The sequence below is a fragment of the Spermophilus citellus genome (assembly GCF_964194105.1).
Source record: "Spermophilus citellus genome assembly, chromosome: 4".
Taxonomy (NCBI): Eukaryota; Metazoa; Chordata; class Mammalia; order Rodentia; family Sciuridae; genus Spermophilus; species Spermophilus citellus.
The window spans coordinates 23137413-23205686 of record NC_138185.1 but is presented as its reverse complement, the minus strand read 5'-3'; the positions used below and the strand labels follow the sequence as shown (position 1 = coordinate 23205686).

General features: G+C 40.0%; 2 protein-coding genes across 2 annotated transcripts; both read right to left on the bottom strand.

The window, feature by feature from the left end:
• Nucleotides 1-24461: 24461 nt before the first annotated feature.
• EDEM2 (ER degradation enhancing alpha-mannosidase like protein 2) lies at nucleotides 24462-51389 on the bottom strand. Its single transcript, XM_081290470.1, has 11 exons — nucleotides 51196-51389; nucleotides 50857-50967; nucleotides 48830-48869; nucleotides 44808-44913; nucleotides 39943-40068; nucleotides 37491-37702; nucleotides 34883-35024; nucleotides 33271-33395; nucleotides 30170-30314; nucleotides 27547-27668; nucleotides 24462-25027 (listed from the first exon to the last, which is right to left on the bottom strand). The coding sequence occupies exons 1-11, from the start codon at nucleotides 51300-51302 to the stop codon at nucleotides 24527-24529; spliced, it is 1737 nt and encodes a 578-aa protein (XP_081146596.1). The 5' UTR covers nucleotides 51303-51389; the 3' UTR covers nucleotides 24462-24526.
• A 6618-nt stretch (nucleotides 51390-58007) lies between these two features.
• On the bottom strand, nucleotides 58008-58942 carry LOC308647444 (akirin-1-like). Its single transcript, XM_081291474.1, has one exon. It carries the CDS (start codon nucleotides 58859-58861, stop codon nucleotides 58223-58225), a length of 639 nt encoding a protein of 212 aa, XP_081147600.1. The 5' UTR covers nucleotides 58862-58942; the 3' UTR covers nucleotides 58008-58222.
• Between the last annotated feature and the right edge of the window lie 9332 nt (nucleotides 58943-68274).

Genomic DNA, 68274 nt, shown 5'->3' with positions numbered 1-68274 from the left:
ACAACAAAAAATCATTATAGCTTTTCTATCCTCCTGAAATGTCCATCCGTCCTTTCTCCCTATCTGTTCCTCAGACGCAAATAATTTTTCCTCAGATGTGAACGGTTTTTCTTCCGTCTCACTCATCTCCAGGGACAGGCAACTTAAAACAAAAGTGAAGCAAAACAAAAGAAGAATCTTAAAATGGCTACTCATCCTCTCGCCCTGCCCTCAGGGGCGAGCAGTTTACCTTATTACTTACCCTCAGTTGTTCCCTGTGCTGCCCACCAAATGCCGCAGTCTGGCTGGGCACAATTCAGGAGCCACTTGTCAAAAGAAACGAACTTTATTTTTAGAACCACACACCACACCACACAGCTCCTCAGGAAAAACCCTCAGAGCCCAACTGCCACCACCAGCTTCTCCCAAGCCTCTCAACCTCCCCCACTCCTCCTGCTCTTGAGGCCAATTGGCTGGGTCGCGTGGGTGGAGCCAAAAAAGTCCCCCAATGAGCAGCTCCGTAGTCTGAAAGGGTGGGGAAACAGCCCAATGAGCATCACCGCAGAGGAGCCAATCAGCTAGAAGTTGCTGGGGCCGCAGTGAGCCAATCATCAGCTGGCAGCTGGAAGTTTGCTGGCAGCTAGAATTTTGCTGGGGCCCCTTTGGATGTGGCTCTCAACACTTCTCCTTGCTGATCTTCTTTTCCCTGACCTTCTCTCCTTCCTGATCTCTCCTCCCTAATCTCATTTTCTCTAAATCACCTCTATAAAAGCCCCCTGTTCCTGCTGATGGGTAGAATCACAGCCTTTGGGAAAGCAGTCCTCTATGTTTCTCTTTTGCTGGCAAAGCAATAAACCTTCTTTTTTCCTTTTTCTCAAACCCATGTCCTTGTTATTGGATTGGTATCAGAGACAAGGACCAAGTTTTGGCAACAAATTTGGCACCCTAGAAGGGACCCCAGAGAAGCCCCCTCTCCAGCTTTCTTGGGAAGGCCTGGCTCTCCAAGGAACCACACTTCCATGCTGAGGATTCCTGGTGCTGGTGAACTTGTTGAAAGCCAACTGCAGGAGAGATAGGAGATGAGTGAATTTGCCTCTGATCGAACCAGAGGAACTGTTCCTATAAGCAAAGGAGGGACTGAAGGACCATCCCAGCAGCTACTGGAGAGTTCTTTTTGCTTTGGAGAAACTCCCACTTTCTCTGCCTGAACAGTACAGGTTGCCGCATCATGGTACACTTTGAGAAAAAGGAAACTGAACTCAGGAAATTACTACAACTTTGGCCATTTGCATGATTCCTGCCATATGTATGCCTTGTCCAGTCACCTGTCAACTGCCACCATGGACCTCTGGACTGCTTTGATGCTGAATGTCCTTAACTATCCATGCCCCACCTGATAGAGAACAAGAACTTTGGGTTACTTCCCCCAATTTCGCCCCCTTTCAGCAGGAAACAGTTTGGAGATGTCTTTGCCCATTTTTCCCACAGAAATGGAATGTAGAAACTGACAGTGAGGAAATGTAACAGTGGTGCACTTTATGCTTTGACTATAGCTCTTGCTGCTATGCCAATGCAACTTATTTTAATAATAATAATTATTATTATTATTATTTGGTTCCAGGGATGGAACTTAGGGGCACTCGAACACTGAGCCATATCCCCAGCCCTGCTTTGTATTTTATTTAGAGACAAGGTCTCACTGAGTTGCTTAGGGCTTCATTGCCATCCTCCTGCCTCAGCCTCCCAAACTGCAGGGATTTCAGGCATGTACCACTGCACCCTGCCAATGCAATTTATTTTTCAAATGGATGTTTCTTTCTCTTCCTCTCCCTGCTCCTCCCTAATCTCTCTCCCTCCCTAATCTCAGTGGAAACAGGATTACTTTTCTTCTCTATCCCAGGCAGTGTTATCTGTCCCTGAGTACATACCCACCAGAGGAATGAAGTAATTCAGACTTTGAGGATGGTACCAGAAGATCTCAGAAATGACTGTCTCCCAAATTAACAAGTGAATTACAACTCCAGATGAAGAATATGTGGAATGCAGACTTAGAGTCATCTCTTTAAAAAGCACCCTGTTACTGCTCATGGGCAGAATCACAGCCTTTGGGACAGGAGTCCCTTGTATTTCTCCTTTGCTAACAAAGCAATAAATCTTCTTTTTCTAAAAAAAAAAAAAAAAAAAAAAAAAGGGCAAGGACTTAAATAGATATTTTTCCAAAAAAGGTACATAATAACCAACAAGCATATGCAAAGGTGCTCAATTTCACTAATCATTAGAGAAATGGAAATCAAAACTATAATGAGTTGGTACAAAAACAATAAAAACAATATGGTGTTTTCTCAAAAAATTAAAATTGTTATTACCATATGATCCTGCAAACCTATATCTGGGCACATGTATTACCTGCAAACCTATATCTGGGCACATGTATTAGTCAGTTTTTCACTGCTATAATTGAAAATTGAGGCAAGCTAACTTTATTAATAAAAGAGGTTATTTACCCTACATTTTTGAAGGTTCACAGACATGGTATTTACATTGACTCAGTTCTGGTGAGGACTCTCTTGACTGTGTTACATCGTGGCAGTATAGCAAGATGGCTTGAGAGGGAGAGATCACATCTCAAAACAGGATGCCAGAGAGCTGGATGGGGCAAGGCTCAGGTTTTCATACATCTTCTCTTTAGAACTCCCAAAGGGTCACATGATGTACCTTAGAGATCTACCTAACTCCCTTTTGAGGGCAGCACCCTCAGTTGACCTAAGGACTTCTGAATAGACCCCATTTCTTAAAAGTGTCATGCTACCTCCCAATACTGCCACCTGAGGACTAAGCTTCCAATACATAAAACCTTAGGGGACACACCAAATCCATATCCAACCATAATAGTATATATCCAGAAGAATTTAAAACATGATCTTTTAAAAATTTTTTTTTAGTTGTAGATGGGCACAATATCTTTATTTTTATTTATTTATTTTTATGTGGTGCTGAGGATCAAACCCAGGGCCTCACGCATACAAGGCAAGTGCTCTAGCACTGAGCTACAACCCCAGCCCCTTAAAACATGATCTTAAAGATACATGAAAACATGTTTGTGGCAGGATCATTCACAATAGTTAACAGGTAGAAGTAACCCAAGTGTCCTTTGGCAGATGAATAGACAAGGAAAATGTGAATAGACATACAATGGAATAATATTTAGTCTTAAAAAAGAAGGAAAACCTGACATGCTGGGCATGGTGGCGCACACCTATAATCCCAGCAGCTCAGGAGGCTGAGGCAGGAGGATTGTGAGTTCAAAACCAGCCTTGGCAAAAGTGAGGTGCTAAGCAACCCAGTGAGACCCTGTCTCTAAATAAAATGCAAAATAGGGCTGGGGATGAGGCTCAGTGTTCCAGTGACCCTGGGTTCAATTCCCAATAATGCCCCCCCCCAAAAAAAGAAAACCTGATATATGCTACAACATGATAATCTTTGGGGACATTATGCTAAGGGAAATAAGCCAATCACACACACACACAAAGACAAATATTATATGATTCTACTTATATAAGGTCCCAAGATAGTCAAATTCACAGAAACCTGGTTACCAGGTTCTGAGGGGTAGAGGGGAAAATGATGGGGAAATTGTTCAAAAGCGATAATATTTCAATTTTGCAAGAGAAAAAAGTTCTAGAGATTTGTTACACAAAATAAAGCAAATTGCAAAGGAATAGGTTTAATTATGATCCCTTTGATGTACAATTAAACATTCCTACTCTATTTGCTAATACACATATAATTACCTGAAAGAAATGTCACCAGAAATGTCAGCTGTGGTTATCACCAATGTAGACAGATATCAGGTGGTTTTTATTTTATTAATATTTTTCATAATTTTTTTGCACAAGCCATGTATCATTTTTACATTCAAGACAAAAATGTCTTTCAATGTTTGAAATTAATTTTAAAAAGAAAGACGTTTCTAGGGATGCAAAGCCAGCATTGGAGAGTGGTCTGGACAGCAGCCAACAATCTACCACCTTTGGGTTCTGCCCAGAGCTCTTCCTGAAGCATATGGCAGTGTTATACTCTCATCCTTGTCACAGTGAGAAGACAGGATCTTGACAAATTTCACAGTTCAAACAGCCTTCCAGGTTTGCCTTGGCATTCATCATGTTAGGAACAAGTCTTCCAACCTCAGCTTTTACCCAACTGCAAATGTCACTTTGCATTTCTATTGGTAGCTTTCTTAGTCCAACAGAGCCCAGGTAGTCCCCAAAGCTGGATATTCGTGAGTCAAAAATAATCACCTCAAACTGATTCCTTAAGGACACTATGTGACTAGGAAATGAGGAGACAGGTTTGCAGAAACCTCTGTGTAAAATCTGTCTACTTTCTCTCCCTCCTGTTGGCCTTTTCCCTGGAAACCAGCTGAGGGCCTCTCACCACCAGAGGGCATACTATTCCTCCCACAAGAGGGCCATTGATGGTGGATTGGGGTCAGCGCTAGAAAAAACAAGCTACCAAAATGGCTAGTTTTTTTTTTTTTTTTAATGGTAATTAATTCCAAATGGCATGATCAAATATGATGATATTATTCATAGACTATTACTACCTCTTGTAAATGACTTGCCAAACTCAGTTAGGCAGACAGACTTTCTTGGGCAATTTTTTGATTCATGTTTTTTTAATCATGAAGTCATTTTAATCAAGCAACTTGCACAATTACCTTTAGGTCATAGGAAGTTGTCCCATGTAACTATGCATCATCCTGTGGTGTCATTTTGGACACTATTTTTTCACATTACATTTCTAATGTACAACTTCTTAATTATTTGATTTTTTTAAAGTTGTAGATGGACACAATACTTTTATTTTTTTAGTTGTTGATGGAACTTTATTTTATTTATTTATTTTTATGTGATGCTGACGATCAAACCTTGTGCCTCATATATGCTAGGTAAGCTCTCTACCACCGAGGTATAGTCCCAGCCCAATGATTTGAGTTTTAATATTTGTTGAGTATTACCATAGTGCCAGGCACTATTATAGGTAGAAGAAAACCAATACTAAATAAGGAAAGCAAAGTCCCCGCTCCCCATGAGGCATATACTCTTGGGTACCACCCACACTTTACTAAGCACTATACCATGCACCTCGTAGTTCATTTACACTGTCTTATTCTTAGTTTTTTGGGGAAATTTTTTCAAATCTGCAGAAATGTTGAAAAAAAATGTAAACACATATATTCTTTGCTGAGACTCACCAATTGTGTTTTATCCTTCTCTCGCTAATATATATATTCTCATATAGAGAAATACATTACATATGTCTTCATATAATCTCACGTATAGATATAGAGATACATTTTAATATAGAGAGGGTTTTTTCCTTGCTAAGTCACTTTTTGCTAAACCATTTGAAAGCAAATTATAGCTACTATGACAATTCACCTCAATATTTCAGTGTGTGTCTCCTAAGAACAAGGACATTCTCCTAATAACCATGATATCATCACACCCAAGAAATTTTAATGTTGATATATTATCTTGGGATGCACATTAAAATATCTACAGTTGTCCCTCAAATGTCCCTAGAATCACTTTTTCCCAATCCAGGATTCAATCAAGGATCATACATCACATTTGAATGCTGTCTCTTTAATCTAGAAGAGTCCCTCATCTTTGCTGCCTTTTGTGATATTGACAATTAAGAGGCCCATCTGGGCACAGTATTAAATGCCTATAGTCCCAGTGGCTCAGGAGGCTGAGACAGGAGTATTTCGGGTTCAAAGCCAGCCTCAGCAACAGCGAGGTGGTAAGCAACTCAGTGAGACTCTATCTCTAAATAAAATACAAAATAGGGCTGGGAATGTGACTCAGTGACTGAGTGCCCCTGAGTTCAATCCCTGGTACCCCTCTCTCCCCCGCCAAAAAAACAAAAAAATGAGTTGAGGCCACGTGTATTGCATGCCCTAACATCTGGATCTGCTTGTTTTTTCAAGATATGATTAGGATTAATTTCTGTGTGCAGGGGGTGGGGGGGTGTGCCAGGGATTAAACTCGGGAAAAGTCAACCACTGAGCCACATCCCCAGCCCTATTTTGCATTTTATTTAGAGACAGGGTCTCATTGAGTTGCTTAGCACCTCGCTTTCGCTGAGGCTGGCTTTGAATTTCTCCTGTCTCAGCCTCCCAAACTGCTGGGATTATAGGCATACATTATAGGCAAATTAAAAGTTTTTTGACAAGAATGCTACATAGGTGATGATGTGTCTTTCCCAATGCTTCACATCAGGAAAAAATATAAATTTATTCCATTATTGATGATCTCTTGGCTAATATGGCGCCTTTATTCAAAAGGTACACTTTCCCCTTTGTAATTAATAATCTGTGGCCTTCAAGGCTATGAGAATATATTGTTCCCTAATCCCCTTTCTATTTTTTTTTTTAGTTTTTTTAAACCAATGAGTCTTTTTTGTTGTTGTTGTTGACAGACCTTTATGTTATTCATATGTGGCGCTGAGAATCGAACCCAGTGCCTCACACATGTGAGGGAAGTGCTCTACCCCTGAGCCACAACTCCTCTCTACATAGTTTTTAGCATGCCTTCATGATTCCTTCCTTATTATGTTGGTTGCTATAATTTTCTAATTCTATCATCTCTGCCTCTTTATTAGATAGTGCTCTTCCCTCACCTTTTTGGGGGTGGGGTACCATTGATTGAACTCAGGGGCACTTGGTCACTGAGCCACATCCCCAGCCCTATTCTGTATTTTATTTAGACACAGGGTCTCACTGAGTTGCTTACCACCTCGCTGTTGCTGAACCCACAATCCTCCTGTCTCAGCCTCCCAAAAAGCTGGGATTATAGGTGAGCACCACCAAGCCCGGCCTCCCACCTTTTATCTGGGATATTACCATGGACTCATGGATTCTTTTCTGTGCACTGTGCTATGATCCGTTTGAAAGGACACTCATAGAGGCCACGCCAAATCCAAGGACCACGCCACACACCAGAATGTCACACAAGAGATTTATTGTCAGTACAGGAGGCATACCAACAAGGCTGTGAAGCTTTATAGCCCGAAAGAGGAATCTCATAAGGAATCTCATTAGCAGTTTAGGAGTTCAAGCTGGGGTGGGGTTGATAGCAGGTATATGTTCTTACGAGGAAGTTAAACAGCTTTGCCTCAGAATCAGAACTCTGGAAACTCTAGACTCCTGGCCTAAAATGGTGAATCTGATGCCAATACCGTTACTGTCATTATTCTATTTTTCTTTAATTTTATTAGGGTAAATTTATATACTGTGAAATGCATATATCTTCAGTGTATGTAATTTGATAAATTTTGACATATGTGTATATCTGTGTAGTCAATACCCAATTAACCAATACCTCGATGATTATAGAACATTTTCACCCCTCCAGAGGTTCCTCATGCCTCTCCCCAGTCAATTCCTGCCTCCTCCAAGCCAACCCTGTTTTAGTTTTTGTTTGTTTTTTAAATATTTTTTCAGTTGTTGATGGACCTTTATTTTTATTTATTTATATGCAGTGCTGAGAATTGAACCCAGTGCCTCACATGTGCCAGGCAGGCGCTCTGCTGCTGAGTTACAACCCCAGACCCCCGTTTTAGTTTTATCATCACAGATCAGATTTGTTTGTTCGTTTGGTTGTGGATGAACACCATACCTTTGTTTTATTTATTTATTTTTATATGGTGCTGAGGATGGAACCCAATGCCTCACACGTGCTAGGCAGGTGCTCTACCACTGAGCTACAACCCCAGCCCTCACGGATTAGTTTTGATGGTTCTAGAATGCCATATAAATGGAACCGTATAGTATGCAGCCTTTTATTTTTATGTAACCTTTTATGTCTCCTTTGTTTTCACTCAGCACAATGTTTTAGATTCATGTTATTTGTTTTTCTGTTGTTCACTGTTGGGAAGTATTCATTGTATGACTATAATGATTGTTTTATTTTTTCTCCTGATTGTGGATATTTGAGTTATTTTTAAGTTTGGAGTTATTATGAATAAAGCTACTTTGCATATTCTTATACGAGTTTTTGAGATGTATGTTTTCATTTCTCTTCTGTTATTCTTTTTGATGCTTGTATTATCCTGAATTTCACCCTTGAAACCAGTTCCTTTGTCCTTTTGACATTTTCTGGGATGATCTTAATAGTAAATGGCCTCTGTAAGACTTTCAGAGATCAAACCCAAGGCTTTGGGTGTTCTAAGCACATGTTTTACCACTGAGCGGCACTTCCAGTCCCACACAAGTATTGTAACCATGAAATGTCACATAACTTTGTGAAGCCTCAATGCTTATCTATAAATGGAGAATATAAAGTGGGAGGATTTCTGAGTCCAGGAGTTCCAGGGACTAGTCTGGGCAACATAGTGAGACCCTTTCTCCAAAAGAAGAAAAAAAATATTACTAGTTGAAGGCCTTTGAATGTTACATATGTTGAACAGAAAACCTATACAGTATAAGTAATGTAATAATAGTAATAAAAATACTTGACATTCTTCAGTGTTTACTTTGTCCCAGGATGATGTTAAGTACCTTTTGCAAAAGGCAACTCAGAATAATCTATTGAAGTCGGTACTGTTATTTTCTCCCAAAGCCTTGAGTTTGATCCCAGAAAGCTTACAGGGGCCATTTACTATTAAGATCATCCCAACTCTGGCAGACTCAATATTTCCTTTAAGACTAAATTTCTGCCAGGTACAGTGGCACACGCCTGTAATCCCAGTGGCTCTTTGGGAAGCTGAGGCAGGAGGATCACTGGCTTGCTGGATGTTTAAAACCAAAAAGTTGAAAACCAAAGTCAAGGAAGTAAAAAGGCCAAGGAAAATGCAACCAACATTTTGGTCCTTGCCCTTTATGGTCAGCCAGGACCTAGAACAGAACCCCTCTCTGTGCCCTGCAACTCTGTCACCTGATCTGATGATCAGAGAGATTGAGAGGACCCTAAAGAACAGGAAGCCAACCAGTGCACTTCTGCCAAGAGGAGGGTCATTGAAGACAAAAATGTTCCGGATGTTTCCAAGAGAAGCCACATATGGTCAGCCAAACCCCAACCTATCCTGGAAAGGGGCACCACTGGTAGAGGAAAGCTGAAGGAGCCAGAGGCTTCACACATGTTTCTGAGGAATCTCAGTTAACTCTTAAGACTAGAGAGGAACAAGGTCAGTTTTGACCAACTTGGTTCTAAATACCTGGTAGGAGAGTATAGCCTAAAAGCACAGTCCTATGTGGACATTTAAAAGGAAAAACAAGGTTGTTTTTTTTAAATGTAACTTAAGATGTACACTGTGTCCTACCAAAAATAAGTGAAGCTGGAGGCTATAAAGGAAGTGTTCTTGTGTGAAAATGCCTAATAATAATGATCACAAGAGTCGAAAAATCTTTCCTGAGTTAATTTGAGTCTGATTTCATAGACCTACAAACCTTCCTAACCTCCTACATTGATGAACTTGGTCTGTTTTTCACTGGTAAGATTATGAGTTACTGTCCTCATGGTTTTCAGAGACTAGCTGAAATATTGTTTTTGCACTAATTATTTACAAAAAAAGTAATGCTTTGCTGTCTTTACTGTTGTCTTAGCATGATCCCTACCCTATGTATGTCTTGCCCAATCACCTGCCATCTGCCACCATAAACCTCTGGACTGCGCTGATGCTGAATGCCCTTAACTGTCCACACCCTACATGATAGAGAAGAAAGACTTTGGTTTACTTCCTCCAACTTTGCCCCCTTTCAGCAGGAAGCAGTTTGGAGAAGTCAGCACCCATTTTTTTCCATAGAAAGGGGATGTAGAAATTGACAGTGGGGAAAGGTAACAGTGGTCCACATTATGCTTTGAATATAGCCCTTGCTGCTCTGCCACAGCAATTTATTTTTAAAACGGACATGCTTCTTTCTCTTCCTCCCTCCCTGCTCCCCACTAATAAACTCTTCTCCTTCCTAATCTCAGGGGAAACAGAATTACCTTTCTTCTCCATCTGTCCGTGAGTACACATCCACCATAGGAATGAAGCAATCCAGACATTAGGGATGGTACCAAAAGGTCTCAGAAATTATTATCTTCCAAATTAACAAGTGAAATTACAACTCCAACAGAAAACACTCTGTTGGAATGTCGCCTTTGCATCACCCCTGTTCCTGCTGATGAGCAGAATCACAGCCTTTTATAACAGGAGTCCCCTATGTTTCTCCTTTACTAGCAAAACAATAAACCTTCTTTTTCCTTTTTCTCAAAACCATGTCTTATTTATTGGATTGGCCTCGGGGACAGGGACCAAGGTCACATCAATACCCCTAATACTAACATCTTACATAACCATTAGTTTCTTGCTTTCTAAAAAAGCTGCTGATAGAAGAAAAAGAATCCCAGATAGACTGTTCTGCAATCCTAGAAAACAATCAAGTTAGAACAGACCCCATGAAGTAAAATAAAAGAGATCTCAACCAGGAATTAAGGTCAGAAATTTAAAAAGGGAACACCATTGCAGAATCTCCAGTATTACTAAGATTATAAATTGGGCACAGTGGAACATGCCTGTAATCCTGGTCACTCAGGAGGCTGAGGCAGGAGGATTGCAAATTCAAAGCCAGCCTGGGCAATTTAGAAAGATCCTGACTCCTGTCATAAAATAAAAAGCAAAAGGAGCTGGGGATGTGGCTCAGTGGTAAAGTGCTCCTGGGTTCAATTCTCAGCACCACAGAAAAAGAAAAGAAGGAGGAGAAGGAAGAGAAAAAAAAATCATAAGAGGATATGATGAACAATTTAATGTTTATACATTTGAAATTTTTGATGGAGCAAGTTCCTAGGAAAAAAATGGACTTATCTAAATGAATGTAAGAGGTATTAGAAAGTTGGAATCATCCTGTAACTACAAGCCATGGGTCATATGTCACTTAACGATGTGATGCCTTCTAAGAAGTTCATTGTGAGGTGGTTTTGTCCTTGTGTGAAGATCACAGAGTGCCACACAAACCTAGATGGCATAGCTCAATCACTCAACATGGTTAAGTGCCCCTGGGTTCATAAATAAATAGTAATTTACTATCATATTCAAGTATTATTTACTGTACATAATTGTATGTGCTATACTTTTATATGACTGGTAGCACAGTAGGTTTGTTTACAATAAACACATAGGACTTGTGCTACACATTATCACAGCTACCAAAAGGAATTTTCAACTCCATTTATAACTTAAGGAACCAGCCTTGTATATGTAATCTGTCATTGACTATTGCTATATAACACATGACTATATTAAAGAAATTTCATGTATAATTTAATACTTATCATAAAGAAAGTTCCAGTCCCAAACAACTGCCAATTTTTAAAAATATTTATTTTTAGTTTTCGGTGGATACAACATCTTTATTTTTATGTGGTGCTGAGGATAGAACCCAGCGCCCCTCGTATGCCAGGCAAGCGCGCTACCACTTGAGCCACGTCCCCAGCCCCAACTGCCAATTTTTTGAGACCAGATCTCACTGTGTAACCAAGGCTGTGCCTTGAACTTGCAATCCTGCTGCCTCAGCTTCCCACGTAGATGGGATTACGTGTGCCACTGAGCTGGGCTACCAAACTCTATTTTACCTTTTTCTTTCTTTCTTTGGTACTGAGGATTGGACCCAGGGATGCTTCACCACTGAGCCACATCCCCAGCTCTTTTAATTTTTATTTTATTTTATTTTATATTTTTAATTTTGTGACAAGTTTTCACTAAGTTTCTAAGGGCCTTGCTAAAATTCTGAGGCTGGCCCTGAATTTGCAATGGATCATTCTGCCTCAGCCTCTGGAATCACTGGGATAACAGGTGTGCACCACCACACCCCACCAGGGGGCTAGCAAACTCTTAAAGAAAAAATAATGCCAGTATTCCATGATTTCTCCCAAAGACCAGAAAAAGAGGTAACATTTGCAAACGTTAAGAAAACATCATCACATTGATAACACATAGGAGATGAGGTGTAATATGTACTTTCCTTTCATTCTAATCAAATTGCTTTCACTAATAAATTCTCATGAATTTGTTGCAACAATGTTGGGGACGTCTAATACCCTTGTTCTCAGTCTTTAGCTTGCATTAGAATCACCTGGAGGACTGATTAGACCAGATTGCTTGTTCTACCCCCAGAATCAGACTCAGAATGCCTGGGGGTCTGGGGGCGGGAAGCAAAGTGTTTTATTTGTCACAGGTTCCCTGGTGATGCTGATTTTGCCAGATCAAGGACTACGTTTGAGAACCACTAATCCAGAGGCATATATGTTTTTTTTTTTAATTATTTTATTGTTGGTTGTTCAAAACATTACATAGTTCTTAATATACCATATTTCACAGATTGATTCAAGTGGGTTATGAACTCCCATTTTTACCCCGTATACAGATTGCTGTGTCACATCAGTTACATTTCCATTGATTTACAAATTGCCTTTCTAGTGACTGATGTATTCTACTGTCTATCCCATTCTCCACTGTCCCCCCTCCCCTCCCCTCCCCTCCCCTTCTCTCTCTCCATCCCCTCTACTATAAATCCTGGTTACCACTTAGAATGACTGGACAGGCTTGACATGTTAGGACAGTTTTCCCAGAAGTTATTAGTTTAATTCTCTAAGAATGTTAAAAAAAGAAAAAAAAAATCAGTTAGATAGGCCAACATTTTTACTGAAAAAACAATTTTGGAAATATTTTCCAAATGAGATTGCTTTTCAACTGGAAAAATATTAATTTCATTCTTGTGCTTTTATAACCTGCTTTAAAAACAACCAACTAACTTTAATACAGTGAATGGTATGGTCAGCTCTATTCCCTGAAAATACAATTTCAGGAAACTGGCTTTTACTGGGTTTTCTCCAATATATAACCGAATTTCAGCAGGATCTCTTTGTTCTCCAAAGATTTACAACACATGATAGATATTCCAAATGGCAATATTTTTAGATACTGCTAATAATTTTTTTAAAAACTTTGTTATGTTTCAGACATATTTACTGCCCTATTTTCCTTGATCATTCTTGTCTTTTTTTAGCATTAAAATAATCAACATAAGGACAGACTAAATTAGTTCAATCAAAATGCTACAATAATCACATATTTGAAATTTCCATATCCACTTTTGCATGTTCTGAAAAACTACCCTGCAAATTCCTGACCAAAACTCAACTGAAAAAAGCTTTAATTCAACTAATTACAAATTGTGTTGCTATAAAGTTAAGTAATACTCTATTCCCCTATTATAACACGATGGTCATAAAAACATTCATATGCCAGAAAACCAAATGAGGTACCAGTGTGCTAAATGAGACAATCTGCTTTTAGCTTTTAGCCTGCGTGTGTGTCTTTCACAACCTCTCTTCTGTGTCTCCTAAAACATGACACAGTTAGCCTTTGAATTATGCCAATGTCCTCGCTTCTTCCCAAGGAGCCACATAATGTGCTCTAATAGTTTCTAATCCATACTATTTCATTATTTTAAAAGTTAGTTGGGGGTGGGCTAGGGATGTGGCTCAAGCGGTAACGCAGGCGTGGGGCGCTGGGTTCGATCCTCAGCACCACATAAAATAAAATACAGATGTTGTGTCCACCAAAAAACTAAAAAAAAAAAAAAAAAAAAAATTAAAAGTTTAAAAAGCTCTCTCTCTCTCTCTCTCTCTCTCTCTCTCTCTCTCTCTCTCTCTCTCTCTCTCTCTCTCTCTCTCTCTCTCTCTCTCTCTCTCTCTCTCTTAAAAAAAAAGTTAGTGGGGGGTTGGGGCTGTAGCTCAGTGGTAGAGTGCTTGCCTAGCATGTATGAGGCACTGGGCTTAATCCTCAGCACCACATAAAAATCAATAAATAAAATAAAGGTATTATATCCATCTACAGCTAAGAAAAATATTTTTAAAAAATTTAGTGGGACACTTTAAATTTATTTCTCGACCCATTAAAATATTATAAGCAGGGCTGGAATTGAGGCTCAGTGGTAGAGAGCTTGTCTGGCACGTATGAGCACCACATAAATAAATAAATAAAGTTATAAAAGAAAAGGATTATAAGCAAAGTCTCAAAAGCACTGCTCTAAGGCACTAAACTGTTACTGTAGGAATAAAATTTGTAATATATAAACAGAATATATATAAACAGAATAGCTTACCTATGTATGTATTGAGTATTTCCTTTGATAATTTTATTTTCCCAGTCCAGATGTAAACCACACTGTGCTGACAAACTGCTCATAAGAGATGGTGTGTGTGTGTGTGTGTGTGTGTGTGTGTGTGAGAGAGAGAGAGAGAGAGAGAGAGAGAGAGAGAGAGAGAGAGAGAGAGGTTTTTTTCTTTATTTTAACATTTTTTAAAATGTTAAAGTATGTCAGATCCCAGTGACTCCAGAGGCTAAGGCAGGAGGATCCCAAGTTCAAGGTCAGCCTTCACAACTTAATGAGAACCTATTTCAAACAAAAAATTAAAAAAGAAGGAATAGTGTATAGCACCCCTGGGTTCAATCCCTTGTGCCAAAAATTAACAAATAAATTAAATATTGAGATGTAATTCATATACAGTAAAATTCACCCTATTAAAATGTACAATTTGGGCTGGGATTGTGGCTCAGTGTAGAGTGTTCTCCTAGCATGCATGAGGTACTGGGTTCGATCCTCAGCATCACATAAAAATAAAATAAAGATACGGTGCCCACCTAAAACTAAAAATAAATATTTTTAAAAAAACGTACAATTCGCCTGGAACACATCTATAATCCCAGCAGTTTGGGAGGCTGAGGCAGGTGGATTGCAAGTTCAAAGCCAGCCTCAATAACTTAGCGAGGCCCTAAGCAACTCAATGAAACCCTCTCTCTAAATAAAAGTACAAAATAGGGCTAGGGGGATGTGGCTCAGTGGTTGAGTGCCCCTGAGTTCTATCCCTGGTTACCCCCACCCCACTGTCCTGTGCCAAAAAAAAAGAGACCCTGTTTCTAAATAAAATATAAAAATGGGCTTAGGATGGGGCTCAGTGTTTAAGCACCCCTGGTTTCAAGCCCCAGTACCAAAAAAAAAAAAAAAAAAAAAAAGTACAATTCGGTGGGTTTTAGTATAGTCATAAATTGTGTAACTATCATCACTATCTAATTCCAGAACATTTTAACCACCCACAAAAGTATCCCATATCCATTTAGGAATAAGTTACCATTTCCTCTCCCCTTGATCCCTGGCAACCACTTTCTGTCTCAATGTTTCTGTTCTGGATAATTAATAATACTGGAATCATACAATGTATAACTTTTTGAGTCTGCTTTCTTGGATTTAGCATACATTTTCAAGGTATATCCATGTTGTAGCATTTGTCCGTACTTCATTTCATTCTGTGACTGAATAATATTCCATTGTATGGGTATATCACATTTTGTTCATCCATTTGTCAGTTGATGGACATTAGGATGTTTCCATTTTTGGCTACTGGGAATAATACTGCTATGAACATTGGTATATAGGTTTTTGTGTGGAATATATTTTTACTTCTCTTTAATCTATACATGGGAGTGGAATTGCTGGGTCACATGGTAATTGTACGTTTAACTTTTAATTTTAATTTTATTTTTCCAGTTTGGAGTATCAAACCCAGGGCCTTTGGCATGCTAGGAAAACACTCTATCGCTGAGATATCTCTGCCCCACACAGCTGTGTTTATTTATTTGTTTTTTTCATAGTACTGGAGATTAAACCCAGGGCCTTGCCCATGCTATGGAAGTGCTCTATCACTGTGCTCTATCACTGTGCTATGTCCACAGCCCCTGCCCTTTTTTTGGTACCAGGAATTGAACTCAGGGACACTTAAGCACTGAGCCACATCTCCAACCCCTTTTTATATTTTATTTAGAGACAGGGTCTTGCTGTGTTGCTTAGGGCATAAGTTGTTGAGGCTGGCTTTGAACTCTCAATCCTCCTGCCTCAGCCTCCCAAACTGTTAGGATCACAGGCATGCACCACACCCAGCTATCCCCAGCCTTTTGAATTTTAAGACAGAGTCTCTCACAAATGCCCAGATTGATCTTAAACTTGCAATCCCTCTTCAGCCTCCCGAGAACCTGGCATCACAGGTATGTGCCACCATGCTGAGTATTCAAACCAGGTGCTCCATTTTACATACCCAAAAACAATGTCTGAGGATTCCAAATTCTGTACATCCTCACTAACTGGTGAGAGCGTTCCACCTCCTACTGTCTTGACAAAGTCATAGTGAGGATGACAAGTGTTTGGCAAGGCTACACTTGTGGGAAACCAAAACCATGATACTCTTTTTTATGTAATTGGGACTTTTTATTTTATACTCAGCCTAACAGAAGGCATGAGTAGACTTTAAATTCTAGATGGCCAAAAATATAATAGGTGGGTTCATGACTTAAAGGCTGTTTTACTGTCTCTCAGGACATTGAGGACAAAACAGAAAAATATCAACAATCATTCTAGGAAATGTTACAGGAACTCTCAGCACCACAATTGATTATATCAACTAAGAATCCAAGTTCCTATCTTCAGTCTCTCAAGCCTAAGTAGATAGTTATCATGCCTATTGCACGAAGCCCACCATATGTAGCCTATTTGATTAAGGATAGGTTATGGTATTCATCCAGGGGAGAAAAGGTTAGTACAAATATATTTTCCTTCTAATAGACTCTCCTTTACTTTACATGGGGATTTTTGATAAGCATAGTTAATGTTAGCAGCAGGGGGATTGACATGCAGAGCCTGCCCTTTAGTTAGAGATTAGTAAAGAACTGGTGTACTCTGACTAAGGAAAAAGGAAACTCTCTGAGAAAGCAGCTCAACCAGTTTTATGAGAATAAATGTAGGCGTTTTAGATGTTTTTAGAATATATTACAAGATGGTTATAAGGGGACTTTCAGATGGGATCTTAAGTACAGGTGTGATTTAAACTTAGAGATTAATGGCAGGTTAGCAGATATAGAGTCTGGTTACGTAGTTTGGCATCTGTTAAATAAGGAAATGTCACATTCTAGGAAAATCTGGAAATTGTAAATTGATGACGCATTTTATTAATGATTCTGTACCCATTATGATTACAAAAAGTAAAATAAAAGGAGACAGAGAAAGGAGCGAGCAGCTCTCTCTCTGGCGATTGCTCCAATGGAACGACTCCTTGTCTCATCCCTTGCGCCTCCGCGGACACCACTCATCCTTCAGGATTCCCTGGATCCCGCTGGGGCAGGACCTTGGCAACTTACATTCATTTGTGCTTCCTTTTTTTTTTTATTTATTAAAACCATTCCTTGCCTGTGCGAAATGTCATCCTGTTGTGGTTTTGATTACTATGTCCTTAATGACTAATGATGCTGAGCCTCTTTCATGTGCTTATTGTCATCTGTTTTTCTTCTTTTGAGAAATGTCTATTCAGCTCGTTTGCCCAATTTTGACTGAATTGTCATTAGTTGCCAAAGTTTTTATATATTCTAGATACTAGACTTTTGTCAGATATATGATTTGCAATTATTTTCTCCTATAGGTTTACTTTTGATAGTGTCCTTCAAAGCACAAAGCATAAAAGTTTAATTTTGAGGAAGTCCAACTTACCTATTTATTGTTTATCTGTGTTTTCAGTGTCATATCTAAAAATCATCACCTAAAAGGTCTCAAAGATTCTTTTTGTCCATGTTTTTTTTTTCTAAGAATTTTATAGTTTTAGCTCCTAGGTCTTTAACATAGAATGAGTCCATTTTTATATAGAGTGTGAGATTGGAATCTGAACTCTTTCTTTTAAAGTAGTTTTCCAGTCATCTCAGGAACATTTGTTTAAAATATTGATGGTGAGATGAAATCTTAAGAGTAGTTTTGATTTGCATTTCTTTAATTGCTAGAGATTTTGAACATTTTTTCATATATTTGTTGACTGATTTTGTATTATCTTCTGAGAAGTGTCTGTTCGGTTCCTTAGCCCATTTATTGATTGAATTATTTGTTTTTTTGGTGTTTAGCTTTTTGAGTTCTTTATATACCCTAGAGATTAGTGCTCTATCTGATGTGCAAGTGGTAAAAATTTGCTCCCAAGATGTAGGCTCTCTATTCACCTCATTGATTGATTCTTTTTCTGATAAGAAGCTTTGTAGTTTGAATTCATCCCATTTATTGATTCTTGATTTTAATTCTTGTGCTATAGGAATCTTAGTAAGGAAGTCGGGGCCTAATCCGACATGATGAAGACTTGGGCCTACTTTTTCTTCTGTTAGATGCAGGGTCTCTGTCTTAATTCCTCAGTCCTTAATCCACTTTGAGTTGAGTTTTGTGCATGGTGAGAGATTTCATTTTGTTGCATATGCTATCCCACTCCTCAGTCTATACCCAAAGTACTTAAAAACAGCATACTACAGGGACACAGCCACATCAATGTTTATAGCAGCACAACTCACAATAGCTAAACTGTGGAACCAACTTAGAGGCCTTTCAGTAGATGAATGGATAAAAAAAGTTACACACACACATATACACACACACTGGAATGTTACTCAGCAATTAAAGATAATAAAATCATGGCACTTGCAGGTATATGGATGGAGTTGGAGAATATAATGCTAAGTGAAGTTAGCCAATCCCCAAAAACCAAATGCTGAATGTTTTCACTGATACAAGGAGGCTGATTCAGAGTGGGGTTGGGAGGGGGAGCATGGGAGACAAAATCTAGATAGGGCAAAGGGGTGGGGATGGGGAGGGAGGGGGCATGGGGGTAGAAACAAAGGTGGAATGAGTTGGACATCATTACCCTAAGTACATGTATGAAGACATGAATGGTGTGAATATACTTTGTATACAACCAGCGAAATGAAAAATTGTGCTCTATATGTGTAATATGAAGTGTAATACATTCTGCTGCCATATATAACAAATTGGAATAAAAATTAAATAAATAAAATTTAAAAAATAGTAATGGTGGGTCATTTTGGGACTTAAAAAAAAATCAGACTGGGCACTGTGGCACATGCCTATAATCCCAGCAACTTGGGAGGCTGAGGCAGGAGGATTGAGAGTTCAAAGCCAGCCTCAGCAACTTAGTGAGGCTCTAAGCAATTTAGCTAGACCCTGTCTCTAAATAAAATATAAAACAGGATGGGGATGTGGTTCAGTGGTTAAGCTCCCCTGGGTTCAATCCCCAGCACCAAAAAATTAATAATAATAAAATTTTAAAAATAAAAAATTAATTAACCATAAATATAAGGGTTCATTTCTGAACTCTCAATTGTAGACCATTAATTTATATTCTTATCTCTGTGGTAGTGCCAGTGTCTTGATTATAGTAGTTTTGTAGTAAATTTGGAAATTACAAAGTGTAAATTCTCGAGTTTTGTACCTTTTCATGATTATTTTGGCTATTTGGGATCCCTAGAATTTCCATCTGAATTTTAAGATCAACTTTTCAATTTCTCTAAAACAGGCAGATGGAACTTTGAAAGAGATTGCATTGAATCTGTAGATCAATTTGGGTGGTAATGTCATCTTAACACTATTATGTATTCCAACTTATGAACATTAGGCCTGTTAAAATTTCAATATTTTTTTCAAAATATACAATTCTGTCACTTAGTTTGTTAGATTTACTTTTAAGTAATTTATTCTTTTTTATGCGATTGTAAATAGAATTATATTCTTGATTTCATTTTGGATTTTTCATTGCAAGTACAACTGATTTCATATATTGATCTTAACTGCAACTTTTCTGATCTAGAGTTTTTCTCTTATTTGAGAGGAGTATAAAAGTATTGACTTGGGACTGGGGTTGTGGCTCAGTGGTAGAGCACTTGCTTAGCATGTGTGAGGCACCAGGTTCCAGTTTCAGCACCACATATAAATAAAATAAAGGTCCGTTGACAACTAAAAAATATTTTTAAAAATAAATATATTGACTATTTTTTATCATTCTTAATTTGGCAAAATTTGTCTGTATTTTTTACAGCATTTTTTGAAATATGTATGCATTGTGAAATGGGCAAACTGAACTAATTAACATATGTGATCAACTTTGGATTTTAAATTAAGGAATTATATCAGTTATAATGGTTTCTAGGTATATTAACTAGGCACCAGACAGGAAAGAGATGGCTCATTAAAATGAGAAAAATTAGAGAAAGATTTAGTAAAGAAACTAAGAGTATTGAAGAACTACAGGGATAATATAATAATCTTGGACTAGTAATAGCAGTCATTACATTACAATCCCTAGCCTGAAGGGAATGAGGGAGTGGAAATATTACTGTATTAGTCAGAGTTACAAAACAGAAGAGGAGGTACACATACATGTAAATACATAATATGTAAAATAAATAAATTAGGTATTATGGTTTTTTTTTAAAGATAGAGAGAGGAGAGAGAGAGAGAGAGAGAGAGAGAGAGAGAATTTTTTAATATTTATTTTTTAGTTATCGGCAGACACAACATCTTTGTTTGTATGTGGTGCTGAGGATCGAACCTGGGCCGGACGCATGCCAGGCGAGCGCGCTACCGCTTGAGCCACATCCCCAGCCCCAGGTATTATGTTAAATTAATTATATTATAAATTTATATAACTTATACATTATTAATATGTAATATATACATATGCACACATACATATAAACACAGAGAAAGGGATTTATTAGGAATCGACTCACACAATTATGGAGATTGGCAAACTCATATCAGTATTATGAGCTAGCAGGCTCAAAACCAGAGAGAATTGATGGTATATGTAATGTCCATGAAGTCTGCTGAAGAATCCCTCTTATGTGAGGAAAGGTTGATATTTTATTCAAGTTTTAACTGATTAACTAACCCACTTTATTATGCTGGGCAATCTGCTTTACCAATTGAAATGTTAATCTCATTCAAAAATACCTTCACAGAAACACTTGAAATAATAGTTGGACAAATATCTAGATACCCCATGGCCCAGCCAAGTTGACACATAAAATTAACCATCACTGAAAAGAAAGAGTTGATACCGAGAGAGAAACAGAGGCCTTCGGTTAAGAGATGACTGCAACAACCCTTCAAGAAGGGAGCCAGGGGAATACATTCCTTGACCCTACTCACTCCAATAGCCTGTCTAGAAGCCCCAGGGACCAGACCCAACTGGAAGCCAAGAAGCAAATGAGGCCATTGATGTAGTTCATACAGGATTAAAAGAGCAGAGAATAATTTATCTTTGGCAGGCAAAGAACAGAGTTGAAAGGATGGAGAGTACATCCAGAGGGGCAAATGAAGTATTCTACACATGAAACTCAAAATCCCAGAGTCTGTGCCTCAACAACAGGCAATTCCAGCAGAATCATTCAAAGAAAGTAGAAGGAAGGAAGATAAAAGCCAAAATTAGTACAATAGAAAACAAACACAGGGCTGGGATTGTGGCTCAAAGGTAGAGCACTCGCCTACCATTCGTGAGGCACTGGATTCAATCCTCAGCATCACATAAATATAAAGATATTGTGTCTACCTATAACTAAAAAAATAAATATTTTTTAAAAAAAAGAAAACAGGGCTGGGGATGTGGCTCAAGCGGTAGCGCACTCGCCTGGCATGCGTGTGGCCCGGAATGTTGGGATGAGCTGGCCTTAGTCACAGAGAAGGCCTGGATAACGGGGAGCTCTGTAGTCCTAAAAGCAGCCAGAATTAATGGTGGTTGTTAGTTTGCAGGTAATGTAATTTCCCCCCACCATTTTTGGCTTTTAGTTAAGACATGTTAAAAATTATGGCAGTCCTCATTTGTGATATGGGAATTAAGCATTAGTCTGAGTCCCTATTTGAGGCAACATAATAAATGGGAGGGCAGGATGTCTGCATTCCTATCAAGGTGGCTGCTGAAACCTGCTTTGGAACTGCAGAAAATAATCAGCAATTGAATGAACCACAGTTCATGGGCAGAGAGGAGGTAGATAAAGAAAGCCTGACAAGGTCCCTGGTTAAAAGTCACCTTAGCTATTTAGGGAAATGGTTGATTAAGGACTGGGGTAGGAAAGGTACCAGAGGAGCTTGGAACAACTTGCTATACAAGAAAGCAAGAAGGCTATCAAAGCCTACTGGGATTGTATTAATAATTCAAGACTAATTCTATGAGAGGATTCTACTGGCCAGAAATTGGACAATTTCAGCCTTGACAAGGATAATAATTTTAATAGCCTGAAAACCATTGAGTACTCTCTCTCTCCTTCCTTCCTTCCTTCCTTCCTTCCTTCCTTCCTTCCTTCCTTCCTTCCTTCCTTCCTTCTTTCCTCCCTCCCTCCCTCCCTCTAGGAATTTAACCTAGGGCCACTTAACCACTAAGCAATCTCCCCAGCCCATTTTAAACATTTTATTTAGAGATAGGATTTCGCCAGGCTTGGTGGCACATGCCTGTAATCCCAGCAGTTTGGGAGGCTGAGGCAGGATTGTGAGTTTAAAGCCAACTTCAGCAACTTAGTGAGGCCCTACGCAACTCAGTGAAACCCTGTCTCTAAATAAAATATAAGGGCTGGGAATGTGGCTTGTGGTTAAGCCCATCTGGGTTTACTCCCGGTATTTAAAAAAAAAAAAAAAAAAAGCAGACAGGGTCTTGCTAAGTTCCTGAGGCTGGTTTTGAACTTGGGATCCTTCTGCCTGAGCCTCCCAAGCTGATGGGAATAATTACAGGTATGCACCACTACACCCGGCACCAAATAGGTTTAAATCCAAGAGTTTGTAGTACTTAAAAACAAAAACATACTTGGTTGTCATTTTTGGAGGTTTCTAGGGAAACTACTTATTATTTTGGAAACTGGTAAATGAAGAATCAAGTTTTTACCCTGGCTTTCCTCAAGGTACCCAAATGGTTGCTGAAGGAAATTTCTTTAGAGAATAGGCTAGCCAAATCAGAGTATCACTATTTTGTAACCCCTACTGAAGATGAATATGAGCAATGATCAACAAATGGCTATTGTTGTGCATGGTAGTACATGCCTATAATCCTAGTGATTTAGGAGGCTGAAGCAGGAAGATCATAAATCGGAGGCCAGCCTTAGTAATTTAGCAAGATTCTGTCTCAAAATAAAAAATAAAAGGGACTGGGTGTGGTGGTGCACGCCTATATTTCCAGTGGCTCAGGAGGCTGAGACAAAAAGATTTTGAGTTCAAAGCCAGCCTCAGCAATGGGGAGGTGCTAAGCAGCTCAGTGAGACTCTGTCTCTAAACAAAATACAAAATAGGGTTGGGGTTGTGGCTCAGTGGTCAAGTATCCCTGAGTTCAATCCCCAGTACCACCCACCCTCCCCACCTCCTGCCAAAAAAAAAAAAATAAGTAAAAAAGGGGCTGGGGATATAGCTCAGTGGTACAGCTCCTGGGTTCAACCCTCAGTACCAAGGTCAGGGGAAGGCTGTAATAGAGACAACCAGACCTCATGCAACTCAATAGAGATACAAATCATCTGAATCTGATAACACCTCTAGATCTTAATATCAATTTACAAAAAAATAAAATAAAAAACAGCTCCACATATGAAACATTACAGGAATGCAATTAGTAAAGTCTATCATATGGGCAATGTATAGGACAAATAATTCAGTTACAACAAACTGCGATGAAAATATGGGAGAAGTGGGAAGGGAGGGAGGAGGGCCACAGGAAGAGAGAGAAAGCACACCTGTAGATTAGAAGATATTGTAGAGACATTTTATCTAATCCAAATACTTTAAGCCCTGCTTGGCTCTTGATTCAAACAAACTACAACATAAATTTATAAAACAATAAAAATTTTGAGCCTTAATTAGATATTTGAAAGTATTAAGGAATAATTCTTGATTTCTGTAAGTGTGCTTTGGCGATACATTATGAAATACTTTTATGGATGAAAAGAACCATATTTGGAATTCTAGATGATCTCGTGCAGATATAAATGAGATAAGGTTGACCATGAGTTCATGAAGCTAGATTTGCTAAAGCTGCATGATGAGCTCATGGGGGATTATTATCCTGTTCTCTCTTCTTTTGTTTACCATAATTAAAAGTTTAATGTCTTCTCTTTTCGGGGAGGCCTTCCCAACCACCCCACCTAAGGTAGCTTAACTTGCCCTATTATTAATTAGCATAGCACTCTACTTTCTTCATGAAACTTAGTCAATGTCACTTTATATATTTCCTAGTTAATTTTTCTCTGGTAGAATTTAGTTTATAAATAAAAATTGTTTGTCTCGTTCACTGCTTACCTACTGGGTTGTCTCTGGCACCCAAAGGTGCTTAAATCTTTGTTGACTGAAAGAACAGATGGTTAGAGGAGACAGTTAATGGGCAAAAGCACAGTTTTGGGGCAAGAACTGACAAAGAAGTACATTTGTAACAGCAACCTCCACAAAGATACCAGAAAAGGGAGATTCAACTATCAACCCCTGGGCCTTTGCAGCCAGCTAACTTGGAGTTTAGCTATTTCTCCAATTGTCTGGGAAAAATAAACTAGATTCACAATTCTTTGAGTGAAAATAATACAATATGTAAAACATAATAGCCAAAATCAGATTTATTACTATAGTTTAGTTTCAAAAAATAAAAATAAAAAAATCATCCAGTGGTTATGATGAATCTAGGAAAACCTGTCCCAGCAAGGCCAACTTGGAGGTAAAAGGCTGACTAGGGCAGCTGAGAAGCGAGATTTTCTGCTTGCCAGCTTTATTCTCCCTTGCCTGGTCATGGTTTTCAGGTGAGGAGAAGGTTCCTGGCCCTGCTGGGGGTTCCCAGCGCCCTGAACTCATCCTCTTTTTCTGAAATCTTGACCTATTCCGTTTGAGAGAGTAGAATTCTCTCATCAAGTCTTCCACTTCCCACTGCTCCTCCTTAAGCCTCCGGCAGCAGTGCAGGGCAGCGGGGTCAATGGGGTGGGCTTCTGTGTTGAAGATGTAGCCTCCAGCCCCCAGGATGCATTCCCCATAGGGGGTTATCACAGCATCGAAGGTGGAGCCATTGTTGTGGATGAAGTTGGTGGGGTCAAACAGAAGGTAGAGGTATTTCACAGTCTCAGCCAGGAAGAAGGACTCCATGCGGTTGTCTAGTTTGTGGTCTCGAAGATCTTTGATCTGCCACGTGGGAGAAGGAAGCAAGTCAGACAGCATCACAGTTTGGCAGTAAGGGTCATGCAATCCTCTTTAAGAATTCCTACTGGGCCACTAAGCAGCTGAGAGCCTTTACGTGACTCACTTAGCTTTTCCAAGCTGCCCACTCCTCTCACCTGGATTATCACAATAGCTTCCAACTGCTCCCCACTTCCATTCTTACCCTACAGTATAGTTGTATCATGAGTCTTACCTGCAACTCCTTTTCATAACCCTCTGCTGATACCTCACTTCATGCAGGCTAAAAACCCAAGCCTTACCATGGCTACCAGGTCCTTCATGTTAGGTATGAGATTTAATAAAAAAATATTCTTGGTCTGGGGTTGTAGCTCAATGGTAGAGCACTTGCCTCGCATGTGTGAGGCACTGGGTTCAATCATCAGCACCACATAAAAATAAATAAAATAAGGATATTGTGTCCATCTACAATTAAAAAATATATTTTTTAAAAAATACTCTTCCCACTAGGTACCCTCATAGCTAGCTCCCTCACGTCCTTCAAGTCTGCTCAGACGCTGCCTCCCCGGAAAGGTCTCCCATGTTCCTACATGACAGGATAATCTCTAATGTCCTATATCCTGCCCTGGCATAATATCTCATTGTTAAAATGTCTCATCATTTACTTAGGTCTTCCCTTGCTGGGCATCACCGTGGGTACCAAGTTTTTGCTATTGTCAATAACAAAGAGACTATTTTAGAAAATTTCAACTGAGTTTACAGTTATAGATGAGTAAGATGACTTGCTATGAAATATTTTTTTAGCTTCTCAGAATTAGCGATGCATTTAAACAAAACTCTTTTTTTTTTTTTTTTTTTTTGAACCAGGGATTGAACTTTGGGGCACTCAACCACTAAGCGACATCCTCAGCTCTATTTTGTATTTTTATTTAGAGACAGGGTCTCCCTGAGTTGCTTAGGGCCTTGCTATGTTGCTGGGGCTGGCTTTGAACTCACGATCCTCCTGCCTCAGTTTCTCAAGCTGCTGGGATTACAGGCATGTGTCACTATGCCTGGCTAAACAAAATTTAATTCTCAATGGACAACAATCTTACACAAAAAACCTGACTCTAGGGATATATGCACCAAGACTTATTTTCTTGCCCTGTTTGACAAGATCAGATGCCTTTTCCCATCATGCACCTTGGAAGACCTCCAAGAGGCTTATTTACATGGAAATAAGGCTAACATTTCTAAGAAAACCCCAATGGGCTCATTTCTGGTTTTTCACGAAACAACACTATGGAAACCAAAACATATCACTGTTTTATTTTCTCCCTAAGCATATAGGCCTTCTCTTTCAAAATGGGAATCCACATTTTACTTACACAATATAATTACATTATAAATTTTGCCAAAAAATATATGTGCATTTTTTAACCTATAGCTTCACACAAACTCTGTATACTTTTCAGGGAATTTTCTTCCAGACTATTTTCCTAAACATCTAACTTTATGTGTCTGTAATGATTGTTTGGGTCCTATAAGGATATGTGACCCAGCTCTCAACCTTGACCCTTTTAATCCATTCTCCATAGAGCAGTCAGAGCGATAGTTCTAAAATGCCAATCTAATCATGGCCCTGCTCCTACCAAGGCTCCTTCCAAACTGACCCAAGTACAAATTCTTTCCCATGGCTCGTGTGAGGCCTGCTGTGATATGGTCCATGTCTTCCTTTGGGATCTTCTATGGACCCACTTTCCTCCTTGTTCACTCCACTTTAGCCAACATTGGCCTTAGTGTCTCACAGATATGTTCACTGTTTTACCTACTAAAATGCAAGCTCCATAGGAGTAGGAGCTAGTCCTTCTGTATCACTATGACCCTAGGGCCTAGTAAAAGATACCCAATAAGTATCTGTGAGATCAGCAGGCTTGTTTTGTTAAAGGGCCCCAGGTTTGGATACAGAGCTATGGGAGTATGGATTTTCCTTCTTAAAGTCCATTTTATAAACTCTCTCAGAAAACTTTCCAGGAAGTCCAGCTCAGTAGCACACTCCTGTAATCCCAGAGACTCAGGAGGCTGACATAGGAGGGTCACAAGTTCAAAGCCAGTCTTAGCAACTTAGTGAGTCCCTAAGCAACTTAGTGAGACTCCCGTCTCAAAATAAAAAATAAAAGGGTCTGGGGATGGGATTAGGTGCCACTGGGTTCAATCCTGAATACAAAAAAAAAAAAAAGGAAAAGGAAAACTTTCCAAGAAACTCACATTACAAAGTAACCTATTCAGACAGGCAAGGATCTCTGGTGCAGAGGGGGTACAGAGGGAATGCCAATGGCAGAGGGTCAAGGTCTCTGGTAACCAATCTTGGCTCCACCTCCACTAACTGCATGACTTAGCAAGGCTCTTAGGTTCACTAGTTTATGTCCATCTTTAAGGTCCCCTCCAGTACTAATATTCCAGCACTCCCAAAGCTTCACCCTTAAAGAGGCTCTATAGCAGCAAGAGAAAATATTTCCCAATTGTTGGGCTCAGGAAGCACTTACTGTTGCAAATCCGCACTCCACCTTGCTGATTTTTTCAATGGACTCCACAGCATCTCTCCCAAGTTCTAAGAGGGTAGGATCCCCCGTAGCACGATACAGGTACATTGCACTCTCAATGAGCTCTGCAAAGTCCAAAGCAGAACTTCCTCACCCAGTAGCTGAGCAGGCATGGCTTGGGGCCCACTCAGGAAAGGGAGTAGAGGATTACTCCTCTCTCTTTGTATATAAGGCCCCAACTAAGAGCAACATGGGATATCTACTGAGAGCTTATACTCCCAAAGCTGGAAGCTCAGTGGAGACCAGCAAAGGTTGACTATGGGCTCCCATCCACATAGAGAGTCATATACAACCAGAATATGAAAGAGAATGAAAGTATCTTTTTTTTTTTTTGGTACTGGGGATTGATCTCAGAGGCACTCGACCACTGAGCCACATCCCCAGCCCTATTTTGTATTTTTAGAGACAGGTTCTCACTGAGTTGCTTAGTGCCTCCCTTTTTGCAGAGGCTGGCTTTGAACCCACAATCCTCCTGCCTCAGCCTCCCAAGTTGCTGGGATTACAGGCGTGCGCCACCATACCTGGCTGAAATTGTATCTTGATTAAGCTATTTCTTTCTGTTACTCACAGCCCAACCTAACCCTAAATTTTAAAAGAAGAATATGAGCCTGTTATTCTGAGGCCCTTGCTAAGTCAATACAGATAAAAGGATGAAAATTAAGACATTTAAGCACCAATCTCAACCTACCAAACATGTAGTCCCTGATTCACTGTGCCCAAGGTGACAGTTTTGCCCTATTCTACCTGACAACAGGAGTGTATGTTCAAACATGAGCTCTATTTTGAGATAGATATTGGCCAACAAAGGATCCACATGAGAATATTTATTCTTGGAGTTGAAGGGGTAGAAACTCAGGAAAATGTGTTTATTGTTTTCAGATACCTGAACAACTGTTTTAGAAAAGAAAGATTTGACTTTTCACTGAGGATGGTCTCAGTGGGTAGAAACTATAGCTCAATATGCTTTTCTACTTAGTCACCTATTTTTCTTAGAGGAAATAACTACTCTTCCTCCTCCACCAATATCTCCCTGATCTTCTCTCTTCCTGTTTCCTCCTGAGCTCATCAGAACTGCCCACCTCCCCAGTTCTCTCATACATTTCCCTCCCCCCACATGGAGACAACTGCTAATCCAATTGCTTATATTCTACAATACAGATAGGGCACACTTACTGGACGATGAACACTCAGACTGAAAAGACAGTGTTCTCATGAGAGGCCTCCCTTCTGCTTCCAGCACCTGGCTGGATCAGGGCCATTCTTGTTTCCTCTTCCTCACACATGGATCTAAGTAACGCTAGCTATTGTTTTACCTTTCTGTACATCACCCAGACAACTCTGGAGAAGGGTAACTGTCTGACACTTAGATTTGGCCTGTATAGGAGGTTAAGGCCTTCAAAGGCCATTAGGCTGGGCTCTGTGCTTCCACACTGGCGATCATAGGTATGCATCAGAGTGCAATGCACTGGCCAGTCTAGCTACAAGGTTCTATCTTATCTCCCATGTGCTATTGTTTTGGGGAAGGAAGGGTGACTGGCCAGAGGCCCTCCTGGATTCCTGGCAGTGGCGCCTTATTTTCCACTGATGCCTTCCTGCCAACCTGTCCTGCAAATGGAACAGGGTGCGTCTGTATGTAGTGAGCTTCCTGTCCCTGGTGGCAACTAAGAAAATATTAGATAATAACTTGACAGGGCTACTGCAGGAGGATTTCAATTAGAAGACCTCTCAGATTCTTCTAACCCTAAGATTGCATGAGTCTACATCTTACATTAGGCCCAAACTCTGATCATTTCTTCTATAGGGAATGCTAGACATGATGGATACTTTCTCTTAAAATAATAAATAAATAAATAAATAAATAAATAAATAAATAAAGCCATGGCAACAAATGCATGGGAAACACCAAGGACAGCAACTTCTGAGGATTCCAAAGTGACTGATTTGCCCTTTACAACTACTGTTTCACTCCTTCTGCACTGTCCCAAGGTCCTACAATAATCATTTTGTTTAGAGGAGGAAGAAACTGCAGCAGAGGAAGGCAGAATGGGAAGAAGCACTAGGAAGTCCTGTTCCATGGCTCAAAGGCAATTCAGGTGGGAAGACAATGTCCAGTGTGTGTGGTCTCTTCCTTGATCCTGAGCTGCCAAATGAGAGTGGGACAAGACTACATGATACTGAGGTCCATCCCAAAGTTTTACCATTCTGTACTATGGAAGCATAATTTGCTCAACCCACTGATTTGGGAAGTTTGCATGGGCTTCTGAAATCCTGATGGCAGAAGCTCCAAAGGAGACAATCTGGCATTTTCCCTCTCACTATTCCCCTAAGCTTGGAAGAGCCCAGGAGAACTTGGGTTTAGTCCCAGCTTCTGCACTTGGCCTTGGACAAACCGTTTCAGCCTTCTTATGGGTGTCTATACCTAAAAATATGGGGATGAATAATGCCTAGTAGGAAAACCACCCAGAGACACTGGATCAAATGGGAAAAAAAAATAGCCTTGCAAGAGTTTGTGAGGGATTAGGGTGTGAGGAACCAGACCTTACCATGGGCCAGAGATGCTACTCACCTGGCCGAAGTGGGTAGCCCTCTCGTTTATCCACTGTGTATCCCTGAGGGATGTTGTAGAATTCTGGGAGTCCCCCAAACTGCTTCCATACAGTGTAGTAGTTGAGGAAGGTCCTCATAGCATTGTCAATGTCCCCAATGAGGCTCTGTGGGAGAGACCTAGTGGTCAGGTAGGCAAATGCCAGCCTAAGAACCCACAGACAAAACTCCACATATAACAAGCTCAGGGAAAAGACACAGTAAAGTCTTTGGGGCAAAAAAAGCCACCAATCAAACCCTGAGTCTGCTGTTGACTATTGTTGTAATCCTGGGCTAGACAGTTAACTTTTCTGAGCCTCATCTGTAAGATGTAAAATTCAATACTTACCTCATGCATTGTTGGGAAGAACTGAGATTATGTATTAAGTCCCTGAAACTTCACGGTCAATGTTAGCTACCAGCAGTTTTTATTTTGGCAGCTGGTTCAAAATTCTGAAGGAAAAGTTTGGCTGTGCTTTCACCCTCACCCCACAGCCCAACAGATGACCATTCTGATTAGTTTCTTATATAACTTTCCAGAGTTTCTTTATGCAAACATAAGCAAAAAATGAGCATGTTATTTTCCCATCACTAAAAATAGCCTAAATTAGGCATACTATTTTACACCTTCCTTTATTTATTTAACAATGTATCCTGATTTTTTCAGGCAAGTACATAGAGAGTGCCCTCCTCATATCTATACAGTTGCATCATATTCTATTTCTTTTTCTTTTTTCAGATGTTGACACACCTTTATTTTATTCATTTATTTATATGCAATGTTGAGAATCTAACTCAGCACCTCACACATGCTAGGCAGGCACTCTACCACTGAATCACAATCCCAGCTCCTCATATTCTATTTCTTAGACCAAAGTGTAATTATTTCCTTATTAATAGCCATTTGGCTTGGTCCAATCTTTTGCCATGTGCTGTAACAATCAATTGCTGCAATAAATACCTCTGTACATATGTCATTTAAAATATATGCAAAGTGCATCTGTAAAATTAATTTTCAAAACTAGGACTGCTGGGTGAGAAGATATGGGAATTTGTAATTTCCCTAGCCATTGCTAAGTAGCTAATATTACTATGAGTTCACAGAAAAATAGCTGATGTTGACATCTCCCTTGCCTGTCTCATAGATAGAACAAACTTGTCATTTCCCAAGTAAATCTTGGTTCCCTCACTTTTCCCCATTTGTCTCTCTACTCTTGCTTCTGTCTCTTCTTACTAAATAGCACCACTGTCTACCCATTACCCTGATCAAAAACTTGGTAGTCATCCTGGGGTCCTCCCTCCTCCCTCACATTCATTCCTCAGTAGCTCTTGCTAATTCCATCTCCAAAACATTGAGACTTGCCCTTATCTCCAGATCTATCACCTGGTCACAGCATCTCACACTGAATGGGATGACCTCAAAGGCCTCCTCCCTGATCCCACCACTGCCCCTCCTTAATCTAGGCTCACCAAAATAGTCAAGAATAACCATCAGGGCTTCCCCTAGGCTTAACATAAAGCCAAGATACCTCCCTAGGGCCCTCAAGGTCCTGCACAATCTGGTCACTGCTGACCTTCCAGTGACTGAACTTTTCTTCCCTGGACTGTGGCCATATTGCATTTTTGTTTCTGATAAACACCCAACTCTTTCCTACCTTGTGACCTTTACACATGACCTTTTCTTGTCCTAGAACATCATGCCCCAACCTGATTTCTTTGCTCTTCAAGTATGAGATTAAGCATCTTTGCTTCAGAGGCACCTATCTAAAGCACATCCCCGTCAGGGATGGTATCCTCTACCTCAGCTTCTTTTTTGTTTCCTACATTGCAAGGTATTACTGTATGTGTGTTTAAATTTTTCTTTGTGTCTACCCCTCACAAACTTCACAAGGACATGGCTGAAACACAGTAGGCATTCAAATATTTGCTAAGTAAAGCCAGGCACAGTGGTGTATTCCTATAGTCCCAGGTATTGGGGAGGCTGATATAAGGCGAACATTTCAGCCTAGGAGTTCATGGCCAGCTTGGGCAACATAGCAATCCTATCTCATTTTTAAAAAATTATTAAATATAACAAATTTAACATCTTTAAACTACTTTTTTTCATTTTGTGAAACATTTATTGCCAGCTACTATTTCATCCCCATACACTCCCCATAAAAAATGTAGTCAAGCAAAGGCATTGTGTTGTGTCCATCTACACCTAAAAAATAAATAAATATTTTTTAAAAAAGAATCACAGTTTAGCAGTATGAATATTTAACAGCAAACGCCAACATTATGTACAAGTATAATGCACCCATTCAAAATATATGAAGAATAAATCACAGTCTATCTATTCAATGGAATATTTACCGCTGTTTAAAAAATAAAGTAAAACTGATTCATACGTATCAATAAAAAATGATCTACAAGATATAAGTACCAAAGAATACAACATGTTCCTATCTATTTAAAGAAAAAGGGGGATATAAATATACACATATTGATGTCTATGGATTTCTGGAAGGATTCATAGAAAACAGAACAGGGGTAGTGAGGTAAGGGCTCAACATTTACTTTTCACCATATTCCCTTGTGTGCTTTTCAAATTACTATCATTTATTGCATTATTATTTTTCTTAAAATTAAAAAAAAAAATCAAATCCACCTAGACTATAAACCATTTTGGTACAGGTAATATCTTGGCATACGTAGTGGGTAGATCCAATGCCCTTCCATCAGCAACTCTATCAGACTGTCAAGAACAACCATGATCAGGCCCATTGTCAAGGAAAGATACCTGACAGAACTGCCCACTGGAGAAATGGCTGTTACTGGCTTGGAAAGACACTGCCTACATGACTGTAGCTGGTAAGACATGCAACCTTGAAGTTCAGTTCCTGACACCTTCATGCTCCCCTTGGAAAATTCAGCTTGGCAGAATTGTGTACCTCTGTAATTCACTCTAGGTTTCTATTTCATCCCCACACACTCCCCATAAAAAATGTAGTCAAGCAACCTAAGGAGTACATTTAATCTGTATCAAATGAGCTTGCTTTGTCATTCTACAGAAAAATGACCACCATCCTTGACCATTCCTACCTGAAGACCAGGCCAGTAGGCCTCCAAGGACTGGAAGACCGGCATGGACACAGTTCCCTTGTACATCTGCACCCACAGGTACCAGTCATCGAAGCGGGTGTAATTCCGAATGGCTTTGTTATACTCTGCACCACAGAAAATGGGTGATTAGGAAGACAAAAGGCAGTCTGGACAATGGAAGTGTGGACTTACACTTGGAGAGATCGTATGATGGCTTAGCCTCAATGGGGACAAAGATGCAGTAAGGCAAACAGACTAGAAAGAAGCACAGATTCTAGAGTCAAATATCCAGGCTCAAATTCCAGGTCTGGCTTTACCACATGTTAGTTGTGACCGTGGGCAAACTTTTGCTGCTTAGCCTCAGTTTTACTATGTTAAAACTGGGAAAGAAATGTTATATACATTGTAGGATTTTCCAGTCATTTATTCACTAAAATATTCATTAAGTACCTACTAGGTGTGCAGTGGTAAACAATACAAAGTCCAGCTCACATGGAGCTGACATCCAGTGGGAAATTGAACTTTTACTCCTTCCCTAGATTGTAAATCCATAAGCCCTAGGACTTTGTTTTGTTCACTGTAGAATCCCTAACACTAAGAGGGTGCATAATAAATATGCACAACAAATATTATCTGAATGAACAAAGTGCCAAATACATATGCAAATATATGAGATAACCTAAAAGACTGATGTAAGGATTAAGTGAAATAGACACGATCAGAGCATGACACTGTGCTTGGCACATTAATGGTACCCAATAAATACTTGCTGAACAAATGAACAGTAGCTATAGTAGTTATTACCAGGTGCCCAAGAATTCCCCAAAATCATTATTATTAGTGGCTAAGGACCTGGAAGGTAAATGCACTTATTCAGCAGGGAATCATCTCTTAACTTGTCTTATGCAAAGGTCTGGGGGAAACAAAGATGAAAAGGGCATGGGCTCTATACTGAACAGACCTGTAATTGTTGATGAAAGGTAACTACAGGAAAGATGCTTAAGGCTTTGTATTCTGAGAAAGAATCAAACTGTTTTATGGGCAAGGTGATATTTAAGCTGGGCTTTGAAGGGTGAATAGAATTTGGAGATATGAGGATAGGAAAAATATCCAGGCCAAGGAAACCGTATGTATAATGGCCAGGGGATAAGACATCTGGGACATGTATAGAGACTAGCATGGTTCTTGTAAGTAGGCATAAGGAAACAGGCATGGTGTAACCCCAGCAGCTCAGAAGGCTGAGGCAGGAGGATCATGAGTTCAAAGCCAGCCTCAGCAACTTAGTGAGGCCCTAATGAAATATAAAAAAGGGCTGGGGATATGGCTCAGTAGTTAAGCACCCCTGGTTTCAATCCCTGGGACAAAAAAGAAAGAAAGAGAGAGAGAGAGAGAGAGAGAGAGAGAGCGAGCGCGCACACAAGTAAGCAGGCAGGCACGAGCAGGTGCACGGGGCAGCAAGTGGAAGGTCTAAGTCCACAGTGCCTTCAAATGCACACTCAGGCATTCTGAATTGATTTTGTAGGCACTTGGGAATAATTAATTGAAAGTTTACAAATAAACCACACATCAATAGAAAAGACAGGAAAAAGCCCTCTTACCCTGCCCCTTTTACCTAGGAACATGGCCATGAGCTTCTTATCCTGAAGCAGGATGGCTCCTTTCACCAGGTACTCAAAGTAGGAATCCACACCAGCTCCGATGCCTGCGTCCTGGGCCACCCATTTGCCAGTGAGCACATCAATGTGGTTGCCAACCTGGGAGAGAAACACATGGTTCCAAGGGAGGACCCAACACCAAAGAAGGCTATATCTACTCCTGAGAGCCCAGTGAGATGCAAGGTGGGCACCTCAGCGCTTCTTGGAGACACAGAGGTTATAGGGGAAGGCAACAAAGCTGAAACATGGCCAGATGTCCTGCACATCTGTACAGTGGAGAGACATCTCATGCACATTTATGAGGATGTAATTATATACACTAGGCAAAAAATTAAAAGGAAAAATAATTTGGAGTGTTTATGCCCTGCCCAGAGTGAGTGAGAGATGAGAACTTGCTGTTCCCACAATCTGTGTCAGACTTCAGAGCACTTGGCCTAAAGTGTCTAAAGACATGTGTCATGTCTTTAGACATATGTGATTCCAGTGTCTAAAGACATGACACATTCTTCATATATTTCCATAAATTAACTCAGGAAGAAAAGGAACTAGATAGCTGGAGGATAGGGGTCAGAGGGAACTTTATCAATGTCACTGGGTACTTTTATTGGATCCTTTGAATTTTTTTTTCTGGGCACTGGGGATTGAACTCAGGAGCTCAACCACTGAGCCACATCCCTAGCCCTATTTTATATTTTATTAGAGACAGGGTCGGACTGAGTTGTTTAGCGCCTCAGTAAATTTCTGAGGCTGGCTTTGAACTCACAGTCCTCCTGCCTCAGCCTCTAGAGCTGCTTGGGATTACAGGCCTGCACCATGGTGCCTGGCTGGATCCTTTGAATTTTTTGAGCCATGTAACTGTAAAATCTTTTTAAAATAAATATTAAAAGATTTAAAGGAAGAAATGTGTTTTTCAAATAACTCAGATGCTCCTGGAAGTAATAACTTTGTCAGATACTCAATTAAAAAGAAATTACTATGTATTCCGCATTAGTTTGGGTCCTCCTGGGGCAGACCCTCAGAAAGGGAGAATGAAAACAGTTGATATGATGTGAGTCTCTGAAAATACCAGCAGAGAAGGAAAGAGAGAGCACGGGAGTCAGGAAAGGGGATGCAGCCCATAATGGCTGAGCGATGGAGCAAGTTTCCTCATGGGAACTGGAGCTCAGTCCTTCTGGGGAGCTCTGGGATTCAGTGTAGAGCATGCATGTGCCTTGGAGTGATCTCACCCAAAGGTAGGAGGGGGTGGAATGGAATGTTTATCCACAAACTTCCATCAGTATCAGTCACTGGTTGAGAACTGCTCCAGGGTAGCATTAAGTTCTGGTACTTTCAGCCAAGGCAAGCAAAGCAGGCTCCAAGCACCAGTAAAAGCCCGCCAGCAAAGGGACATGGGTGATGGCTGCTGGAAGACAGGTCAATGTGCACAGAAATAAAAAGGGTCAAGGCAGGGCATGAACAGAGGTCACTATGGTCCCAGGGCTGGAGAAATGCTGCCTGTGTTAGACTAAGGCAGTTACTCTAGGTCTCCAGAATGGTACCTTCCTAAGGGATTTGTGAAGTTTAGTCAAATAAACTCCATTTTCCAAGCTGACTTAGCATCAAACTTTTCATTAACTTATACTTTAATCACTTTCAAATACAGTCTTTAGAAATCACAATGACTCAGCAAAGCAGACATTAATACATTAACTTACTGCTGAAGTAACTGAGGACCAAAAAGGTTAAACGACTTGCCCAGGGTCACAGAGTTTCGATTTATCAAGGCCAGGGCTTGAATCTAGTTCTGTCTAAATCCAGTGTTATTTCTTGGATAGCTTTGGCTCAATTATTGTTAGGTTCACTAGAATATCCTGTTAAGGAGCTGAAAACCACCTTAGTAGTCATCTGATCCAAAGTGTGTTAAATTTCCCTGTGTTAAGTGGAATTGGAAGGAAAAGGGAAGTCCTGGGGTCAAATAAGTTTGGGAAATGTGAAGTCAAATCAGTTAATTTACCCCTGGATTCCATAACCTTCATTCTGCTCATGTTCATTATTACTTTCCCAAAAGAGGGTACTATATTTAAGAATCGAATAAAGGAAGAAATGTGTTTTTCATATAACTGGTCAACTTAATTGACCAGGAAACTTTTTAAAAATTTTTTAACAGAGCAACCATTCAATATTTCTTAACATTGGTATTCTAAGAAACACAATTTTACAAATATAGATAGACACTAAAAATAAGAGCTAGATGAGCTGATGATCTATGGCCACTAATTAAGCCAGGGGCATGAAGCATATGGCTCCCTAGAAATCAGAGAAGTTCAAAGGCTTAAGCTTAACACAGCCCCTTCTCCCAGGCAGAAGATATGCTTTCAGGCTGTCTTCCCTTCTGAGCCACAATATGAATGGCAGTTTTGGTCTACTTTTGATGTCCTAAGCCCAAGTCCTGGGCCATTCCCAGGGTCTCCCTAATTTTCCTCTGACTTGACTATAACTTGTTGCTCAGAGACCTTGTAAACGGAGGGGTAGGGGGTCTTAAATTGGCAGACTTGACTCACAAAGGAAGGGCAGCAGCAGACCTACCAGCCCGATATCTGACCGGCTCTCCCAGAGGCGCATCAGGGCTACTCTGGCCACATCTTCAAACACAGGGTCACCAGTGAGGCTGCTCAGGGTGGCAAATTCCACAATGAAGGTCCCGATCCCTGCTGTACAGGTGACAGGGGTCTCTCCAGGGTTCACACCATGCAGCAGGTTCACCGTTCCATAGGGCATGCCAGTAGGGGTCTGAAAAGCTAAATAATCAGATTTGTGACTCAGACAAGAGCAAGGAGGTAGGGATGGTTTTGATACAGGCCTGAAGCTTGAGACCTCAGCCTGCACTTCCTTCTTTTTCTCCCAGGTGATCTGCTAGAGTGTGAATGAGAGAAGGACAAATGTCACAACTGAGGGGCCCTTAGCAGCCACTTACCCCAGCTGCTGTCAAACACTGTTCTGCCCAACCCCGGGGCTCCTGCCTGCTCCTGCCTGTGATGCGGGCATGGAGTAAACTGTGCTCAGGCTGCCACACTCCACATATCTCACTTCAGCTACAGCAGATCTACTTTTACTTTATTTATTTATTTTTCCCACTGTGTATTTCCAAGGCCAGGCAGATAACTCAGTGTAAAGCAGGCAAGGTTTAAGCTGTAGAGAATAGTGGGGCTTGTGTCACATGGATAAGGGCCTGCCCCAATAGAAGCCACTCATAAACTTTTTAAAACACCACTCTGACCAAATGAAACAGGGTCAGTAGGGTCAGTAGATGCTAAGAAGTCCCAAAGGGACCAGTTTGAGATTCCTGCTTAAATAAAAAATTTAGGGGCAAAATTATTTTTTAAAAAAAGAAAGAACCGGGTGTAGTAGCACACACCCATAATCCCTGTGACTCAGGAGGCTGAGGCAGGATGATCACAAGTTTAAGGCCAGTCTTGGCAATTCAGTGAGACCCTATCCCAAATTTAAAAATAAAAAGGGACAGAGATATAGCTCAGTGGCAAAGCATCCCTGTGTTCAATCCTCAATCCTCAAAAACAGAAACATAAAACTCACTTATAGAGTCTGACTCTCAAATTTACAGGTGGGGAAAATCACACCTGTAAAGAAGTGATTCAGCCAAAGATCACACGGAAAATCAAACAGAGCTGGGCTGGGAATGCCTGCCCAGACTTCCCCAACAGCTTCAGCCCAATGCTCTGCCCACCCCACCCTGTGCCTTCTGATTCAAGGCAAGAACTTGAAAATCAGCCCAAGGCAGAGATTTCCTCTCCAGGCCAGAAGGTCAAATAACTTCAGAGCAGCAGTCTTGGGTCACCAAACTGTGAAAAAAGTTGACAGGGTCCAGCAACTTTGTTATAGACAAGAAACTTGTTTTCTGGAAGGCACAAGCAGCAAGCAGAGAGAATGACAGTCACAAGCAAAAAGGACCCAAAGAAATATTTTAGAAAAGGAAGGAAGTATTAAAAAGAAAGTAACAAAACCCTTCTTCTTGAGTTGAAGTGTAGATATAGCAGTGCTTTCTTTATAATTACTCAATATTTTTTTAATATGTATATTTCTCAATGCAAAAATTTTTAAATGATAAGGAAAAAAAAAAGGCAAGAAGGCAGCTTCCTCTAGGGATGAATCACACAGGACATGATGTTTGCGAGGAGACACTCCGGCGGTGAGCCATGAGCCACGAGGTGAGATGCAAATCCAGCTCACCCTCTCAAGCATGAGAGGCAAGCAACTGTTGCATGTAAGGGACAAATGAGACAGCCTAGGAGCTGGCGGAAAGGACACTGTGATGTGTTTGGGTGTGAACAGCCCTTAGACCTCTACTACGCCCAGAAAGGAACACAGTGTCCAGCTGACACTGCCGAGCCCAGTGTGGCTGCCCCACTGGACCCAAACACTGAGGCTTGGCCTGCAGCCCTGGACACAGCATAGCCACAAAACAAATCCCTCTCATTTTAGTGTTTAAGGTTCTCCAAGCACTTTCTGCCATCTGATCTCATTTTGGCCTCCCCGAAATCCAGTGTGGTAGGGAGGCAAGAATGATGACTTCCAGATAGAGGGGAAACGGAACCATGGAGAGGAAGGATAGCCTGGTCAAACTGTTAGCTGGCAGAGCCAATCTAGAACCCATGGCTTCTAATGCTCAGACCATGAATCTTACCCAGAACTCTGTTATTCCAGCAGCATATGGGCCTGGAAGGGGGTGAAAGGGCTGGCTCAAAATAAGGGTTAAAAACCATTTACCAGCCAGGCTGGCCTTCAGCCCACTCCTGCAGACTGTAATGAGGTCAGATCATCCATCCTGAGCCAGAACCCCAGCAAGCCCTTAAAACACTCAGAAAGCTCCTGATTTCTACGGTAGATGCTCAGGAGTAGGGATACAGAGTATTTGAGTAAAAAAACACTAGGACACAATTCAGCATTACCACTCTCATCTCCAGCAAGAGAAGTGGGGCGTACTGGACTTCATGTCTCCCCCATCGCTGTGTGGTCTTACCTGGGAGGAGTTTTCGGGCTGCCTCCTCGGCCATTCTCAAGAGAGGTCCAGAACAGGGCCATCCGGCCTCCACTTCCACCCCAGCCTTCTTGGACAATAGATGAGCAGACAGGAGTCCTCCTACCACTATAGATGGCACAAAATGCAAGTGTTACAGGACAGAGGACCACTCTTTCTCTTGTGCGAATTAAACCTCACCACTCTGTTGGGGTGAGTCAGATAAAAGGTCCCCACATAAAGTTGTGATCTGAAAGATGTGTGGAAGGATGAATTAAAAATAGACCCTACATACTTTTCCTAGTTACATAGGAAAATTAGATGCCTCGAATCTTGGTGCCAAGTAAAAGAAAGGGGAAATTTTTAAAGAAAAACAAAACAAAACATAAAAACTCCAGTGAAATCTGGTACTCATAGTTTTATAATTTGAAGTCACACTAACTGGATAGTCTAGAAGGAATTAGGGCCACCTAGTCAATGAGTCTATCCTCTAGTCCCACATGTGAAGTTTACAGTTTCTTCTCTTGGTGGGTCATGGAAACAAGGGTCATCTTTTGAAGTCCCTACTATGTACCAAGAACAGTGTACTGTCATCCCTTCTTCAGATGAAGATATTAAGATTCAGATAGGCAAAGTGACTTTGCCTGGGCCACCTATCTAGTAGGATATAAGGCCATGTCTGCCTGATTCCAAAGTCTAAGCTCATTCTACTTTGTCATTCAGTCTCCCAACTGCCTGTTACACATAGCACAATGAGAAAAAGGTATTTATTACCTTCACTTATCTATTAATTCATTAATTTATCTATTTTGATTTATTATGCAATATTTAGAACTCACGAAAAGACACAAAGGTCTTTTGTGTCTAGAAATATGGCTAAATAGATATAATGAACGACCCTCTGACTAAGCTCTGACATTGAGCTTCAGTCTTCCCCTCCTGACAGAAGGAGAACAGAAGACAAAGGCAGGACCTGGCCAAAGTGGGAGTCAGATAAAAGGCCCCCACATATAGTTGTGATCTGAAAGATGTGTGTAAGGATGAATTAAAAATAGACCCTGCATACCTTTCCTAGTTACACAGGAAAATTAGATGCCTCAAATCTTGGTGCCAAATAAAAGAAAGGGGAAATTTTTAAAGAAAAAAAAACTAACATAAAAATCCCAGTGAAATCTGGTACTCATAGTTTTATAATTTGAAGTCACACTAACTGGATAGTCTAGAAAATCTCAAACCTTTAGCATAATGTGAGTTTTGGTAGGTAGTGACTCCAGCCAAATGGCAGAAATCAACAAAAACTATATCTGGAAGAACCCACATTCATCCCAGGCCTCTAAGAATCCTACAGATAAAGTCTAGGAAATGAACATAGAATGAAATGTAATAAATCAAACTTAAAAATCACAAAATATATAAAGCATTTTAAATAACAGCCAGCAGAAATGACGGCAGAACAAGATCCACCAACACTTCATATATTGGAATTATCAGATATAAAACACAAAATAATTGCATGCAATATACTTAAAGAAATAAACGAGGTTGGAAGACATAAATACACAAATACTAAAAATGACCAGGTATATTTTTAAAAGGACCAAGGTAGGGGAAAGAGGTGTAAAAAAGATGGTGGAATGAGATGGACATCATTACCCTAAGTACATGTATGAAGATACAAATGGTGTGAATATATTTGTATGCAATCAGAGATATGAAATATTGTGCTCTATATGTATAATATGAATTGTAATGCATTCTGCTGTCATATATAACAAATTAGAATAAAAAAAAATTTTTAAAGGACCTAAAAATATAATAATTGAATTAAAAATCACAGGTTAGGTTTAATGGCAGATACTATATATCTAAAGAGAAAATTAGTGGACTTGAAGACAGACCAAAAAAATTATCCAAAATGCAATATGAAAATACACAATGTTGCCAGATGTGGTAATTTATGCCCTTAATCCCAATGACTACGGAGACTGCGGCAAGAGGATCACAAGTTTGATCAAAAAAAAAAAAAAAAAAGACAAAATGTTCCCTAAAACATAAAAAGGGACTTGGAAAATATAGTAAAGTATATCTAGTAGGAGTTTCTAAAAAAGATGGAGAGAAAAGGGGAGGGGCATTATTTGAAGAGAAAATAGTTTAAAAAATAGTTAAAAATAGTTTAAAAATTTCTCAAAGAAACAACAGCAATTCTCAGACTCAAAAATCCCAACAAAGATGATAAAAAGAAATTCACATTTATTTACATCATGCTAACACTGCAAAACACCTAAGAAATAAAAGCTCTTAAAAGCAACCAGAGTCCATATCATATAGATAAAATATGGGTGATAGGTTTGTCATTTAATTGTACTATTTTCTCTACTTTTTATCTATATTTGAAGGTTTTCAAAATTTAAAAAAATTAAGAAGGGGAAGTGAAAGTGAAAAAAGAAAAACAGATTATCTAAAACAAAATAATGAGTAGTACTGTCAGGTTATTTCTTGATGATGATGAAATCAGGAAAAATGGCTTCAAAGTGCTAAGAGAAAATAACCAGCAAAAATATCCCCTAAAGACCAAACAAAGGCAGGGAAATAAAGACATTTTAATGTATACAGTAGCTGATAAAGTTTGCCAAGGACATGGCTGCACTAATGGGAATTCTAAAGAAAGTATGTTAGAAGATAAGGGATTACAGATGTTAAGTCCTAAGATATGAGAAGGAAAGATGGTGAAAATAGTGATTAACATATGAGAAATCCACTGTAGAGAACAACAATAACAATGTTCAGAGGGTTTAAAACAAAGAACTAAAATATGTAATTATATAGAACAAAGGTCAGGGTGTCCTCAGAATCAGGTTTTATATTAAGCTGGGGGAGAATAAAGAGTTTCATTAACTTTAGATTTTACCAAGTTATGATTTTTATATTTGCTAGGAAAATTATTTAAAAAGTTAGATGTTATGCATAATTTCTAAATTAGTATAAGAAAAAATGGAATGAGGGGGAAGTCAATCTATAGAAGGCATGAAAAAGGAGAGAAAAAAAGGAACAGAGAAGATGGAGCAAATAGCACATTCTAGAAAAATGAGTACCAATGCATCAAAAAATACAATAAATGTAAATGGATAAAATTCTTGGGTTAAAAGACTATTAGAATGGATAAACCAACAAAATATATTATGCTGTTTACAAAAAAATGTATCTAATCCTAAAACTACAGAAAGATTGATAGTAAAAGGATATAAAAAGGTACACCAGGCAAATGTCAACCAAAAAAATGTTGGTATAATTATATTCACATCAGAAACAAAGGCATAGGATGATTTTCATTTACAGACGACAAATTGGGCTAAGAAGTTGTAAGATGCAGCAATAAGCAGAGTATCAAACTCAGCTCTGAATCTTACACCAGGATTTTATACCAGGCAGTCCCATACTTTCTTCTCTTTTTTAAAACTTTTATGTATCATATGCACTGCTTCATTGCAGAAAATATACCAAATAAGGAGGAAAAAAACCATAATTCTGTCATCCAGAGGTGATAGCTGTTAAACGAGTAGTTTGGAAGGTCACAGTAGATAAGGGCTGTAATAGTCTGGCAAGAATCACTGGATGTCTACTTAAAATACTGATTCTAGCACCCAACCCAGAGATGCCAATTCATCAAGCTTAGGTGGGTTCTAGACATGTGAACTTTTTAAAAGGTCCCAAATGGTTTTTATGGGCAGCCAAATTTGGAAATAAATGTCCTTGACATGCACTATCCCATACAATTGTCACTAACCACATGTGACTAAAGATATTTAAGTTCATTAAAAGTAAATGAAATTGAGCCAGGGGCAGTGGTGCACACCTGCACTCTCAGTGACTCAGGAGGCTGAGGCAGGAGGATTGCAAGTTCCAAGCCAGCCTCAGCAAAAGCAACGCCCTAAGCAACTCGGTGAGGCCCTGTCTCTAAATAAAATATAAAATAGGGCTAGGGATGTGGCTCAGTGGTCAAGTGCCCCTGAGTTCAATCCCTGGTACCATAAAAAAATTTAAAAATTCAAAAAATTAAATGAAATTGAAAACTCAATTTCTCAGTTGCAATAGATACATTTCAAATACACAAAGCCCAGTGGTTAGTGGCGACTGTATCAGAAAACACAGATAGAAAACATTTCCATTGGGCTGGGGTTGTAGCTCAGTGGTAGAGTGCCTGCTTAGCATGTGTGAGGCACTGGGTTCAATTCTCAGCACCACATATAAACAAATAAAAAATAAAGGCCCATCATCAACTAAAAAAATAATTTTTAAAAAAGAAAACATTTCCATCAGCACAGGAAGTTCTATTTGATAGAAAATAAGCTCTAAGAAAGGCAGGGATTACTTTTTTTTTTTTTTTTGGGGGGGGGTATTAGGGATTAAACCCAGAGGTGATTCGCCACTGAGATACATCCCCAACCCTTTTTATTTATTTTAAGGTAGGGTCTCACTAAGTTGCTTAGGGCCTTACTAAATTGCTGAGACTGGTCTTGAACTTCTGATCTTCCCATCTCAGCCTCCTGAGTTGCTGGGATTATGGCATGTGTCACTGTGCCTGGACATAGTACCAAATCAAAGTTACATATGTGATTCTGGCCTATTTCCTTCTAGTCTTTTCTCCATTTGCTGCTCATTTTCATGTATGAAACTAAAGAGGGATTCCAAAACATTCTCTACATACAAACCACCACCCTCCAGGAGGCAGAAGAGCTCTATCAGTCACTGGTTTTGGCCAAGTGTCGTGGCCAGGTGGATCCTAAAGATCCTATTTACCACCTCTTGGTTTACATAGAGGCAACTCCATACTCTCTTCTCTTCCAAAGACCCTGAAAGGCAGCCCTCACCTCGAATGTTGGTTTCAAACACGGAGGCATTCACGTCTATATCAAAGTCCACATTGTCCTGGAGCACTTCAACCACTCTTTGAAATTCGGAGACATTCCCCAAAATCTGGAAGGAAACAGAAACCTGATCATGAGGCTCTCTCAGGTATGAAGGCACTGAAGATGCTAGATTCAGAATTTGGGATCTTTTTCCCTCCCTCCCTCTCTTTCTTTCATTTTTGGTATCAGGGATTAAACCCAGGGGTGCTTAACCACTGAGCCATACCCCCAGTCCTTTATATTTTTTATTTTGAGACAGAATCTCACTAAGTTGCTAAGGGCATTGCTAAGTTGCTGAGGCTGGTCTCAAACTTGTGATCCTTCTGCCTCAGCCTCTCAACCTGCTGGAATTAAAGGCACGTGTCACCAGACCCAGCCAAATTTTGGGATCTTATGCTGATGTGGCCCTTGCTTATTCAATTAAGACCTCCAGTTTCTGTCCTAAGTCTGATGACAGAGAAAAGAACAATGAGAGCTAGAAATCACCCAAAAATCTAACATTGAGAGACCAGTTAAGTAAATTCCCAGGTACCAATTCAAGAGCCATTAGATATCCACTTAAATAGATACAACATAAAGAATGCAGATTTAGCAAGGAAGCCTTAGCCTGACAACTGCAGTATGCATTTGTTTTGAACCCTCTCTTGTCACATTCAACCTTGAGGAAAACATTTCAGGTTGGTCCCCAAACTTTTCTACCCCCAGAGAAGTTGAAACTCAAAATGCTCACTTTCTCAGCCTCCTTTGCCACTAGACGTGACTATACTATCCAGTCAGTTCTGACCCTTACAGAGTCCACTGGGGGCATCTTTGAGAAAGCTTGTTTTCTTAATAATAATACACAATCACAGCTGGCATGGCTCTCACTCTGCTTCTGTCTTGAAAGCAGAGATTTCTGGAGACATGGCAGCTAGAGTCCATCCTGAGGCACAGAGTATGAGAATGAAAGCCAATAAATGAATGATGGTAGAGTGGAAAGCTATAGAGAGCCTGGATCTCTAACACTATAGTTGGGTGGCTGACCCAATGCTAGAAATTGTCCCCAGACTTCCTTTTACTTCTTTCTTTAACCCAACAGCCAAATGCAATCTTGGAACCTTTTATTCTGATAACAGTATCCTGATTTTCCCTTAAAGAACTACTCCTTGGGCTGGGGATGTGGCTCAAGCGGTAGCACGCTCGCCTGGCATGAGTGGGGCGCTAGATTCAATCCTCAGCATCACATAAAAATAAAATAAAGATGTGTGTCCACCAAAAACTAAAAAATAAATATTAAAAAAGTCTCTCTCTCTCTCTCTCTCTCTCTTAAAAAAAAAAAAAGAATTACTCCTTTCCCACAGTCACTCCTATGGTGTGGGAGACTGACCCCATGACCCCAGCTGTGGAGTGGGTAGGTACCTGACTTGGGCCAGCCACATCACCATATCCCTTAGCAAGGTGATTGGTTCAGTGACTGGCAGGTGATCTAAACCAGCTGAATAAACTCTCAGTCCCTAAAATTCATGGGAGAGGGTTCTTTCCACACAGTTTCCTAACCGAGTGGGATGTGAGTGGAGCTATCCTGCCAGCTTACAGAGAACCTGGAAACACAACAGCAAAGAAGGCAGAGATAAGAGATGGAAAAAGAGACTCCTAATGACATAATTTTCATGTCTGGGTCCACCTGGGTCTGAGGCCAGGGTGTATCTGGACTTTACAGTTTCCTGATTCAGTAAATTTCCTTGTTTAAATCAGTCTGAATCGGGTTTCTGTCACTTGCAAACAAAACACTCCTGACCATCCCAGCATTCAAGATCGTCTGTGATTTGGACCCAGCCTTCTTTCTGATCACATCTCTCACAGCTCATCTTCATATAGCCTGCCTTGTCTACTTCAATAAAACTGTACTAACTGTTTCTCAACTTCTTGACTTCAGACATGTGTTCCCTCTGCAAGAAATCACTTGCTTCTATATCATCCCGTTCTAAGTCCAACCTATCCCTACTTGTCTGACTTTAGGAAGTGTTTAATTCCTCCTCTAACCTCTCCTTCCTTTAAAAGATCTCAAGCACTTTATCCACACAACTCTTAGCGCATCTATTTATTTACACATGAATAAAATATTTGCATGGGCAAAAGAGTCATTCATTCCTGAATCTCCCCACAGCGTCAAACACAGCTCATGATGCAATTACTTGACAAATGTTTGTCATATTGCAGTCAGTGATCTCAAGACAGAAATCTCACCACTTCCTGCCTTCTACTTAAGAAATTCCATTAGCTTACCCTTGCTCTCAAATTAAAGATCAAAATCCTTAACACAGTGTAGAAAGCTTTGCACCCTCTGGTCTCCATCTGTCCCTCCAGCTTCACTTTATTTCCTCCTTTTCCTCTCCACACCTCAGCCCTACTAGCCTTCCTTCAATTCACTGTACTTGCCATGCTCTCTCCTGCCACAAGGCCTTTGCACGGAGTATTCCCTCCATCTAGAACACTCTTCCTCTCCCACTCCCCCAGCCAATACCTGCTCCTGCTTCACATCTCAACCAAGTGTCATCTCACTTGCTCAGGGAAGTTCTCCCAACCACCTCAATCTAGGTCATGTTATTTTGTTATGACCACTCATAGAACTGTGCACCTTTCCTATAGAGCACTCACCTTAATTTGTAATTATACATTCTTTAAAGGTATTCTTTGATTTTTTTGTTTCCCTTGCTAACATCACAAACGCTAGGGACACAGGGGCTATGTGTGTTTAACATCACCAGGATAACTCCAAGTTCAGCACTGTGCTGGGTACACCACTGGCCCTCAGTAAATAGTTCATAAATGGATAAGCACACACAAATTAACATTAAGTGAAAAAATAAGTTAAATTACATCTATGTAGAGTTCACAATCACAATCACTCAGTATATAAAAATAAGAAAGGTGACAGAGAACCAGAAATAATAATATAGGGGGGAAATTATTAAATCCTTTTTTGTGGCCTTTTTATTTTTTATTTTTTTGTTACTAGAGATTGAACTCAAGGCATTTTACTATCGAGCTACATCCCCAGTTCTTTTTACTCTTTTGAGGCAGGGTCTCATTAAGTTGTGTAGGGCTGGGCTGGGGTTGTGATTCAGAGGTAGAGTGCTCGCCTAGCATGCGTGAGGCACTGGGTTTTATCCTCAACACCACATAAAGTAAAATAAAGACATTGTGTCCACCTATAACTAAAAGCTAAATATTAAAAAAAAAAAGTTGTTTAGGGCTTTGCTACATTGCTGAGGCTGGCCTCGAACTTGGAATCCTCCAGCCTCAGCCTCCTGAGCTGCTGGGATTATAGGCATGTGCCATCACACCTGGCTTCTTGTAGCCTTTTGAAAGGAAGAGATAGTCAAGTCTTGGAGTCATAAAGAATCGAGATCAAGTCCTAGCTCTGCTTTTTAATAGTTGAATATCCTGCGCAAGTCATTTTACCTTTTTTTTAACGATATCTTTCTTTTATTTTATATGGTGTTGAGGATCAAACCCAGTGCCTCACACTTGCTGACAGCCCTCACATTAGGTGAGCGCTCTACCTCTGTAAGGAGTAAAAGTGCTTATCTCATGAGGTGTTGAAAGGATTAACCAAGGTAATTCATGTAAGGTACTCAGCATAAGCCCTACACATAGCACAGTAACTAGTTTTTGTTATTACCTTACTATCATTGACATGGCTGATGAATGTAAACTTCTAAAAACAAGCAGAATGTCAAGGTCTTGTATTCCTCACAGAGTTACACAAGCCTGTCATAGGCCCCTGTACATCATAGACCCTCTATAAATGTTTGGTAAATAAATGAACCTGAATAAATTGGAACTCATTCCCTCCCTTCTACGTGTGTAGCCAGAGCCTGGTAACTCAGAATCAGAGACGAACAGTCCAGGAGAGGAAGTCACTTTTTACCAATAGCCAAAAGAGGAAGGAAGTTGGTTGTGCAATGGTGAAGAGGAACACAAATAGACAAGATACTTACCAGCAAGGTGTCCAGAGCATCAATTAATGTCAGAGAAAAACTGTAAAAGGCCAGAAGGAAAGAAATTCAAACACAGATATCTGGCTGTCCCAGATCAGATCCCCCCAAACTGAGTCATGGTGGTACCTCTGCCTTCCTCACTTACAACAGGGAAAATTGCTAGGATCCTCAATCTTCTAAATGCATGAAAGGACGTGCTGACATAGCTCAATTGTAATTAAACATCTCCAATATTTTCTGACATTCTTGACTACCATGGGGAGGCAGTATAGGATTGCACCTGAAACCACAGGGTTTTCAGCAATTCTGCATCTAGGAGTTCCCCTCAACCCCAGCCCCAGTGCACATAGGTGTTTAAGAATGTTCATGACAGTACTATTTAGCATAGTGAAAGGCCAGAGAGAACTCAATGTCCACCAGTTCAAGAGTGATGAATTAAACTGTGGTACAGGGGCTGGGGGAATGGTTCAGTTGGTAGAGTGCTTGTCTCGCAAGCACAAGGCCCTGGGTTCAATCCCCACCACCAAAAATAAACAAACAAACAAACAAACTGTGGTACAAAAGTATGAAGTTATCAAAAAGATAAACTAGGAGGTCTATGTGCCAATAAAAAGATACTCAGTTTTTTTAAATAAAAAAGACAATGTACACAACTAGTGTTATAGTATGTTTCCATCTGCACTTCAAAATGATGTACTAATAAAAAGCAGATTAGCTATTGTTGGGGTCAGTGATAGTAGAGGAATTAACTATAAAGGGACACAAGGTAACTTTCTGGGATGACAGCAGCATTCTGTATCTTGACTGTGATGGTGGTTACTATACACTTAAAATGGAGGTATCCTATTACATGGAAAATACACCATTCAAAAGTTAATTCTAGGGACCAGGACTTTAGCTCAGTGGTAAAGTGCTTGCCTCACATGTGTGAGGCACTGGGTTCGATCCTCAGCACCCCATGAAAATAAATAAAGATATTGTGTGTTCATCTATAACTAAATATTTTTTTAAAGTTAATTCTAAAAAGATACACATGTACACATAAACCAAGAATATTTCTGGAAGGATATACAGGAAAGAAACTGTGGTTGGAGTTCTAAAGTATGAGAGATATTTATTGTTTATGATTTCGTACTTCTTGAATTACTCATTCGTTTGTATTTTCTATGTTCCAACTAAAAAGCGAAAATCAGCACAATTTCTGAGTTTATTAACTTCTCTAGTCCTTAGCATTGGAGGGGATGTTATCATTTATAAGTATTGGTAAAACAGGATAACAGCATCTAACTCCTAGGAGTATTAAGAGAATTAAATAAGATGACACAGTAAAATGCTTAGCACAGTGTTCCATCAATGTCAGCTTCAGTTAATGCAACAATTCCTCATTCAGCAAGGAACAAGACAGAGAATTCCAGCTATCAATAGATGTTTATTCTAGTGGAAATGATAAAGACAGACGAGTAGACAAGTGAAAATGACAGTATCAGAGCAGTGCTACAAAGAAAATAGGTGATTTGTAAGAATGTCTTGAACTGGGAGTGGTTAGGGAAGCTGATGTTAAGGAGGTGACATATGGAGCTAAACTATCAATGACAAGAAACAGTGATGTCAGGAAAATGGGAAAGTGTGTTTCAGTTAGTAGAGAGCATCAAATACAGAGGCTGTTCAGTTTTGAGAGACTCACATCCTTTTCTAGACCTGTTTGTCCACTTATAATAAGGGATTGGGTTTTTTGACTCTTCGAACCCTTCTCCAATATCCTATGACTCCAGAAATTTGCCCAAGTCCTCGTAGCTGGTGCCTGCTACCGCTCAGCCTGGGTCCACAGGTCAGGCCTGGCCTGCTGGGGCTAATCAGGACGTTTCTGCGCTGCTAGAGGTGCTGGTCTGCATTGTGGGGAGTGCAGCCCGACTGGGAGCTTTCAAGAACAGGTGAAGAGATCGTGATCACCCGACCCAGCTGACCCGTCCGCAGGGGACCGGGATTGTCAAACCACGGCCGCCTCCGTGCCCCTCCGCTGGCACTACCTGCCCCAGGTGTCGTGTCCGTCACAGGTGAGAGGTCGCAGCTCGTCGTAGGGAAAGGCATTTTCCAGGTAACTGTCGTAGGCGTGGTAGAACATGGCCTTGACTCGCTCCCTGGTGGCGGGGACCAGAAATAAGGTAGTGGGGTTGGAACAAAAAAGGCGAGAAAAGGGACAAGAAATAGGGCAGGAAGTGGAAATCACTAGCTGATTTCTACCGAAGGCCCACCTAGAGGACCCAAGCAAATCAGGGTAGGGGTCCTGGAATGGAAGGAACGGGAAGGGACCCAGTGCGCGCTTCCCATTCCCCTACTATGGAAGGTGAGATCCTGGCCCCCTTCACCTGTAGTGAGCGGAGTCGGGCGCAGTGCCGTCGGGGCCTGGCGCACCATGGTGCAGGGGCAGCAGCGTGCACAGGAGGCCAAGCGGGATGAGCAGCCGGAAAGGCATAGAGCTCGTGTCCTGTCAATGCCGCCGCAGCAGCTGCAGCCACCGCCACCCTCTCATCCTAGGAGCTGCTTCTGGCGCTTCCGGGTATCAGCGCCACTACGCCTGCGCGCTGGGAAATCAGCCACTCATTTCCGAACTACAAGCCCCAGAATGCAATGGTGGCGGAACCCAGGCAAAGAGCATCTTGGGATACATAGTCTCTGAAGCAGAAAGCAACGTGTCTTCAAGACAGTGGCTGCTGTTGCTACTGTTATCAGTTAATGTATTAATACTACCAGTTAGCGTTTGTTGAGCACTTATTTTGTACTAAACCTGAATAAAGCCATTTAAAAGCATGATCTTGGTGTTTGTTTGTTTGTTTTTCCAACCATCTTATTAAGCATGAGGGCAGGGACCAGCAAGAATTCAGCATTTGTTAAGTGGATATATGTAAAGATTGATGAAAAATGTTCAGCTTTGATCATTTTTAGAGATATTTAGTTTCCCCAACCAGTTCCCTGATTATGTAAATAATAACTTGCGATTATTTGTCCAAAGCTGGCACTCTTGAGGCTTCCTGAAATCCTTTCAGTTCTAGGAATTCATGGCATTCTTTTTCCACTTTGGGATATGGTCACATCATTATGGTCTCTTCAATCTCCTTCCCATCCCAGAAATTAGCCCCTCCAAATACCCTGGACTAGTTCAGTGACTGCAGCCCTATAGTATTCCAGGTGAGAATGAAGACCCTGGGCACTACAGCTTTCAAAAAGTTTTGAGACCCATTTTTCCCATCTCCCTTCTTGAAATTTTCTAGAGTTTGGTCAGCACTTAGGTCATGGCAACGCCCTTAAATTTGGTTACTGTGATGTGCATTAGAGCCAACCCTGGATTTGAAATCAGAACTGGGCTTCAATTACAACTCCATCATTCATATACAACCTGTGCATGTGACTAGGAGCAAACTCCTCGCCTTCCCTGGACCTAGCATGATCATTTATAAAAGAAGGGGTTTGACCAAATGGATCTCTGAGATTCTTTCAACTTAAGCTTTCTGTTTGGGTTGGGGGTAACTGGAGATTGAAATCAAAGGCATTCAACAACTTAGCCACATACCAGTCCTAGAATTGGCCATCCTCTTCTTGCTGAAAGTCAGATGGATGTGGCAGCTCAGTTTCTTGAGAGGAGTGAGGGCAGGCTTGGTCTTCCTTGGTCTAACATCTTTAAAAATATCTCTGAGTCCTGAAATGTCATCAACTGATATCAGAATTGAATCCTGACCTAACCCTGAGATATAGAGGGAATATAGTGTAATGTAGAAGGTGAAATTATGAGCTTTAGATTCAGGTAGACCTACTAGGTGTGTAATTTTATCAGTTCTTCTCTGAGCTTTATTTTTTTTCCTTAGCTGTCAATTAGGCATAAAATCAATATACACTTAAAAAGGATTGTGAGGATTCCGCGAGCTGTTACATCTAAGGTGCTGATAGAGGAACCACTCAGTGAATATTAGTATGTTTTTGGAAACTCTTCTTGGAGGTGTCAGATGGAAGCGAAAGGAGACCATAATAAGCTGAGACCTGGATAATAACACAGGAGCACTGTATGAGTTTTCTGTGATGCTGTAACAAATTACCACCAACTTGATGACTTAAAACAACATAAATTTTATTGTCTGAGTTCTGGAGTCCAGAGGTCTGAAGTCAGTTTCACTAGACAAATTAAGTCTCTGGCAAGTCTCCCTCCATAGTTTCAAGGGGAAAAATCCATTCCTTACCTCTCCAGATCCTCCTAACTGCTGGCCTCCCTCAGTTTGTGGCTGTGTCACTTCAGTATCTGCCTCAGTCTTCATATCATCTCCTCCTTTTTGAATGTGTGTCACATCTCCCTCAGCTTCTTTTATGTGAGGACACTTTTAATTGCATTGGGACCCACCTGGATAACATAGGATAATCTCCCATCTCAAGATTCTTAACTCAATGACACCTTCAAAGTACGGTAATGTTTACAGGTTCCAGAGACTAGGACTTAGATTTTAAAGGGCTATTTTTCAGCTTAGTATAATCACTAAGTATTTTTCAGATCTGGGCCTCTTTATGTTATGAAGCTTTCTCTGGCCCAATTGTCTTATAGTTTATCTTTTTGTCTACCAGTCAAAATTGTACTATGGAAAAAAAATTTGCAGGGAGGGTAGGACCAGGTTGCCTGGATTTGATAATGATACATTTGTCTTTATGAGCAATATTGAAATATTCATAATTTTTCTTTATTTTCTTTTTCTATCTTAATGAAAATATCATTTTCACACAGTTGCAGAACAAATAAAACCATGACTTATATTTCCATAATTAATGTGACCAATTACATGGTTCTCTAATGAGGAAAAAAAATATTTATACTTCTGGAAAGCATTAGGACTCTTCTTTCCCTGCTTCACCTTTTACTCTGTGTTTATGATATTAGATTCTAGAAGGCTCCCGTCTACCAATGAAGTATCAAACTTAAATATTTACTTGTGAAGAAATGCAGGGTAAGTTTCCTAACCTCTCTGAGTCTCGGTTTCCTGATTTGAGATGCAAAAATTGATAAGACAAAAATACTTGGGGGTTAAATGTGATAATGGAGGTGAAAATTCTCAATACAGTGACTTGTATATGTTAATTTCTTGGTAAATATTCGTTCTCTTTTTTTCTTCCTCTACTCCTCTTTTTTTTATTGGTTGTTCAAAACATTACAAAGCTCTTGACATATCATATTTCATACATTTGATTCAAGTGGGTTATGAACTCCCATTTTTACCCCATATACAGATTGCAGAAACATATCGGTTACACATCCACTTTTTTACATATTGCCATACTAGTGACTGTTGTATTCTGCTATCTTTCCTATCCTCTACTATCCCCCCTCCCCTCCCCTCCCATCTTCTCTCTCTACCCCATCTACTGTAATTCATTTCTCTCCCTTGATTTTTTTCCCTTTCCCCTCACATCCTCTTATATGTAATTTTGTATAACAATGAGGGTCTCCTTCCATTTCCATGCAATTTCCCTTCTCTCTCTCTTTCCCTCCCACCTCTCGTCCCTGTTTAATGTTAATCTTTTTCTCATGATCTTCCTCCCTGCTCTGTTTTTAGTTGCTCTCCTTATATCAAAGAAGACATTTGGCATTTGTTTTTTAGGGATTGGCTAGCTTCACTTAGCATAATCTGCTCTAATGCCATCCATTTCCCTACAAATTCCATGATTTTGTCATTTTTTAGTGCTGAGTAATATTCCATTGTGTATAAATGCCACATTTTTTAATCCATTCATCTATTGAAGGGCATCTAAGTTGGTTCCACAGTCTAGCTATTGTGAATTGTGCTGCTATGAATATCGATGTAGCAGTATCCCTATAGTACGCTCTTTTAAGGTCCTCAGGGAATAGTCCGAGAAGGGCAATAGCTGGGTCAAATGGTGGTTCCATTCCCAGCTTTCCCAGGAATCTCCATACTGCTTTCCAAATTGGCCGCACCAATTTGCAGTCCCACCAGCAATGTACAAGTGTACCCTTTTCCCCACATCCTCGCCAGCACTTGTTGTTGTTTGACTTCATAATGGCTGCCAATCTTACTGGCCTCTACTCCTCTTTTAAGGATGAAGGGTATGTATTAGTTTCATCTATTAAGCATCTACCCTAGTAATCCAAGGTATTATGGACTATAATTTCTACTCTCAAGAGATTGAACCTCAGTATTGGACATAAACCCAAGTTTCCAGAATAGTCAAGCCATACCCCTTTTCCCTTGCAATGCTTGCAATTTGGTTAGAAAGGAAAAGACATCTGTTGGAAAATACTTGAAATGGCAAAGTAGTCAAATCTTCCCATGGGTAACTGGTTTGGGTCACATTAGTGCCCCAGTTCAATGTCCTTGGACTCTGTGTTGAGTAGAGTAAGCCTTGGACTGGTGGTCAGTAGTTCTTGGTTCTGTTATTGGTTTAACCATTGATCTTGGACAAGTCATTTTCTCTTTTGCTTTTCATATCTGGAAAATGAAAAAGTGAGCCTACTTCTCAACAGATGAAAAATATTAAGATCCAGAGTTATTGCAAAAAAAAAAAAAACAAACAGAAAACAGATTTCAATGTGCATCAAATGCAACCCCCCCAATCCAAAATAGCCATGAAACAGAATAAAACATAGGGCAGCATACCTTGGAATTTGACAATTAGTCAACTGAACAGGAAGGAAGGAAGGAAGGAAGAAAGGAAGGAAGGGAGGGAGGGAGGGGAGGATGAGGAGAAGGAGGACGACAGAGAGAAGGAAATAATCAAATGTATCAGTAATGAAAATATTTATTTAGAAATTAATTGCTCCAGGCACTGTTCTTTGTACTTTACATGCAAAAAACCCAGTAATCCTCACTACAATCTCTGAAAAAGTTTTATTATCACCATTTTATGTGTTAAAAAAATCAAAGCATGGATTTTAAAGGTTTAATGGAGAGGTTTATTAACTTAAGCATTGGCTCTGGTACCCAATAAATAGTAGAGCCAAGATTTGGACTCAAATACTCTCTTCTCTACTGCATTAATGAAAATAATGGCCAAGTATTTAATCAAAGGTCAATATGGCATAAAATAAAAACTGGCCATCTGGTCAAATTCTACGTTGTCCTCTAGTTTTAGGTTGATATAATTCCACAATTCAACATTCCCTTCCTTTTTATTAGATAAATGGAGGGAAAAGTTCAATTTCTTATTGTTGGAATTGAACTTTTGGTCCAATATCCTTGACTTTTAGCAGGGAAGTATCTGGGAATCCCTTTCCCAGTATCTAGAGGTCAGTTGGGTCTAGCGCTTTCCCTCAACTCCCAGAGCACAGTGTGCATACTACATATTTTTGGACTACCAAGAAATTACAAGTTTATTCCTGGGAAAGTCTCCATCTGTTGCCTTGTAGGAATGCTTGAATTTCCCTTGTGCCCAGTATGTCCAAACATTTAGATTAATGACTCCCTGGTCTGAGCCCCAGACCATGTTTTTATAATGCTCTTGTTCTAAATTGGCTACTGGGCTGAATATTTAAAAACAGTTAAGACAATGCATTTTGCTATGCGAATTTTAAACTTTTTTTTTTTGTACCAGGGACTGAACTCAGGGGCACTCAACCACTGAGTCACATCCCCAGCTCTATTTTGTATTTTATTTAGAGACAGGGTTTTGCTGAGTTGCTTAGCACCTTGCTGTTGATGCTGCTAGTTTTGAACTTGCTCTATTCCTATCTCATTCTCGAGAGCTGCTGGGATTACAGGCATGTGCCACGACTCCTGACTTAAACAATGTTTTTTGTTTGTTTGTTTAGTGGTGCTAGGGATTGAACCCAGGGCCTGAACTATATCCCCAGCCCCAATGTTTTTTTTGTTTTTTTAACAAATAGCTTAAGTATTTTATTTGCAACTAAGCTTGTTAACACTATATAATGAAAATGTACAAAGAATAATGTTGCAGTTTTTGGTTAGATTTAAGTCAGACATTCATTAATAAGGAATCTTCGAATGTGAATATTCCAAAAATTTCTCTAAGCCATCTGATCAGAACAACTGTCTCTGAATATTACCTTACTTTGGAAGGTATTGGCATACATTTGAATTAAACTCAAAAATTTTCAAAATAAGCCATAATTAAAAAAACTATTCTATGTTCAAACTAAAACAATTTTAATAGAACTTTCCTTTCCAGAAACAATAAAGGAAACAAGGCATTTTGTAAAATGTGGTCCTGAACAAGTCACAGTAAAAAATAAATGTATACTTAACTCCACCTCCTCAAAACAGAGGCTACTTTCTGCTCTGCAGCCTTGGAAACAAGGTGAAGAACAGCCTATAAGCAACTTCGGGTAGGGGGTTGCCAAAACAAAGCTCAAGCAGTTGAACATGGACACCTCAGAAGAATTTGGGGGAACCTGACCAAAGAATCTGAATTGTATTTTTAATAACTAATACAAAGGTGAAGTGGTTCCTCCCAAGTAGCAGTGCTGCTGGGGCCTGGCCCAGTCCCTTGCTCACCTATACTATGCTCCCGAGCAAACCCCAATGCTTCTGCTCCAGGAGAGACTGTTTCCCTTTAGAGGTTCAGTGTCCAGGGAGCTCTTTGATTGTATGAAGAGGTGAGCGGCGACTCCACGGGGTTTAAGGCTTGGAGTCAGATTTTTTTTTTTTCCCTAACACAACTAGGTAGAGTCCATGTGTCAATGGCCTGTCTCCAGTTTGTTCTAACTTCTTACCACACATTTGTAGATCTAGGACCGCAGACCTTTGCTATATCATCATAATCACATCTAATGTCCATCCTAACTTATGATTCATATTCTGTGCCTGGAAACAGTCCCTGTATTTAACAATAATACCTACACATAAAACAATCCACTGTTACAACTTATATGGTCACAAAACATTAATGATCTTCAATAGACCAAGCAAATGTTTTTAACCATAATTGTCGTGCATCAAATTCACAGCCAGAATCCCCAAGATCAAAAAAAAAATTGCACAATACAAATAATAACTTAAAATATATATACACACACACATACACACATTCTCACACACACACACACTCTCACACACACTTCTTACAGAACTGTGCTTGGGGAAACTCCATTTGTTGAGTGCCACTGAAGGCATATTTTGCTAAATGCTGCTCCAGGTATTTTTGTTTGGAAAATCTATCACAGTAAGGCACAGCTGTTTATTGGATGAGCAGAAAAGAAAGATATGCTTGTGGCAACCAGAAAGTTTTAAGGTCTTTCAAGTTGTATAAAATGGACCTGCAGAAACGTTTAAGTGTTCTCAGGATGCAAAGTTTTGGAGCTGAAATGTGATATCAAACCAGTTGCAAAAAGTGTACAGCAGCCATCTCTTGAGGTCAAACCTGGTACCCAGATAATGCAAGAAAGCTTCAGGACACATAGCTTGTTGGTCTTGTCCCATATCGCTGCATAATCTGATCATGTGTGAATTTCACAAAAGATTCATACTGTTCTGCTAGTTTGGTGTTGAGGATTTGCTCATACTCCTCCCGAATTTTATCTTCATAGTCTTTTAAAAGCCTCTCACATATTATTCCAACTTGTCGAAGGGTAAAGGTGGGCTGGTCCTTCTTCATCCAGGAGGAACCTGTTAAGCAGCTTCTCTCCATTCTCCCCTGACCTTTTACTTCCTGGCAAACAACAACTTCTGGAGAACTAGGTGCTGTGAGTGCTGAGGAGTGAGGCTGGCTTCCTGAAGTACAAGCTTCACTCTGATTGAGAACAACTTCTAAATGTCTCCACCTCTGATAACGACTATATTCTTGCTTTATGTTCTGAAAAATTTGCTCCGGAGTTGGAAGGCGCCGCTCACTGCCGGGCGGGGCGGGCTGCTGGAGAGTCGGCGGCGGGGTCTGCGTCTGAAGCGGTGGCGGCGGCTCCGCATCCGGGGGCCTGAGGCCCGGAGTGGGGCTGGGCAGAGGGGCGCAGCGCCGCCGCTTCGGAGAACCGGGGCTTAGCAGCGCCGCCTCGAACTCCATGGGCCGCTTCAGCGTCGCCCCGCACGCCATGACGCTGAGGGGCCAGGGACCAGGGGCGGACGCGGCGGCTGCTGCGGCCCAAGCTCCGGCTCCTCAGCGGGGCTCGCAAGCCAAGCCCAGCCCCAATGTTTTTTAAACTTAAAAAAGGAAAAAATATTTGGAAGGTGATCTGACAAAATTGTGGGTTTTTCCATGATGTCTACTGCCTTTTTTCGAAATATCCATTGGTTTCAAAGAAACACACACACACACACACACACACACACACACACACACACACACACACGATTGAACCCAGGGTGCTTAACCACTGAGTTGCATTCCCCAGTCCTTTTTATTTTTGAGACAGGGTCTCCCTCAGTTGCTTAGGGCCTCTATAGATTGCTGAAGCTGGCTTTGAACTTGCGCTCCACCTGCCTTAGCCTCCTGAGCCCCTGGGATTACAGGCATATGCCACTATGCCTGGAAATAAAGTTTTTTAATATGCAAAAAACATATCATAAATTTTTACGGCAGAGTGAATATCTAGTCCAGACTTGTGGGCTTGAGTTCAGGGAAGGCTCTCTGGGGTAGATGACCCTGAATATTCTCCAAGGAGTTAATTGGGCCAAACAAAGAGGCAAGAATCACCTCAAGGTTCTCTGCATTCCTTAGTGTGGGATGAGAGCTCCCTCACCTGCCACCTGCTTGCCTCTTCACATGAATAAAATAATGAAGCAGCCGATGAAAAGCTTTAAGGAAAATAAAGGAGGTGAGCAGAGGCTCTCAGAGCCCTCAAAAATAACTTGTGATCATTGGCAGAGGCACAGAGTGTGGTGGCCATTGCTATGGACCAAACTAACAAAAACAACAGATGTCCAGATCTTTCCTAAGCAATTCACTTGTATTATCTCATTTTATTCTCACAACAATTCTATGAAACTGGTGCTGTTACTCTTCCCATATTAGTTATGAACTCAGAGAGGCTGGTGCACATTCCCTAAGTCTTTTAGAAGGAGGTAGCATCCAAGCCAGGCTTTGAAGGACAGGCAAGGACTTAAAGGAGGCTGGAGAATAGTAAAGAACAGCAAAGAATAAGATATATGTAGGACAGGTAATACCTCATGAAGAAGTTGTTTCATCTTAGCAACGCAGGGTTAGTTTACTTCTAGAAACTTAATACATTTGCTATGTTAACACGTTAGAGATGGAAAAATCCTATGATCATCTCATTAGATAATGAAAGAGATTTGAAAAACTCAAACATTTATGACAAAAACTCATCAAACTAAGAATAAAATAACTCTTTCTTTTTGTATTTTTTTGGTGAATTTCATTACACATAACAGTGATATTTTTTGTTATATAATCCTATATACATACAATACAACAACATTTCTTAATCTGATGAAGGGTTTATCCATAAACACACACAATAATATCACATTTAATGGTAAAACATTGAAAGCTTTCCTTTGTAAATCAGAAAAATGACATGAATACTCTTAATATTCTCTATCACCATCAAATAAAATATCTCTACATTTATATTCAACATTATATTAGAGGATATAGCAAGAAGAATAAACAAGAAAAAAGGAACAGTATAAAAATTAGGAAGAAATACACTTGTTATCTACTAGTACTAAGACTACGAGAACAGAAAATCCAATGAATCCACACTAAAACTTTTTGAGGGGGCCAGGGACTGAACTTGTAGGCACTCAACCACTGAGCCACATCCCCAGTCTTTTTTAAAATATTTTATTTAGAGACAGGTTCTTGCTGAATTGCTTAGGGCCTCGATAAATTACTGAGGCTGGCTTTGAACACACAATCCTCTCAACCTCCCAAGCCACTGGGATTACAGGTGTGTGCCACCACTCCCAGCAACACTAAAACTTTGTTTAGACTATAAATTTATTAAGGCAGGAAGATTGCAAGTTTGAAGTCAGACCAACAATTTAGTGCGGCCCTAAGCAACTTAGTGGACCCTGTCTCAAAATTAAAAATAAAAAGGGCTGAAGATATGGCTCAGTGGTTAAGCACCCCTGGGTTCAATTCCTGGTACAAAAAAAAAAAAAAATGGAAGGGTCTCACCTTGTGATTTGACACATCTATAGAATTTCGGGTAGTGATCTGCTTTGTGATAGGCCCTTGCTAGGGGTAAAGGTTAAGACCAACTAAGTAGGGCTGCTGTGGTTGAAGCTATGAGGAACAGAAACAGGTGTTCTAACTAAGACCAAGTTGTGTGGTTGAAACTGTCAGGAAGTAGCAAATTACAGGATGTCCTTCAGACCTGATGGAGACAGACATGATGTCCCTTTTCCCCTCCTTTCCTTCTCCAAAAGCCATTATCCTGTCTACCTGTGGGAGATCTATCTTTCTGCCTCATTGGGAGGATCACTTGAGCCTAGGAGTTTGAGGTCAGCCTGGGAACATAGCAAAATCCCATCTCAAAAGAAATAAATGAAAATAAATATGAAGCAAAAAATCTTACAAAGCATGAACAAGTTATTTAGAGAGAAAATTTAAAATTCTGAGAGATATCAAAGTTCTTTTCTTTTGTTTAAAAGAAGAGATATACCCTATCATGTACTGGATGATTGAATATTGTGAAGATGTCAGTTCTCCCTAAAGTCATTAACATGCCAACCATAACAACAACCAAAATCCCAACCTGATAAAATGACTTTAAAATTGATGTTTAAACTACAAAGTAGCCAAGACACATTTGGAGTACAAAGTGAGAAGACTTGATGATGTAAGATATGAAGACTGGCTGGGATCTGTGGTTACACACCTGTCATCCCAGCAACTCGGGAGGCCGAGACAGGAGGATTGAAAGTTCAAGGCCAGACTCTGTAACTTAGTAAGGCTCTAAGTGATTTTGTAAGACCATATCTCAAAATAAAAAGGGCTGGGGATGTAGCTCAGTAGTAAAGCTACTACTGGGTTCAGTTTCCTGTTTCCACCAATGCTTGTGAGAGAGAGAGAGAGAGAGAGAGAGAGAGAGAACAACTTATTCTACAACTCTACTAATTGAAGAACTGGGGCACAGTGGTCCAGGGAGACAAACAGGCTATTGAAACAGATTAGACACACTTACAGTGTCACAGACATTACTGCAGATCAGTAAGGAAAGGTGGGCTTGAATAAGAGATGCTAGAATGATGGATTTCCATGAAAAGAAATGAATCTCGACCTCTGCTTCACAAAGACAAAAATATAAAGCTTTTGAAGATAAATAGAAGAATACCTTTATGCTTTCATGGTAAGAAAGGATTTCTTAAATAAGGAAAAAAAGCACAATTGTAAAGAAATAGATTGATAAATTTAACCACTTAAAAATTCGGAGCTTCGGGTTAAAGATGTGATTTTATTTTTAAGTGAAAAGGTAATATTTGTATTCTGTGTTCAGGAAACCAAGAGAAGCAAATTTGGCTGAAACTGGAAGACACAGAAAGATAAGGCTGGAGAGAGGCAGGAGTCATGTCAAGAATACCAGGCTAGCATCGTTTTCCAGGGAAGGGGAGAACTGGAAAAGTCATTCTGACTTTATAAGGCTTCTTTCCATGTTCCCTAAGTTGAGGAGCGTTGGAGAGCTACCTACAGGGGAAAATTATTTTCAGACTTATATCTATGCCTTTGCCTTCCCTTCAGGAAATAATTCTTCATATTTATTCTCGAAATTCCTCCTGGATAGGACCAGGTCTCTTTGCTGTCTCGGAAGCCAAGCTCCAATCTTAAATCCTCCACCTACTCAGTACTTACTGTGTGCTGGGCACAAATGACTCACCTTCTTGATCCCCATTGGATGCTCAAATAATGAAGAAAGCAGGTTTTGGAGTCCTAAGTCACCTGAGTTGAGTCCCAGCTCTGCTTTTTACCAACTGGGTCTTTGAGCAGGTCAGTTTGCTTCTGTGTCTCTGTGTCCTCGTCTTTAAAGTGGAAATCATGGCAGTTTCTCCAGAGTTTTCATAGGGCATTAGTGAGAATCAAACACGTGCACTCTCTTTGCTTAATACGATCTAGCATCCTGTGAGCTTTCATTAAATGTTACTCTTAGTACTACACATGCTAAGGGGGAGGGATCTCTGCGCCGACCACACTGCTTTGTTAACCAAGTTAGGCCCAGTTGTCTATCTACAGGAGCCAAGAGGGAAGGGAGGGGAGGGTCCTCTGAAACCCAGCTGGGCACACTGCCAATCCCTGGCTCAATGTGCCTCCTGTGGCCCTGGCAAGACTCTTCACCCACAGGGGCTGCACCAGCACTGGCTCAGCTCAGCTTCCTGTTCCCCTTATCTTTCCCTCGCATGTGCTTTCCAAAGTGGGAAACACTACCTCTCACTTCCTTCATTTCCCTTTGCTTATTAAGACCCTTATTTTTTATGCCTTAGTAAATCCCAACTGTTGGCCTGGTGCCCACTTTGTTCTGTGATTTTCTGCCCTTCAGCCACATAGGCCAGATCCAATGTGGACCCTGGCTCCAATCTTAGCATTTCTCTTCTCTTCCCTATCCCCAACCCTGGGTTTAGAATGGGAAATCTCTCAAGCTGCCCCAACTCATCAGCTTCCTTACCCCCAATATTCTTCACTCTCCCTGTATTCCATACTCACATCCTCATTGAGTTCAAATTTCTGCTCCAAGGTTCTCAAGCTGTGTGACCTTGGCAAGTCTTTTCTGGGCTTTAATTTTCCTATCTGTAACATGGACACAATGAGCGTGGCTTGCCCTAGAGGAAATAATTGCAGGCCTAGTACATGAGTATAAATTTGGATGTTTTATAATGTATATAAACACATTAAATACTTAAATAAGTCGGAGGTACATGTTCAAAATGTATTGATGGAGAATGATCAAAAAATTTGATATACTGTGAGGGTTAAGTTCACAAACTTGGGCATCTTACAAACAAAGGTTCAAATGATACTTTTTGCTATAGGGTCTTAGGTAAGTCACTTAACCTCTCTGAGCCTCAGTTTTTTATTAATAATAATAAAAAAATAGTAATGATGAAACCTACCTTATAGGACTGAAATATGGATAAAGTGAGTTTTTGGTTATTTGTATTTTTCACGGTACTAGGGATGGAACTCACGGGTGCTGTACCACTCAGCTACATCTCCAGCCCTTTTTTTAAAAAAAAATTTTTCACTTTAATTAAAACAAAAAGAACAAAAGAAAATACCATATAGTGATTGACACAGTGATCTGGCCATAATCTCTTTTTAATTTTTGATTTCCCATTTGGGTTAATAAAAAGATCACTGCCAATTTATATCAAAATATTGAGGCATATCCCCAGCCCTATTTTGTATTTTATTTAGAGACGGGGTCTCACTGAGTTGCTTAGCACCTCACTCTTCTGAGGCTGGCTTTGAACCTGCGATCCTTCTGCCTCAGCCTCCAGAGATGCTGGGATTACAGGCGTGCGCCACCTCATCCAGCAAAATATACTATGTTCTAAAACCATAGAATTGCCAATAAAGGAATTGAATTTCAAAACAAAAATAGTTTATATTCTCTCTTTTCATATATATACATGTATACACACATGAACATATTAAATATGACAAAACCAGCCCTTTTTTAATTTGTAATTTTGAGACATATTCTCTAAATTGCCCAGACCAGCCTTGGACTTGTAATCCTCCTGCCTCAGCCTCCCAAGCAGCTGGGATTATAGGCATCCTCTATAGCACCTAGCTAAAGTGAGATTTTATTTATGTAAAGAGCTGAACACTGTTCCTGGTCCATAATATGTGTTATCCATTAAAAAAAAAATAGTGTTTAATTTTCAGGGCTCTGGTGTGTGAGGAAGATGCCTAGGAGATAGCTATTGCAGCTGCCACCTCTGCCCACGACAGACTGCACCTCAGTGTGAAAGGCCTCTGTGGAGGGTGATGTGGGTCCACTTTAACCTGAGTGAACCAAGCCTTACCTGCTTAGATCAAAGATTCACAGCACTCAATTTCAAATGAGCCAATCACATACTTTATTACCCTTCACTCCCAAACACTCTTCAAGCCTTCCAGGGAGAAAAAAAGGCAAAGCTGAAAGATGCACAAGCTCATTAGCATCACAGAAATGCAAGCAAAAACCAAAATGAAGTGCCATTTTACACCCAACCATCTGACTGTGCCAAGGGTTGGCAAGGATGTGAAGTGAGGGAACTCTTATACACGGCTGAGAATGCAAATTGGCACAATTTATAAAACCATTTGGCAATATGTAGTAAAACTGAAGATGCATGCACCCTGACTCAGCAGTCCACTCCCAGGCTCGCACCTGCAAAAACCCTCCCACGTACACACAGGAATCTTGTACAAAAATGTTAAAATCAGTACTGTTTGTAAAAAGCAAAAACTTAAATGTCTAACAACAGGAAAATGGATAAATAAATTGTAGCATATTCCTAAAATGGAATATATTTTTTAATATTTATTTTTTAGTTGTAGTTGGACACAATATCTATATTTTATTTATTTATTTATATTTATGGGGTGCTGAGGATCAAACACAGGGCCTCACATGTGCTAGGTGAGCACTCTACCACTGAGCCACAACCCCAACCCCTAAAATGGAATATTTTTAAACAGTGAAAATGAATAGACTGCTCAGCACGTGGATGGATCTTATTAATATGGTAAGTGAAAAAAAGCAAGTTGCATAGGAATATATACATTTTAATACCACTCAAATAAAGTGCAAATTACCACTATAGATTGTGTGGGGATATGTGCACGTGTAGTTTATGCTTATAGAATACTAGGAAATATTAAATTTTCATTTGAAGTGACTAATTCAGGTGCTGAGGTAGGGGAAGAGAGGTGATTGGGGAAGATTCCAGAGGGAGCTTCAATTTCTTTCTTTTTAATTTTTTTTGTAGATATAAATGGACAGATTGCCTTTGTTTATTTTTATGTGGAGCTGAGGATCGAACCCAGTAAGCTACAGCCCCAGCCCCAATTTATTTCTTATTCTTTATTTCTGGGTAGGAGAGGATAGATGTGTTTGTAGTATAATTCTTTGAGTATGAAATAATTCTTCAAATATGCAATATTTCATAATAATTTTTTAATAAAAGAAAAACAGTGCAATTGGTCATGATTTAAGGCACTTCATTTCTCTTGAGTTCCAGTTTTGGGAACCAAGAGTTCTTCTTCCAGCTAGATCACTTTGGTGGGCTACAAAAAGAAAAAGATTTGGATGCTGTTTCCTCGTTACTTTGCAAATCTGAGAAGTGAGCATGGAAGCTCTTACAAATCTTCAGTTCAGGGCATGGGAACCTGATACACAGCCAGGGTTTGCCCCAGAACTCACTATGACGTCAACTCTCTCTAGGGAGAAGTAAATAAAATAAAAAGTTAAAATCCCCCCATAAGGATTTGACCTAATCCTCTTCCTCAGATTCTTCTGTATTGCCAGTATGCTTCCAGACATTTCTCTTATGTATATTCAAATAAACAAATAGACACATAAAGTTTTTAATATGAGGAAATATGAAATATTATATAAGTAATATAAATGTATTCCATGAATGGAAGTAAATAATAGATGGAATTATACTATCCATACTTTTCCACACTTCCTTTTTTATTATCAAGGTCTCATGGATCCTTCCACAGCAATACAATAGCTCATAATGACCTGCCAACTTCTTCCACAGCAGCAGAGTATTCATCTATAGTGATGTACCATAAGTTATTGTTTAAATTTTTATTTATTTATTTATTTATTTATTTATTTATTTATTTATTTATTTATTGCAGTACTGGGATTGAACCCAGAAGCACTCTACCACTGAGCTACATTCCAGGTCCTTTTAATTTTTATTTTTTAGATAGGGTCTCACTAAATTGCTTAGGTTCTCACTAAATTGTTGAGACCGGCCTCAAACTTGCAATCCTCCTGCCTCAGCTTCCTGAGTTGCTGGGATTACAAGCCTTCACCACCATGCCCTGCTAAATTTTTATTTTTTTAATTTTTTTTAGTTTTTGGCAGACACAACATCTTTATTTGTATGTGGTGCTGAGGACCGAACCAGGCGCTGCACGCAAGCCAGGCGAACACGCTACCGCTTGAGCCATATCCCCAGCCCCAAATTTTTATTTTTAATTAATTAATAAATATATAGGAACATTCTAGATGTAAATGTAAACATTTCAAAGAATACAGATAGAGTGATAAAAAAAACCTTCACAAAATAGAGTGATAAAGGCTTTCACAAGATGGCTCACTCCCCTCTGCATATGCGCACACACACTTATATATACTTTTAATCCTAGGCCCCTCCCTGGAGATAAACCATTGCTGTATCAGATATACATCCTTCCAGATTCATTGACTCCCGTTAACAGGCTGCTTGGTGGTTGTGTGTGTGGTTGGCATATAAATGGTTCTAAATTGTACCTAATGTTCTGCACTTACTCATGGAGATCCAAGCCCAGCATAACTATCTCATTCATTCATTCATTTAACTGATATTTATTATGTGATGTTTGCAATTCTAGAAACAGTATGGAACAAGATAGCCTCTATCCTCATGGATATAATCCTGGTGGACATTCATACAATAAACGTGTAAATAAGTAATATAATTTCAGGTAGTGCTAAGTAATATGATTAAAATAAAGTGGGGATTGGTTAAAGGTTTTTCAATCTAGGGCATACTCTCCACAGTATGAATAATCATATTTTGGGGAGTGACTTTCAAACTTCTCTACTTGCTTCGTAGAGTAAGGACTACATTTCACAGTGCTATCCAAAACCCATAATAGAAACATACACACAAAAAACCAAAACACTCATACTGTGCAATAGTATTTCATGATATAATGCTTACTCAGGGTGATGCATTGAAATTTTTATTCTGTTCTATTTCATTTTTTAAAAACATGTTAATCATGACGCGCTAAATTGTTTTCATTGTACACTAATAGTTTATGACCTCGGTTTGAAAATATTGCTTTATGTAACCAACCCTGTCCTGAGATTTACATAGATTGTTCATAATGCTTTCCTATTACAAACAATGAGTTTTTTGTTTGTTGGTTGGTTTTTTGGTTTGTTTTTGTTTGTTTTGTACTAAGGATGGAACTCAGGGTCACTCAACCACTGAGCCACATCCCCAGCCATATTTTGTATTTTATTTAGAGACAGGGTCTTACTGAGTTGCTTAGCGCCTCGCTGTTGCTGAGGCTGGCTTTGAACTCTCCATCCTCCTGTCTCAGCCTCCCCAGCCGCTGGGATTACAGGTGTGTGCCCACCGGGCCCAGCTCAAACAATGAGCTCTTTTTATGCACAATTTGTGACTATTTCTTACAGCAAGATCCCTGATTGTGTAATTGCTACATACTTAAAATTCTGATGAAGTGTAGGCGAATACCCTAGAAAACTAAATTCTAATCCTGGGTCTGTCACCACCATGATGTATAAACCTTGGGCAAATCCCTATCCT

Coding starts and splice junctions, on each gene's coding strand:
- EDEM2 (XM_081290470.1), bottom strand. CDS start 51,302: ATGCCTTTCCGGCTGCTCATCCCGCTTGGCCTCCTGTGCACGCTGCTG. Junction 44,914..48,829: donor ATGCTCTGGACACCTTGCTG/GTAAGTATCTTG, acceptor GTTTCCTTCCAG/ATTTTGGGGAATGTCTCCGA. Junction 35,025..37,490: donor GCCGGTCAGATATCGGGCTG/GTAGGTCTGCTG, acceptor TTTCTCTCCCAG/GTTGGCAACCACATTGATGT.
- LOC308647444 (XM_081291474.1), bottom strand. CDS start 58,861: ATGGCGTGCGGGGCGACGCTGAAGCGGCCCATGGAGTTCGAGGCGGCG.